Genomic DNA, 72,089 nt, shown 5'->3' with positions numbered 1-72,089 from the left:
TTGATATTGTATAGATAAATATTTGTATTTAAATAACAAACGATTTCTATATTAATAAAAGATTTTCACAACATCAAGGTCTGAATATACAATATATTTTGGTATCATTCTTGATATTGTGAAAAATTGGTACTGTAATACACTGTGATGTTATGTTTCTTAGTAGCTTACACATAAAATTATATCAGTACCAAAATCATATAAAATAAAATATACAAAATAAAATATTATCATGTTATATCCGTGATCCGCCATAGAACGGTACAAACTGACATTGTTTTGAAAGTATCCAGGTCGAAATAGAGATTAACAGGGCGTATGTACAGTACCACAGATGACCGATGAACTGGTTTGCTATTTTAATAGAGACTGGGAAAAACGTTGGAAGACACGTTGGAAGATGTACTTGTAGTCCAGCAAATAAAGGATATGATTTACAACAATCTCGTTGGTCTGACGACATCACTAAGCTTGCGGGAGGATCGCCCACCACCGGGAAGAATGGCATTCTCATGAGGAGGTTATGTCCAATAATGGACAAGGCTAATATAGAAGAGAAAAGATATCATGTTGTAATATGACGTACTACCTACACACTTTTCACAAAATATATTTTTTTACTTCAGCAAAATTGATTTCAATATTTGTTATTTTTGAATATTATACATTTTTTAATTCATGTTTATTTTACTCATGTAAAATAATCTTAAAAGTATGTAAGTACGTGAAAACGAATAAAGGAAAATTAATTATGGCTCCGAAGCTGTGTGTCACCGATAAATCATCACGAACCATAATTACCATATCATTGGTATGCGTTAATTTCGATCCAATTACAGCTATCATAAAGCTGTAGCCAGACATGGGCCTCAACATTTCAACAAAGATTGGAGACGTTTTTGATTTTTCCGCACTAATGAAGAAGTAAAACAGTAAGAATCACGTTTGTTAACGAACCGCAAAACTTTGTTTGTAGAGGTTTATTGTTAACTAACAGATTCCCGCGACTTCGTACGCGTGGATTTAGGTTTTTAAAAATCCTGTGGGAACTCTTCAATTTTCCGGGATAAAAAGTAGCCTATGTCCTTCCCCGGGATGCAAGCTATCTCTGTACCAAATTTCGTCAAAATCAGTTGAACGGTTGAGCTGTGAAAAGCTAGCAGACAGACAGACAGACAGACACACTTTCGCATTTATAATATTAGTATGGATATGGATATCAAAAAGCTATGATAGTTGGAGCGTTAGCTTTATTTTTTCTGTAAAATATAGATCAACTTCTATTGACCATATAGTTATTTCCGGTTTTTCCATAGGTAAACTCCGGAAATAAGTGAGGGGACCATTATTTTTTTCGATATTTTACACCATAAATCAAAAACTATTATGCATAAAAACCTGCATACCTGAATAAAAATCTACTTTAGAATGTACAAGTAAAGTTCTTTCATATTATGATATCCCACTTGGTATAGTATTCTTACTTTGACAGTTGAAAATACTAATTATTATTTGTACATGAACACATTTTAATTTCTTGTGATGTAAACAGAAATTCACGGTTTTCGGATATTTCCCTTTATCTGTGCTATAAGATTTACCTACCTGCCAAATTTCATGATTCTAGGGAAACGGGAAGTACTTTAAAGGTTTCTTGACAGACAGACAGATAGGACAACGAAGTTTTCCTTTTGAGGTACAGGACCCTAAAATGCGAACATATTTTTGAAAGAACTCGTTGGTCACGTGCTACAACAATTTTAAAATTCCTTTCATGACTAACAATTCCGGCGAAATATAAAGTTGTCCGTTTCGAGAAAATTCATTTCAAACCTGAACAAATGAGTTGGAGATTTTTTAGTGTCACGTCCGAACTGAACATAACAACTAACAATAATTTTAATTTTTCGGTAAATTAAATTGTGAAAGTTTTAAAGTTTATTTTTTACTATAGTGACCCGCCCTGACTTTTCTTCTACTTTTCGTTTCGGATATGTACCTAATATATGTAACTGTACACAGTTCTTGCAATTTTACGAAAACGACTGCACTTTACTTGTGGTTACGTCGTTTACATGGACGAGCTGATGGTATATTTTTATTTCGGCTGACGCAAAAATGTCGTCATTTCGATGTTAATGTGACATGGTTCCAGCGCAATAGCAATTTGCGGGACTTAAACATTTGAAAATTTTTTGTGAGCTTAATATTTCAAGGCTGATATACGCCAGTACAATACAATGCGACACTGAGGCGTGTTATATCGTACACAATAATTCCAAATGTAGCAAGAATCGTCAACAAACAGTTCTACCGTAATAATCCAATTCTACAGCGCGATGTTGTTTCGGCATAAAATAGACTGCTTTCTGTTTATGGCCGCAAAATTAATGTTTCCATTTGTAGGCTGCCATATCGTCACAATATTGTTGCTCTGGTGTAAAACCTTCAATCCTGAAGGACTAGTATGAGCAACTTCTCACCAACTTTGGCTCTATCCAAAGTTTTTTATATTCGAGAGACAAAATAACGTCAAAGAAAAATGGGCATGAATGTTCTTGATTTAAAGTCATAATCTCAGTACCTACCATAGATTTTAATTTCGCAACGTCTCCGTAGCTTGGAGCGCTGTCTGTAAATTTGTACAAACTTGAGCATTAAAACAAGGATGTCAAGTGCCATTTTACTTTAACGCAAGTGTTTCGACTCATACTATCAACGTTGTTAATAAGTAAAATCTTATACTAAGCGTACTGTGCATACAAAATGATCGTAGCACTCGTAGCAACTTTTCGTAGCAACATTTTACGACTCTTTGTTAGCTTCACGTAAAAGTCACGGGTTGGCAGACATATTCAGGCCCTGTGATAAGGGAAATTCCTCGGGATTGGATAGGGGTTAATTAAGCAATCTCACTTGCGGTCATTGACCGCAGTTCAGACTAATGTGTTCATTTTGTGCTACCCAAATATAGGTAATTTGAAACAACTCCATTTTACTTAGGGATTTCTATTAGGGCACAATTTATTGTGGTAAATTAAAATAATTCGATTCAACATTTTTACCAGTTACTAGCTAATCCGTCCGGTTTCGCTCGGGTGATATTTGATATATTAAATATCACAATGTACTTACATAATAATCCTTCTCATTTTGCGAGGAGACCCATGCTCAATAGTGAACCGGTCAGATGAAGATGACCTAATATACTTACGTATTAGTTACTTCTGATTTTTGAAAATTCAACCCCTACTATAAATATTGTGATATTATAAATATAGGGGTTTGAAAATGGTGAAGTCCACGCGAACGAAGTCGCGGGCATAAGCTAGTGTTCATATAAAACAACATCAAACGCGGAAAACACTTAACACAAGAAGCACCGCAATGTCTTTATTCAAAACAATTTCCTTGTTTTTCGTAATACGGAGAAGTCTTTAACGGCCTCGTCAATTCAATAGAAGGCTGGTTCATCTTTTAAGTTCATGGGACTAAAATGGTATCATTATCGGGTAAGTATATTGTTTATTCTTTTTTATTCGCAGGATTTTTTTAGCTTGGGAGGAAAGAAATTCGTAAACAAGATACAAATAATATTTGTATTTTGTTTACATAACAACCTGTCATTATATTATAATGACAGGTTGTTATGTTAGTGATTAATAACTACCCAGTTGTTAATTTACTGATCGATGAAAGAACCGCCAAATTCGGACTTCCAAATAAATACCCATTCAGTAACTAACTTGGGTTATCGTTATTAACTAGCTGAGTTGACTCATCATGAATAATGAGTACAGTACGCGGGAAAAAGTAATGTTCATCGGCCTTTAGAACGACATTTCAGCTTTGTAGAGCGTTGTCTCTGTCACTCATACCTATATGACGTTTTGTCGGTCTCAAAGACAAAGACAATGCTCTACAATTCTGCTATCTCCTTCTAAAGGCCGATACATTACTTTCTGCCGCGTAGGTACTGTAAGCAAGTACTTATAAAGTGAGTGAAGTGAGGATGGTGTAACCTAGTTGCAACAGCCAAGCGTAAAATACAGATTTAATATTTACTCACTTTAATGATAGATTTTATACGCATTCAAATAAGTCGTTGAACTTGGTTATTGCTCCATAAACAGTTATCGAAGTCATTGGAAACTGTTTAACGATAGAAGGCGATAAGTCGCGTTCATAAAAGTTTATGTCCACTAGTGGAAGGCATTGCATTAAAAGAAAAAGTTTTAATTCAAACTTTGCGATTAATTATTATTAAATTTTATCTAGCTTTATAGCGATAATACGAGCTGTGATAGCCTGGTCTAGAGGTTAAGTCGTCCACTAAGTATTCAGGAGATCGAAGGTTTGATCCCGGGCACCTCTAACTTTTCGGAGCTATGTGCGTAATATCACTATCTATAAAGGTGAAGGAAAACATTGTGAGGAAAGTTGCATGCCTGTGGATTTAATTATGTTTATTATCAAAGGTGTGTGAAGTGGGCCAATCCACACTAATTGCCCAGCGTGGTACACCCTTCTCATTCTGAAAGGAGACCCGTGCTCAGTAGTAGGCGATGAGGCATGATGCTATGGATAAATTATGAGATAAATTTTTAAGATTGAGTTTTCAGAAGATGCAACTCCGTTGAAACTTGAATCCCCCTCTTTCACGACGGATGCGTGGGTGTAGGTGCGGTAGGCTTGAAACAGGATGTAACCAGAACGCTGGCAAAAACGAAGAAAGCTGATAGTACTGATGATTACTGATAGGACACCACAAAAAAAAACGCAAAAAAATATGAAAAATCCTATAATTTTGTAAAAATTTACGAACTAGCTCTCTACCTCTAGACCTCTGGCGTCGGTCAGATGCTAGAGGTTAATAACGTTGCGTGAGTAGGAGTCGATGCCGCGTCTTGTGATTGTGTTTAAGTAGTATAACAATAACGCTAATTTTATAGGTATAGAACCGCGCTCTATAAAATTGCTAGATGATGCCCGCAACTTCATGTGCATGATTTTCTAAAATCCCGTGGAAATTTTTCATTTCGTGGATCTTTGATTTCCCCAGATAAAAATGGCAATGGCACTGATTCTGAGCACAACCTAATTTTAGAGTATTCGCATGCTCTTCTTACTAATGTAATATGAAAAGGACAGACACAGTTTGACAGTTCTAAATTTAATTTTTCGATGTTAAAACCCGTGATTTTAGCGCGCAGTCGCGAACCTACTGTTTAAATTTCTATTGTGCACTAAAATTTAGAGGCTTTAAATGTGAAAGTCATGTTCCGTTCCTTTTTTAGCATTAGTAAAAAGAAAAGGATGCAGATACTCTAAATTTAGTTTAGAGAGAGACTAGAGAATCGGGATTGTCACTCTCCAGGTCTTAAACTTTCTTTGCAATAAAGCGCCTCTACTGCTTTGAATTATGGACATAAAATAAATAGAGAACATCCGACATTGTCGAGGCGATCTAGAAACTTAAAAGCTTTCAAGTAATGACACGATCTCAAGTTCTACATATTAAGTCAAGAGACATAAGGTGCTGTGAAAAAAGTATTATATATGAACGACGTCGGCACTGAATAATAATGCTGAATGATACGAGATGATGTCCGCAACTTTATACACATACTGGTAGATTTTGGTTTTTGAAATCCTGTGAGATAAAAAGTATCCTGTATCCAACTTCGGGAAACAAGCTATCTCTGTAACATCTTTATTCAAAATCGCTTAAGCGGTTGGGCTGTGAAAAGGTAACATACAAACAGAAGAACAGAAGGGTGAGCGGACGGACGAACGGACGACGACGGATGTTACCGGGATGTAAGCTAACTCTGTACCTCATCCAAATCGATTAAACGAATGGGCCATGAAAATCTGGCAGACAGACAGAAAAAAATGCTTTTTAAATAGAGCCGTGCAAAAGTTATTGTACTTATTAGATTAAAATTTACGTTATTGATAAACGTTGTCCAGAGAGTGAATATTACACAAAAATAAATAGAGCAAAATCAGAACTTTTTTTTATGAAATCGGTTATTAAATAAGGCACGCCCGTGACGTAATGACGCCGTTCGCTCCAAGTGAACTACATCTGACTTGAATATCAATAACTTACTTTGCATGACACACTCTGAGCGACTGAAAACATCTGCTACAGCATTTTCGGGCGTATACATTACAATATTCAGTGTCGTTTTTTCCATTCTGATACAAGATAGCCCTTGACTGCTATCTCATCTAATGGTAAGTGATAATGCAGTCTAAGATGGAAACGGGATAACTTGCCAGTTACATTAAACCCATACCCTTGATCGGTTTCTACACGGCATCGTACCGGAACGCTAGGCAGCACGGCCTATTGCTGATAGGATGGTAACTAGCCACGATCGAAGCCTCCCACCAGACCAGACCAGAGACAATTTAGAAAATATAAAACGGCACCTCCCACTTATAGCGCTTACCACTGCGCCAGGTAGGTTGTTGTATACATATGTTCCGTACTTTTGGTATTTGATTAGCCTAGCACAAAACAGTTCCCCCTTTTCCAAATTTTTACTACATTTCATTATTACAATCGGTCGGGGTTTACCAATGTGGCCGCTTATCAAAAGTGGCAACACTACAGTGCTGTCAACTGTCAGTCGAAGTTGACACACATACCGCGAAGGCTCCGCGCGAACCGTGACGCAAGAAACAAGCCTCTAACGGCTATCGCCGACAAAAGCCGAAATTATAGACGCGAAATTCATCAAACTTGGACCAGAGCATCAACCCTGAATCCTTACCAGCGCATCTTGGGGGCCCCCATCATCGGAGCGCGTTCCCGGATCCGGTAAGTGACTGCATTACAAACACTGACCGTCCATTAGCTTTTCTTCTAAACATAGATTCGAGCCGGATATACCGCATTATATCTGGTTATTTTTGTGTAATTTCGCGTTCTATAACTGTTTTGTGCTAGTTTGATTAAAATAAATCTAATTTTAGTCAATTTTCTTCATTTTCAAGCGCGGGTCCTACCGCCAGCAATCGAACTTTTACATCAAGATTGTAGGCATGTTGCGTGTTATTTTTCGATATAACCGGTGTCTACAGCCTCATGACTACCAATACTTTCGTAACTATACATAGTTTAAAGCGTTTTAGTCTATATTTCGATAATTCATTTCAACAATTTTTATAAAAGCAATGAAGCGGTAGTTACAAAAAAAAATGTTCGCTCGGAGCCACGGCGCGGCGCGGCGTCGCGCGCTGGCGAGGTAAATAAGGCTAGTCGCACACTACACTCATGTTCGTATTACGTACGGACAATATAACTTCGTAATTGATTTTCTGTATTTTCACACATCTACTTAACATATATACTTAGCACATACCCTTTTCACATATCATAGTTTATTTATCTATTATACATTATGCTAAATTGATCTAGCACTTTCCGATTATATGTGATTTTTAAGTGTTTTAGGCGATATTTCGTATTTTCTTTATGTCTTGCGCGGGCGCTTACCCCCCGGCATCAAAGTTAACCTCGAAACTGTAGACATGTTGCGCATTATTTTCGATAATCCCGTGTCTACAGCGCTTCACAGCGCTTTCCAATTGTATATAGTTTGAAAGTGTTTTACACAATAATATCTCAACAAATTCTATATATACACTCGTACATCTATTTATCACATACAATTTATTTATTTACTATACATAATGCCAAATCAATCTAGTACCTTCCGATTATATATGATTTTTAAGTGTTTTAGGCGATATTTCGTATTTTCTTTATGTCTTGCGCGGGCGCTTACCCCCGGCATCAAAGTTAACCTCGAAACTGTAGACATGTTGCGCATTATTTTCGATAATCCCGTGTCTACAGCGCTTCACAGCGCTTTCCAATTGTATATAGTTTTAAGGTATTTTAGACGATATTTGAACATTTTGACACATTTTGACTAATTTCTTGTAGTTCGTATTGCGTACTAACAACTATTTTGCGGTGTAGGTATTACGTACCGAAACCCAACCTCAGCTGTCCATGTATTACGTACTGGACATACTCCACTACTTATTTAACATTACGTGTTAAATATTATGTTATTTCGATTTTAATCTGCGACTAACTTTAACAACTTAATTATTCAAATAATTATTTATAATTATCATCTATTTGACATAATATACTTATACTTATTTTACAGACATATCCTTTTACACATTTACAATTTATTTTATTTTATTTTATCGTGATTTATAAATTCATTCGGGTCCTACCGCTATTTTACAACATCTGACATTTTTGCAAAACTACTCTGATCATTCTTTCATATACAATACCTGACCGATTAATTCATTTACTTCAACGCTCCTCATAAGTGTCATTAGTCACTACACAGAAATATGCGAAGCAGCGTTGAATCGTCAACTCACCGCCGACGCCGCAGCTGACGTGGCGCAGAGCGCGCGTGCTACTGCACCCCTGCGCCCCATACCTTACTTCAGTTATTCTGTTTTTTTTTCTTTTAATAAAATAATCCTGGATTATTTTATGGCCGGCGGTATGTTCCGTACTTTTGGTATTTGATTAGCCTAGCACAAAACAGTTCCCCCTTTTCCAAATTTTTACTACATTTCATTATTACAATCGGTCGGGGTTTACCAATGTGGCCGCTTATCAAAAGTGGCAACACTACAGTGCTGTCAACTGTCAGTCGAAGTTGACACACATACCGCGAAGGCTCCGCGCGAACCGTGACGCAAGAAACAAGCCTCTAACGGCTATCGCCGACAAAAGCCGAAATTATAGACGCGAAATTCATCAAACTTGGACCAGAGCATCAACCCTGAATCCTTACCAGCGCATCTTGGGGGCCCCCATCATCGGAGCGCGTTCCCGGATCCGGTAAGTGACTGCATTACAAACACTGACCGTCCATTAGCTTTTCTTCTAAACAACATATATCAAAACTTTGCAATCTTTGACTTGATCGGTTTCTACACGGCATCGTACCGGAACGCTAGGCAGCACGGCTTATTGCTGATAGGATGGTAACTAGCCACGATCGAAGCCTCCCACCAGACCAGACCAGAGACAATTTAGAAAATATAAAACGGAACGTCCCACTTATAGCGCTTACCACTGCGCCAGGTAGGTTGTTGTATACGTATATCAAAACTTTGCAATCTTTGACTTGATTGTTTCACCTTGGAATATTCATCATGAAGTAAGTATTATATTTCGTCGCTTGAATTCTATCAACGTTGGTGAGATCAAAGTGAATATAATCACTAGATGAGATCTAAAATCTCATACTAAGTGCACTAGGTGCATTGAAATATGACGTGTTTTTCCACCAATAAATTATTTGCCACCACGGCGCGGCGCGGTGGAGGATAAAAAGCGATCCTAGCTCGCATATCTATCTAACATTTCGGAGTTACATAATAATATCACTTGTTTTAACAGAAAAAGATCGTGAGGAAATCTACATAAGTATCTGAGAGTTCTTCATGATGCACTCAAAGGTTTGTTTAGTCTGTCAATCCTTATTTTTCCCTCCGTGGTCTATCCAATCAAGCAATCACCCAGTAATGTAATATTGTCGTCGTTGCGTCGCGATGCAGAATGTCCAATACGCAGAAAGTGCATTTTCAATAGGTGCGCAGAATGTCCAATACGCAGAATATACAATTTCACAAAATGTTCAAAACAATCACCAACCAACCAAGACCTACCTTATTACACTGCTGTGAAAATACAAGCTCATAAATAGGTACGCAGTATGTTCAATACGCAGAATGTACAATTTCACAAAAAGTTCACAACAATCACCAACCTACCAAGACCTTATTACACTGCTGTGAAAATACAAGCTTATAAAAAGTTTAATGTAGAACACTTTAGCTTGAAGTTAATTGAAGTAAGGATTTCATTTGGCTTTTACAAATGTTTTCCACGTTGCATTCCGGTGCAGGCGGCGAACGGCAACGGAGCTCAGATTTCCCTCGAGGAGAAAAAAACGTTTGTTACAGACACCGTACACTGTGTCACTTACACCCAGTTTACTGGGATAAAAAATGTTCTAGTTCTTTGAAACAATATACTGACTTAGGTAGATTTCTTTTGCAAAGTTATTTCGAATCATTGTTTTTAATTGAAGGGTATTTAAATGATTCGTTGCAAATTGAAGTTATAAATCTTAGACAACGTACGAATCCATACTAATATTAAGTATAAATGCGAAAGTGTGTTTATCAGTATATTTTAATGTAGATAAGATAACGAGTACATCCCACGATTAATTTGATGTTTTTATTTGTCGATAATTCAACCCAATTGCTCGGGTTGTGGTCACGACTGGATCACGACCCACCATCGTGGTTTATTATAAGCTTAAAATCATGTGTTTATTAGTCTGTATATACATATGTCTGCTACGTTTTCACAGTCGATTTGTTTAACTGATTTGATGGATAGGTACAGAGATTCCAGGGACATGGCTACTATTCATACCGCAAAATTAAAGAGTTCTTACGAAATAACAAATTATGATTATACTATGATACTGCTTAACTACGTAAAAACAAAAGAATAACTATCCTGCAAAGACTCCAGAGGTATTCAGTACGCTGCAAAATAATCTTAGAATTCCATGAACTGTCACGTGCGACCTTAATAATGCACCTCATGTTCTAAAATAAAATCTAGAAAATAGGTATTCTAGTTTTTATGTTTCATAATATTATTTTGAAAGTAACTATAAAACACAAGGTGATCTGAGAAAAAGCAAATTAGAAATTAGAAATTAGCAATAATATCAGAACCTAGAGTCAAAATTTAAATTATATTATAGCGACAAAGTGTCTCAGTCGATTAAAGATCATGCTTATATTATACGAAAGTGTGTCTGTCTGTCTGCTAATTTTAAGGCCCAATCATTTTACCAATTTTGACGAAATTTGGTAGAGTAGGTGTAGAGATAGTTTGCAGCCCGGGGACAATGACAATGGACATAATATGCTACTTTTGTCTCGGAAAATCAAAAAGTTCTCACGTGCTTTTTGAAAAACTTAAATCCACGTGAATGAAAATGTAGGCATCACCTATTTGGTACAATAGCTTGCATACCGTACAGGAATACTTTTCATCTCGGAAAATCGAAGATTTCCCTTGGGCATTTTGGAAAACCTAAATCCTATCCTAATTACAATATAACCTGAAGCTAGCCGTATCTAATAACTATACAAATCATGGCCGCGCGGCATGGTGCTAAGAATACTGGCTGCATTTCCGCGCTGGACAGCCAGGCTGATCCGTTGCGCAAAACATGAACCAGCCCTTCTGTCACCAGATGAGGCTATTAATTGCGGTGAAATGTCTCGTATTTTTTTTTAGCATTTAGACTCCTTGGGCTCAGAGTCTCCACGGCAAACGGAACAAAAATGTAACTCTCGATGAGAGAAGCATACTTGCGCCGCTTGCCGTTTTCAGCTATTTCTGCTGCGGCTCCCGGTCTTGATGCTGTCTCCCTGATATGACACGGGGCCAATGTATCAACGCACATTTCATCCCGCATTAGCGCCTGTTCCCATTCCCAGGGAACCAGCAGTTTTTTTTACAAAAACTTTGAACTGAAAATTACGTAAAACTTCAAAGAAAGTTCAATATTTCCGCCCAAGGGCTTTTTGCTTGTTTTTGTCCGGACAAGGCGTAAACCGCTTCCGAGATTAATGGTGGTGGCTCAACTTTAAATCCCTTGGGGGCTAAAGGCTGTTATCATAAATGATTATCGTCACCTTCATTTTGTATACTTTTTAGGTATTTTCGCGCGGCAGCATAAAAACTGTTTTATTTTGGTTAGGAAATAATGTAATCTATAACCATATAAATTTAATTTAGAGCTGTTAAACCTCGTGACTTTAGCTGCCAGTCGCGTGCACTAAAATTAAGATTCTTTAAATGTAAAATTCATGTTCCGTCCTTTTAAAGCAATATTAAAAAGAAAAAGATGCACATACTCTAAATTTAGTTTAGAGAAAGACAAGAGAATCGGCGCCATTGTATCATTAAAATACATTGTACCTACTACTTTGTTGTACTCAATATACAAAAGATTTAATTGAAAGGACTGTATTATAAAAAAAAACTTTGTCTATAAATGAATATTCTTATCTTTTCTGAGGTTAAATAAACACACCGCTTATTTATTTTAAACTAAATGACGTTTGATATGTAATATTGTGGATTTGATCAAAATGTGGGTGTCGTAAGAGGCGACTAAGGGAAACGGGGAACTAATTAGCATCATTTAAGTTCCCCTAAATCTGGCACGCTGGCCACAGAAACAGCCTCCTCGGGGACCTGAGTGGACCCCGAGTGATGTAACCACCACTCACCCCCCCCCCCCCCCCCTTTTATGATGATGGACAACAATATACGGAATATGCGAATAGGGCCGCTACCTGGGGGTCGCCAGGGCGCGCCTGGAGCTGGCGCTGGGCGTAGCAGCATACGGGCCGCCAGTATCACCACCAGTCGACCGGCACCACTACCTAGCCGGCCGACAAACCCATCATCCCCACCAGAGGGCTTGGCTCCGACAGGGTCCACTAGGGCCCAATTTTCGGCGCCCGCCGCTGGTGGTGTACGCCGCATGAGATGGACGTCTCTCATGAACGAGAATGTCATGCGTGTATAAGATAAATGGTTAGAGTTGCTATTTATTTCTTGAAATTGCTACTAAACTCTTTAGATTTTGCTTAAGAATTAATTCTAAACCATTGACATTTTATTTGTAAACAGAGGCACGTCAAAATGATAGACAAAATACTACAGACGTAACAGATAATATATAGCAGCTAATCCAAAGGTCTTACATGGTGAAATTGATTTTATTATATTTTAGAAGTAAAGTAATTGTAGATTTAAATAGAGTATAATGTGGAATTTTGAAGTGTATAAATTTAAAACTAAAGTTTAATCTCTATTGTCGACTCTATTGAATTTGAGTTTTATATGGTATCATTATACTTATGGAAAGGGTAGCCAAAGGGCTATAAATGGCTCTGCTTTGACGGTAGACATCATTAATTTTCCTATTTTTAAGAAGAAGCTGTGACATACCTACAGGTACGAATATTGTTGATTTTATATTTCAATTGTTGTACTATGTATGTTGATTTATGTATTGTTCAAATGTGTAATTGGTATTTCAAAATAGACACCGCCGAGTTTTTTCTTGCCAGTTCTTTCTCTCGGTAGATATGCTTTTTCGAACTGGCGGTAGATTTTTCTTAAAGGAAATAATAAATTATTTAATGATAAAGCAATAAGTAATGGTAAAGATAAACTTTGATTTGGAGGGAGTTTTTCCCTGAATAAAACAGTTTATTTCCTTATACAATCTTTTATTTTGTCTCCTACCTACAACCACGCCCTAGCTTATTGATAACGAACTAAGGTTTAGGCTCTCAGTAGGTTATTTCCTGACTCTATTGTCTCTATACTATTGAGGCTAATCTAGCATCAGAAGTGGGATACGATATGGCTGAATTGTGCCTTTTCTAATGCAGTTTGTACAAGTTTCAGAAATACCGGCGAATTTGGATGGCTTTGTGAAAAGCCATCAAAGATGTTCCAACAGGCGTTGTGATGACTGACGTCCACGAGAGGTACCACAATGGACATTGGATACCCTAAATCTGGAAATCTTAATATGAAAATATGGTATGAAAAAAAAAGTGAAAGTGAATTAAAACTTTTTTGCAAGACAATTTTTCAGGCAGGTAGGCCTTAGAAAGTTTTATTGCGTAATCATGGACCTATTAATACTCTGTGTAATGTAGTAACACAGTTTCATAGTTGTTTTAAAACTAATTGTATTATAGAAATAAAGATGTGGGTACTAAATAAATAAAATTTTTGCGGGTAATTTTGTGTTCAGTATAGATGTTCTGTTTCAATGACTCAGATTAATGTTTGAAGGTGTTTAATCGCATGATGTCCCAGCTAGTAACACAAATCGATATTACGTAAATTAATGTTAAAAATTTGCAGGTAGTTAGTTGGTATGAAATTTTTATTAAATGATCATACGATAAAATGTGGTTAAATGTCAGACTGACCGAGCGGTGAAAAACTAAAGCAAGTTTGTCAGTAAATATTTACTGATGATTAATTTGTGTTCTATTTTAATTTACGTCTGACGTCTAGCCGTATATTCGTAATTTATATGATAGTGATGTTGACATTGAGTCATTGAATATTGTTTTACGAGTGATGAGTCATCTTACTTTTTTTTTTTTAGTTATGTTCTTGAGGCATTTCCTATGTAAGTACTTCGAGAACGAAGTACTTTTCAGGTTGGCCGAATAGATGTATATAATTTATTTATGTGTTACATAATGACAGAGAGAAAAGAAGGAAAAAAAGAACCAAAAAAAAAAAAAAAATTTTTTTTGTTGTAATTTTGTTTCAAATTAAGAACAATACAGAAATACATATTGCATCATTCGTTAAATATTGATGATTCATTGATCAGAAACGCGATTAGCGTGGCCATTTTTGTAAATTTGCTATTGACTTTGCATCGGAGTTCTCACTCGCGAAACGTAGAGATGAAAGATTTGTAATACCTACCTACAATAATTAAGAAATTTTGTTGGAGTTTATTTTTGTAGTTTTTATATAAGGATAGGTTAGGCTGCTGATGTCTTATCCTGTTGCTATGCCGCTAAGTCTAGTAGCTACTGATTGTTTGATGTCATTGTTTTTTTATATATACCCACCGTTATGTAATGTGATGTAATGGAGCTGCCAATCCACACTTGGCCAGCGTGGTGGACTATGGTTAAACCTGAAACTTAAATTTAGAATATTGGAATTTAGAGATTATTGACTACCCACTTGTGTTTAATATTTTTTAATGCCGTATTTTGTTGTTTTGTTTGAATAATACTTTTGATTTTTTGACGTTTTTGATGTTTGAAGTGTTTAACTATTTTTGATATTGATTACTTCTTTGACGATCTTTTTAATGTAAATTATTTTTGTGGTATTTTTTGACATTTTAGTTTTTGATACCTACCTTTATGTTTTTATTTACGATCTTTTTGGATTTTTATATTTTATTGTGGAAAAATGTTTTGGTATTTATTTAAAAAGGAAGGTTGTTGGCACATCATTGGATGTGGGAAGCAACAAATGTTTTTGTATAGTCCAAGGACTGATTGCAGATAGACAAAAAGAGATTGAATAGAAAATATTTTTGAAAGTAAATAACGATAATTAGATAAGTTTACTCTTTGATTATTTTTACTTCTTCTAACATAGTAGTTAGTTTTGTTTTGATATATCTTACATATAATTACTTTTTATATACCTACCCTTTGTTTTTGACTTTGGTACTTTAGGAGTAAGAGTCGATGGTATTTTATTATTTTTGCAAAATTATTAACTTGAAATTGAAAAAAAGTTCTTATGATTTAACTTATTTTGAAATATTAATATTTTTGTAACTTTTTCATTTTGATGGTTCTTTTTTATGAAACATATTATTTTAAATTCTGATAATTTACAATTTGTTCAGTTGCAATTTTTCTTTGTTTAATATTCATCTCTATATTTTATTGGAATTTATTTAAAACTTTGATCAAATGTTCGATCAATGGAAAAATTGTATAGTGATATATGGATCAAAACCAATGGTGTTAAGGGACAATTTTATGATGGTTTACGATGTTGCCTTAAAACCAATGGTGTTGAAGGATATTTTGTAGATGATACTTTAAAACGTTGGAACCAACGGTGTTGAAAAGTATTTTTATAATATCGCTTTAATACCAGTGGTGTTAAAAATATTTTTTGATATTGGTTTAAAACCAATGGGGTTAAAGGATATCTTGTTTGGAAACATTTATGTGCTGTGGCGAGAAAAATATTTCTTGTATTTTTGAGAGTAAACTGTGTGGTAATTTTGTATGTCACACACATGTTTAAAATGTTTTTTTAAATTTTGTTGGAAGCCACAGACATGTTGTTTGAAAAAAAAAAATAAAAAAAAATGTTTTGATGTTGTTAAAAATTTACTTTACGAATTGTTTGTTTTTATTTTGTTGCTTCGAGAACGAAGCAATTGTCAGTTTGGCCGTATAAGATAAATGGTTAGAGTTGCTATTTATTTCTTGAAATTGCTACTAAACTCTTTAGATTTTGCTTAAGAATTAATTCTAAACCATTGACATTTTATTTGTAAACAGAGGCACGTCAAAATGATAGACAAAATACTACAGACGTAACAGATAATATAGCAGCTAATCCAAAGGTCTTACATGGTGAAATTGATTTTATTATATTTTAGAAGTAAAGTAATTGTAGATTTAAATAGAGTATAATGTGGAATTTTGAAGTGTATAAATTTAAAACTAAAGTTTAATCTCTATTGTCGACTCTATTGAATTTGAGTTTTATATGGTATCATTATACTTATGGAAAGGGTAGCCAAAGGGCTATAAATGGCTCTGCTTTGACGGTAGACATCATTAATTTTCCTATTTTTAAGAAGAAGCTGTGACATACCTACAGGTACGAATATTGTTGATTTTATATTTCAATTGTTGTACTATGTATGTTGATTTATGTATTGTTCAAATGTGTAATTGGTATTTCAAAATAGACACCGCCGAGTTTTTTCTTGCCAGTTCTTTCTCTCGGTAGATATGCTTTTTCGAACTGGCGGTAGATTTTTCTTAAAGGAAATAATAAATTATTTAATGATAAAGCAATAAGTAATGGTAAAGATAAACTTTGATTTGGAGGGAGTTTTTCCCTGAATAAAACAGTTTATTTCCTTATACAATCTTTTATTTTGTCTCCTACCTACAACCACGCCCTAGCTTATTGATAACGAACTAAGGTTTAGGCTCTCAGTAGGTTATTTCCTGACTCTATTGTCTCTATACTATTGAGGCTAATCTAGCACGTGCGTACTACAGGGCGACAGGAGGGGAAACCGGACGGACTGGCTACAACAACAATTTTTCATGCTATGCAATATTTCACTCCGTAAACGTGGAAAGCACTGATTTCCCTTAGGAGAAAGGCATTTGATATAATGCACTTATACTTTATAGTCGAAATTTATAATTTTTCAAAATTATGATTTATAACTTACTATTGTGCATAATATTACACAGCACAGTGCACAGTGGCGGATTAGTGATCTGCCTAGTTGGGCTTCGGGTCTAGGGGGCCCCTAAAATACAAACCTTTCACATTAGCCAAATCCAAAATCAGATCGAAATTATATCAGTAAGAGTCTATTTATAGTTTGTGGTCCCGATCATTTATGTAAAATAATGAAAAATGTTCACTCGCGCTTATAGTCACGAATCAACTTGTGTGATGCTTGTGTGTTAATTTTTAAATTTAGAAAGGATTTGTCTTACAAAAGTTACAAATTGTGTTCTTCCTCTGCGTTCGTCTAATGTCCTATTTGCTTTCATTATTTACTAATCAGTAATCATACCTGTTTGACGCCCCATAAAAAAAAAACACCATTAAAGAAACCAGAGGCCTCATTTAGTGATGCCTCCCCGGACCTCCGAAGGTCTTAGTCCACCGCTGATGTAACACAGGGTTAACTGTCATCCTAACCTACTCGACTAAAGCGACTACGAACAAAGGAACATCAGTCGCCCGGCAGTCACCTCCCACAATATTTTAATGCCGCCATGTATAGTTAGCGACAGGTTGAGATGGCAATCGGGATATTAGGCGGGGGAACGCCCCGCACACCCGCACATCACCCGTGCTCGCCCGCACCAGGTTAGCGCGGGGACTGTGCGGGCGTGCCCTCCCCGATGGCAATCTACTCGACCAGTACACGCACGTATAGATTTGCGTCGTGGACGATCCCGCATCCTGCGCTCATGACGCGCAGATGTGGCCGTAGCTTTATAATACTTAATAATAATTTATTATATTTTGTATGACTTCAACAGTACGATTTATTTTTTAAGCCCAAGGAAAATTGGAAAATTCTATTATACAGTAGTAGATATAAAATAAAACTTCTGGAATAAACAGTGAAATAATGAAACACAATTTTTATTCCATTTTAGATGCCAAACTGTTTTAAACTTTTATATTTTCCTTGTTTGCGTCTGCATTCATTTCCATAGAGCTTCGTTTCGTATCCTGTTTTTCATTTGAATATAATACTAAGCTTTTATGTTGAAAGGTTCCTTGTGTAGGTCGCAGGCAATGCGTAATCCACTTTTCTAAAGGATGCCTGACATAGTTCTCATATTATACTAATCATAAATATATAAAAGTAAAAGGTGACGGACTGACTGATCTACACACACAGCTCAGACTACTAGACGGATTGGGCTGAAATTTGGCCTGCATATAGCTATTGTGACATAGGCATCCGCTAAGAAAGGATTTTTGAAAATTCAACTCCTAAGGGGTTAAAATTTGTGTAGTCCACGCGGACGAGGTCGCGAGCACAAGCTAGTATTTAATAATATTACTTACTCAATTGTGTATTTCTTATACTAAATCATTCTGAGAATTTCTTACTTTGTAGAGGCGATAATCCACCTCTATTCGCTGCCTGCTGGTCTCAAATGTATGACTAAGAACCATTGTAAACCCAAATAAGCAATAAATAATTTGATTTGATTTGATTTGAAAAAAGATAATACTACGCACTATACGATATTCGGATTTGGAACCAATTCGAAATTCCGCTCTTTGGAAGGCTAGAGCTATTGATTCCCATCTAGACCTCAGTAGACGACAGATCTCCAGTTGCATTATGTGATTAGCATCTCAACAAGATCTGGCTATCTTGTTAGATCTAATGGCTTTGAATTCCCTGGAATTATACTATGATGTCAACTTAATCTTGCAAGTTTGTATTTTCAGCATTTCACAATAAATAACTTATTGTGACAGTAACACTGTAAGAAATACCAAAAGTAACTTGTACGTGTATGTGTGTGTGTGTGTGTTGTGTAATTTGTATTTAATTGAGATATCTACGATAACAATTTTTTAATTCAGCATGTCTTAGGAGCGACTATCTCTGTAAACACCCTAGGCATAGCAAGGTACCTATAGCATGTAGCATGGTAAAAATTGTAAATGTAATTATAGTTTCGGAAAGTTTTTAATAAAAATTGTAGATATTTTTTCCATTGAGTGGATAAGTATCAAAATGCAATTCAGACAATACATCGGTCTGCGATATTTTTAGGCGTTTCATCAAAATGTCTCTTTGTAGATAAATGTTTTATTTTATATTTTGTGGAATGTAAACACAAATAAAACACACTTCGATTATATTATTTATATATTTAGCTTGATTGTAATTTTACTTTAAGAAAATCATTTTGATATTTTAAAACGAACATAATAATATTCATATTTAAGAATTAAATTCTGTGCAACATAATATTATAACATATTTCAATGATGGAAATATTTGATTGGCTATGCCATGTACTTACGTATATAAATAAGTCCTTAAAAATAACAGTTTTACTATACACTTTGTAATAAATACAAGTTTTAACAACTTAATATAACATGATTATTTTTCATTTATTGTTCTAATACAGAATTAGTAAACAATAATAAATCCTATTATGTACAGCATGTATTTATTATATTTAAATCTAAATGATCCTTTAATTCTTAAAATTATGTTACTCTTAACTCTAGCTAGACCTTAAAATATAGCATGCTTAACTGTAAAGACGTGATCTTTTAAAACCTCGATTTAATTTCTCGATAGAAAATGTTAATCTTACATTTTTATACTTTATCAACACAAACAAGGAGAATTTTGACGAAATAAATATAACGCGCAGTTTTTTAATTTTTTAAACAAAACAATTTAACATATTCATCAGGCGTCTTAACTAAATGACTTGAAAATGATTTAAATAGTCTTAATTATGTTGTAAAGATTTCTGTAAATGAAAATTCCATTGTACATTATAAAAGTTACCACGACAGTTGAAATTAGTGACAATTATTGTAGATAATTATTAAAAGTAAGTAGGTACAAGAAGCAATAATCACTTTTCAAGAATATCAGCAATATTTGCCTAGGATATCGTAGAAATCTAGAGCTTTGTGATACATGAGTTAGTAAAACTAACAAAAATATATCAACCATAATATTTTTCAGATAATACAAATGATACGTGTTACAATAATAATTCTTCTTGATTTTGGTCCTTGTGGTGTGGCCTAACCATTAATAGAGTTACATAAAGCAAATATTTCTTTGTTAGTCACCACATGAAGTATTATGTCTATATTCCCAGTAAGCAGTCTGTTTTATTTTTGCCCGAGATAAAACAAATACCTTGCTTGTCATATAAGGGAATTATAGTGTCAGCGATAAAACATTCCAGGTTCTCTTTATAATTAAAGTCGTAAAGGCGTTGTTTTTGGACTTAAACCTTTACTCGATTCAGCTTATCAGAAGCTTAACCGTCGTCAGATATTTTCTATTTATTTTATTTAAGAAGTTTATTTTTATTTTCCGGTACAAATACAATAATATAATAAAAGAAAGTTAACTTTTCCGTTTTGACGGGTCAATTATAATATAAGAGATAAATTAAATTAAAAAAAACGTCATGTGGAGTCGGACTTGCACAAAAAGGGTTCCGTACCATCGTACAAGAAATAACACTTTTTAAATTTATGGGTTACGTAAGTCAGAAGGAAAAAGGAACCCTTATAGGATCACTTTGTTTTTTCTCTGGAGATACGGAAACCTAAAATTTAAGCTATTTTATTGGTAGGTACAGAATAAATAACAGAAAAACAATAACACAACTTAAAACTTTCAAATTAGGTAATTACAAATTAGGCTTGGAATAAATCATTAAATATTGTGAAGTTCAAAATAAATGTGTTTAATTCACAGTAATATTATTACTGTGAATTAAACATCATTTATGTTTAAGTTAAAATTAATGATATCGCTACCATGGTTAATAAACACAAATTATGTGGCTCCCAGAAGAGGGAGCCTTTGTTCCAGGTATCGTGGTGAACGGCTGCTTGATTTTCACCTAGTAAGAAAAATAAAATGGAATTAGAATTGTGTGATTTTTAAGTTAAGTCGTAAAAAATATTGGGCTTATGTAATATTAATAATACAGGGTGTAACCAGAACGCTGGCAAAAAACGCGAGAAAATTAAAAAAAACCTATTATTTTGTAAAAGTGTACGATATATCCATACTAATATTATAAATGCGAAGGTGTGTCTGTCTGTCTGTCTGCTAGCTTTTCACGGCTCAACCGTTCAACCGATTTTGACGAAATTTGGTACAGAGATCCCGGGGAAGGACATAGGCTACTTTTTATCCCGGAAAATTGAAGACTTCCCACAAGATTTTTAAAAACCTAAATCCACGCGTACGAAGTCGCGGGCATCAGCTAATTGCAAATAAAACGGTCGGTAGACATGATGATGACTGCGCAATCACCACGCGACGGCCACAATATGATGTATTGCGCGCGAAATCCTTGCCAAATAACCGCGCCCATCGTTTTCTGCCTAATAAATCTGTGTGCTAGCATATTAATTGTGCGCTGTTGTGTGGTGACTGGTGGTGATCTGCAAAGCTTCCTTGGCTATCATACAAGTACGAGAACGTGGGGTGCATGGTGCATGCTGCACTTTGTACCTTACAGATTTATCTGGTTTACCGGCAAACAAATATTTTTTACATGTAATGTCAGTTTATATAAGTACAACTTTTAAAAGCTACGAGTATAATAAGTAAGTAAATAGTGTGAAAGTATTTTAAATTATACTATCATGTACTTTCCATTTTGAAGACGAATTTCAGGTTTTGTATGGAACTAATTTTTGCTACTAAGTACGTTTTATTTTGCAGGTCTGGACGATAAGGCCGCGATTACACATACGTATAAATTTTACTCGCGTAGGTAAATAAATTACGTAATTAACTTACGACGAATTTACTAATGTAAACATTCTTATAAGTACATTTTCATTAGTTGTTGTAAATTAATTACGTAAGCTACTTAAGAGTCATCATCATCATCAACCGTTAGACGTCCACTGCTGGATATAGGTATCTTGTAGTGAAGGGACTTCCACACGCCACGGTCTTGCGCCGTCTTTACTTACGAGTACGTGAGTAAAACTTACAGGTAAAATCGCGGTCTAATAAATAAATACTTACCAATCAAAACATGCACGTTGACTGTGACTTGCGAATGATTGAGTAAGGTACACGTGTAAGTTCCGGAGTCGTTTTGTGATGCCGATGTTACACTGATGGTGGCGCTGCAAATTACAATTGAATTAACATTAAGGTTGAAATGTAAAATCAAGAGAGACTCACAGCGTAGCTTTTTATACTCAGATAGAAAATAATTCAGTGAGCTGAGCTGTAAAAATGAAATGATCTTACTGGTTGGTTTTACACACATCTCGCTACGCACATCTTTGGTGGGAACACAGCCTACTGCCAGATTTTAGGTCTAGAAATGAGTATTGATACCTATAGTGCACGCAAAACAAGTGCTTTGTCGATTTGAACACGAGGCGCATAATTGCGCATCGTATACACAAATAGATCTCAGCCGGGCTTTGTATTTAGGTAATTGAATGGCAAAACGCCATGTTCGGATTCAATCACCAACTTCAGAATGGACTTCTTATTTTGTGATCACTATCATCAGAATTTTCGAATTACAAATTCATCATCATTATCATCATCGTCAACCGATAGACGCCCAGGACATGAGCATTAGACAAGATTTTCGTCTTACTCATGTTCATAATTACAAATTCAGTGAAAAAAAATTGACGTGAACGGATGGAGTTCTAGTGTTTGAATTGCAGTCTCTATTTGTATCTATATCATAAAGTTATCAAGGCGAGACTTGACAGTATTCAATACTGTGTTGTTCATGAAAAGTAAAACACCCGTAAAAGCCTTCATATCACAATATTCAGACAGAAAAAAAGAAAACTGAAACGCTATGGAATTATTATCCGTTCATAAGACCACCATTGTTACGGCTTATTGATTTGAGAGCCACGTCTCCCGGATTCCATATCGAATGACTTTCACAACCCAGATTCCTTTGATATTATTCATTCTTCTATTATCTATCAAGGGAGTGAATCTTTGATTTTCACCATCCATTAATGATTGCTATCTTGTCATGTTACCAATAGGACATGATGTGTAAAAACGTGAGGAAATAGACATGCAGCTAGGTCAGTCCAGATTAGGTAAGTACATCTAAATATATAAAAGGAAAAGGTGACTGACTGACCGACTGATCTATCAACGCACAGCTCAAACTACTGGCTGGATCAGGCTGAAAGGCATGCAGATAGCTATTATGACGTAGGCATCCGCTAAGAAAAGATTTTTGAAAACTCATCCCCTAAAGGGTCCATCCCTGTATGGGTTGAAAATAGAGGTTTGAAATTTGTGTAGTCCACGCGGACGAAGTTGCGAGCATGAGCTAGTGTTATATAAAAGTCTTGTAGGATAACAGTTATTTAAAAAAATATTTATTTATTTTTATTTTTATTTAACATGAAGTTTCTAAACTTATGAACCTATGAACCATAGTATTTGGTTTGTAACATGAGTTTCATGCCTAAATAACTCTAAAAGGAGTCATATTTTATAACTTTTTATGTTATAATAATACAGTCTGGACGTAATAAGTTTTTGTTCTTAGTAATTATAGGCAGTACAGTACATACATGGTACAACGTTATTCCACGATACTAGGTATATTATTATTTGGATAATAGAAGATGTCAATTTTTTAAATGAATATAGTACGCGACAGGTCGAGATAACAATCGGGTTCGTCACCCGCGCTATCCCGCACCTGGTTAGCGCGGGGCGTCCCCACCCCGATTGCCACATCGACCTGTGGGGTACTATACAAATAAAAAAATATTCCTAGGGCTAGGTTTTTAAGTCGCATTACCTAGTTTAAAAAAAAAATTGGCAAATTATGATGTAATACTTTTAAAAAAAATATGCTTTTCCTTAGAGATTATTTGGCGATTGAAAATCATTAATCAAAGTAATTATTTCTTACCTCATATTACGCCACGTGACCGAATCAACAAAGTCCTTCCCTTGCTTTTTCCAAGTGAGCCCGTAAACATTGTTCACCGCAGCTCTTGTAACCGGCTTAAGAGTAGTTAGTTCTGTTGTAGTCGTCCACTCTGTGCTCTTAGCCGTGGTACTTATACTAACTGTTGACGTAATCGTCGTAGTCTCTACACTCCAACTTTTATTCAACATTAAATCTATTCTATTGAATATTGTGCTCATTTTAGTAGTCAATTCCGTTGTAGTCGTTAAAGGCGTTGTTGTCGTCGGCAACGTTTTAGTAGTCATTGTTGGTTTAGTGGGTAGTGACACAACGTATTCCTCTGATATAACGCAGGAAAGCTTTATGGAACTGCCGGCTTTATAGAACCTATCTTTTACGTCGTGTGTTTTATCGCCATTTATTGTTAATACGGGAGCTGCAAAGAGTAATGGATTTAGAATGAAGATGAATAACTCTTTGAATTGTATTTAAAGGAATGTAGAGCGTAAATATATTTTTTGATAATTACTAGGAAATAGTAGTAATTCATTGATGATTCGATGTCGGTGTATTCGTGGTTTATTTTATATAAATTTATTACTCCTGAGTCCTGTCAAGAGAATTTTTTTGATGCTAATAACAAAACAGGAGGTAGCTATATTTTCCGTTGTATTTAATAAACAGCTGCTAGTGATAACACCCACTATGAGTGTAACATTGAAATATAATTAGTGTTTTCGGTTATTACAAAACGCACCAAATATTTAACACAACCTAGGTATAATGCTTATTTCAAAAACATAATAAATTGAGCATTTAACGTTGTACCCAAAATGAAGTATTTTATGTTTCATTACTTCTGTTCTATAGGCAATTCAATAAAGTATTCATGCAGATACAGACGCAAACAATTATTATACCGTAAAGCGTTTATCCTTTACAATATTGTTGGCTTCAGCATTAATCACTCCACGCTTCCATTTTGTATGACGCAATTTTCCTCGTATGGCCGCTCATTGTACTCATCGCTTCATATATTTTTCATAAAAAGCAAATGCATAATAGCTTTGCGAGATAAATTCAATTCACTTCTGTGATTAATTCACACGCTCTTTAAATATAAAAAAATGGGTTAAGAACTCTTCTTCTACTTTTGCAAACAATGGGAATCGGAACTTTATGTTTTATGAAGGTAATCCAAGAAAGTAATTTAGGAGGCTGAAAGGCTATGCGTGATTCTCGAAAATGTTCGGTTTCCCAGCAAATGAGACCCGAAAACGGTGAGCCTTTTTTGTGAATAGACATTTCAGAATTTTGTATGGACCAACAAACTGAAGTGGTTGGGTAAATCAATTCATCGACTCGTTTTCTAATTTACTGTGTAGAGGATTCCATTTCTTTTAGTATTTTTCTTTACAATTTAAAACTTAACAAATGTAGGTTTTGTATTTAAACGAACAGATACAAAGTACGACGGCAACCTGAACAAAGCGGCTACACGAAAAGAAGAAGCTGAAAAATATGGAACTGCATAAAAACGTTTAGATAGCATTAGCACGGATATGAGTTATGCTATGTATGTCATCGCGATCTAAGTAATGCATCATAAATATTTCTGCATGCTACTACTTTTGCGAGTAATTGCCGTCGAACTTTGTAATCTGTCCAGTGTGCTTAGTATGAGATTTTATATGTCATCATAGAATTAGACTCTAATTATTAGAGTTACAAAATATTTCAGTGTTAAAGTAAAACTAATCTTAATTGCCTTGTTTTAAATCTCAAGTTCATCTATAAATCTACAATAAACGCTCCAAGAGGAAACCATGCGTAATTAAAATTAGTGGTACTGAATTTTTAAAGTTAAAACAAGGAATTTTAAAAGTCAAGATCACTTGATGTATACATAATATGTTACTATTCAGGAATTCTATCAACATTGGTGGATATAAAGTCTCATACTAAGCAAACAGGCCAAAATAGGGTCTTATCTGAAAGTACAGATTACTTACGTAGTACGCTGAAATTAGCATATATAATTCTCGGCGGGTGTGTAGATATTTGGCACATATATAGGCCCGCATCAGACCACTTTACTGGATTAATGCTAAGCCTCCAATTATTTGGGTATTGAAATTTGACAGCTACACGGTTATCGCCGGCGTAGGGTGCCGGGCCAACTGTGAGGAGCTGCGCTGTGTCTGTCGTGTTTCTCAGCCACATGACCTAATTGACAGAATAAATCATTATTAGGTATAATACCTACGCGACAGGTTGAAATGACAATCGGAGAGGGAATGCCCCTCACACCCGCACAACCCTCACGCTACCCGGTGCATGCGAGCGCGGGTGACGTGCGGGTGTGCAGGGCGTCCCCACGCCTCATACTCCGATTGCCATCTCAACCTGTCGCGTAGCTGTAGCGACTTCGTTCGCGTGGGTTTAGGTTTCTTAAAAATCCCGTAGGAACTCTTTAATTTTACGAGTTAAAACTTCCCCGGGATGTAAGCTAAGTAACTCTGTACCAAATTTCATCGAAATCGGTTTAAATGTTGGGCCGTGAAAAGTTAGCAGACAGACAGACAGGCACACTTTCGCATTTATAATATTAGTATGGATATGGAGGATGTTTGTGATTTTGCTCATTATTATCTAATCTGTGATTTGGTGCAGATTAAAATTGTACCTGCTTTAATACCTACATTCACTATTCAATATCATTTTTAACCGACTTCAAAAAAAGGAGGAGGTTCTCAATTCGTCGGAATCTTTTTTTTTTTTTTTTTTTTATTTTTTTTTTTTTTTTTATGTATGTTCCCCGATTACTCAAAGACGCCTGGACCGATTTTGAAAATTCTTTTTTTGTTTGAAAGGGTATAGTTCAAAGTTGGTCCCATTTAAATTTGGTGAAGATCTGATGAAAATCTTCGAAGATAGATACTGGAACTCCTCAACGGATAAGAGTAAATTGGTCGCGATCAGTGTAATAGCTTAGTAAACAGTAGATTTTTAACCAGTCATAGCATAATTCCATGAGGCCAATAAAAATTGTGAAATAAAAAAATTTTACAAAAAAAATAAAAACCGACTTCGATACACAAACACTAAAAATTGAAAAATAATTTAATTTATTACCGAATATATTATGTATATACAAGAGTTAATATAGTTCCATAATAATATTTTTGGGGTCGGTGCCAATGAGGTGCCATTGTGGAGTCTCATAAAAATATGAAGTCTAGACGATTCGCGCAGCTAAAGCTAATTGGCACCGGCACTAAAAATATTATTATGGAACTATATTAACTCTTGTATACATAATATATTCGGTAATAAATTAAATTATTTTTCAATTTTTAGTGTTTGTGTATCGAAGTCGGTTTTTATTTTTTTTCAGTTCAGATTCAAGTTAGCTTAGAATCCTTTTTCCCATGTCTACTTATTGTATTTAGAGATGTGTGGAAGAGAACTCACGGTTTTGTCTTTGAGCATAACAACTCTGCAATTCAATAGAGCCTCCGAGCCGACATGCGCCGTCGCTTGAGTGATGTTCCTCTCCTCAAAGTACGGGCCCCAATGCCGTTCGTAGTGATGGTATTCTTGATATGGAGCATAATGACGGGATTCCTCGACCTTATCTGCGAAACAAAATAGTATTTTAGAATTATAAAAATATAGTAGCTGATGCTTGCGACTTCGTCCGCGTGGACTACGCAAATTTGAAACCTCTATTTTACTCCTTTAATGGTTGAATTTTCAAAAATCCTTACTTAATCGATGCCTAAGTCATAATAGCTATCTGCGTGCCCAATTTCAGCTCGATCCGTCTAGTGCTTTGAACTGTGCGTTGATATATCAGTCAGTCAGTCAGGTTTACCTTTTATATAATAATTATATACTATATAGACTTGCTGATGCTCGCAACTTCGCCCGCGTGGATTTAGGTTTAAAGATCCAATGGGAACTCTTTGATTTTACGAGATCAAAATAGCCTAGGTATATCGTTGTGCAGGTCTTTAACTATATTCATACAAAGTATTAAGTTGATCCAATGCTATGTTGTGGCGTGATTGGAGGACAAACCAATAAACTTATATACTTCGACGTTTATATTTTGTATGATTCATTAAATTTTATATACCTAAGTACAGCCAGAATCGCAATATATCGTTGATTTATGAATATTTCAAAATATTACGAAGGAAATGATTTTTTATAAATAATCTTGATGTACCTACTTCCGTATTAACTACTGTCACAAACAGGTAATTTTGGTTTTTCGACAGTCGTACCTGTAGGAAAGGCAACAATTAATTGAGATTGACGAAGTGCATTGTGCTGATTTGGCACTGGGAAAAGCCATTAAAGGCTAAATGGACCTCTTGTTTCATAGCTCTATGAGAAGACTGCAAGTTAATCTAAGAAAGATGAGCTACCTAGTTCCATAACAGAAATAATTTAGATTGAAGAAGTAGGTACCTGGATCTCGAGGAACCAAGGAGCGTAAACTTTGGTCGGCTCCGTGTTTCCCTGGAGACTGTCTGTTTGTTTAATGTTGTTTTGGCTGAATAAAAGATTTTTTTTAAATAAATGCCTAAAACTTTGCATATTATGTTTCAATACGTTTTATTTATTATTTGAAAGGCGATATATCCCGGTCGTAATTTATTCAAAAAGATACGCTGGCGTACCAAGCTATTTGGCATACAAAAGGTTTGCGAAATCGATACTCACTCTGTAACAAATGATCGCTCCCGTCAGTTGCTTCTAGCTTGATGTTTTCCCGTAGCTTCTTCGTAATGTTCTTAAATATCTCCCTGGACAGAGCCAGCCCGTCCTTTTCATCGCTTCGACGCGTTCGAAGGCCGTTTGTGTGATAATCTTCCGGAATCGGCAGCGGTTCTAGGAAGCACAGTTTTGATGGGTCGTAATTTTATATGAAATCAATATGAAGACGATACTGCAATATGAGAACCAAAATCATTTAGTTACTCATGGTATCTCAATCCAAACCCACTACTCTTTATCTGTCAGTACCCTTATTATAAATGCGAAAGTGTGTAATGTTTGTTGATTTGTTGGTTTATTGGTTTGTTGGTTAGTTGGTTTGTTGGTTTGTCCCTCAATTATGTCGCAACGGAGCAATGGATTGACCTGATTCCCAGAGTAGAACCATTTTTTCAAATAGGTTTGTAAGTACCTACTCAATATTATTTTTCATGAATGTAAAGGATATTGTTTTTTCAGATTATTAAAAGGGTAGCTCGTGGTGTAAAATGAAATAACGATTTAATGGAGTTAATAGCCTAGAGTACTATAAGCCTTCAACGATTATGTTCTGACCGAGCGAGAATATTCTGATATTTTATGCGACTATTATCTCTTAATTACTCTGTTCCTCGCAACTTAAATCGTATTTTTTACTACATTTTAATCTTTTTAGAGTAAAAAGTAAGAAGTAATAAATACTTCAAAGTCTTTTTTTCCAGATGTATTTTTTGTCAAAATATAGTTTCTATGAGTTTGTATCACATGGAGCAAAGCGCACTTGTGCAACGCAATATAGAGTAGGTATAGGCAATATAGTTTATTATGAGTTTGTATGGAGCAAGGCACTGCCGCGTCGCGTCGCGCAGTTTGGACCATTAGTGAGTGACCTCTTAGATGAATTTATACAAAACAAATACAATAAAATACAAATACAAACAAATCTTCACTATGGCTTTTTGTAATTAGGCTAACACAACAGCCGGAGACCACGGCGGACTCGTAACTTTGAAAACTTTTAATGCTTTTTAGACTTTGCCAAAACGTTGTCCACAGCTAATGTGGGGCGGTAACCCCAATTATGTTACCCTGCGGGTTTTGTTCTGTCGAACTTTTGTTACTTTGACAAACAATAATTGAATGAACAGAACTTGTTGAAAGTTGATTTGAAATACGGTTTCTTTTATATACCTACTTATTTATATCACAAAAATGATCTCCTCCACAATATTTTATTCGAGGTACTTAAGATTAATTTTATTTGAGGCGAGATGAAACTTTAAGAAGTATATTTCGCGACAGGTGGAGATGGCAATCGGGGTATGAGGCGGGGGACGCCCCGCACACCCGCACGTCACCCGCGCTCGCTCGCACCGGGTTAACGCGAGGGGCTGAGCGGGTGTGCTGGGCGTCCTTTGAGACCTTTGAGAACATGAAGAACTTTCAGGCATGTTTCCTCGTGATATTTTTCTTCGCCGTTAAAGCAAGTGATATTTAATTATTAGAGCCTCAATAGCTCAACCGGTAAAGGAGTGGACTGAAAACGAAAAGGTCGACGGTTCAAACCCCGCCCGTTGCACTATTGTCGTACCTACTCCTAGCACAAGCCTGACGCTTAGTTGGAGAGGAAAGAGGAATATTAGTCATTCAACATGACTAATATTCTTTTAAAATAAAATAAAATTGTTTTAAAAACGCACATAACTCCAAAGTCAGTGGTGCGTGCCTGGGATCGAACCCTCGACCTCCCGAAAAGAAGGCAGACCGTACTAACCGCTTTTAAACTAAAAATGCGCATATAAGTTTGAATAGAATAAGGTAAAAAATGTAAGGCTTTTAGCTTAGAAATCATGATCACGTACAAAAAAGAACCTGTTTCATGACAATCTAAAAAGAATACCTAAGGTAAAAAAATGCCGTGTTAAGCTATACAAAGTCTTCGATAACCATGTCGGAGGATTGCCAGCGAAACATACATTGAAATAAAAAAACTAAAAATGCGTACGATAAAAACGGGATTCTTCTCACCTGACGCAGTATGGAAGCAGCATAATGCTAGACACACAAAGTAGAGGCCGCCCCACTGCATATTAGACCGGACATCACAGGCGGTGACGCATCACGCCGCTCACCTGCCCAACAAAGATATCACTAGATAAGTTCATTTGTGAAAATATTATGGTTTACATAGGTGGTAATAATAATTACCGCCCTATGGGCGGTAATAGTAGATTATACAACATGGGGGTAATGTAATGTCTTGCATCACGGGCGCCGGGATAAATCCCAAGCGCAACGAGGGATTTTAGAGTAAGGTCGAAATAAACACTGAACGTTCACAGTAGCAGTATTTTCAAATCACCGTTTTCAGTATTTGTATTTGCCCTCAAGTTTTCGCACATTTCAGTATTTCAGTATTCTAAAATCAGTTTTCTTGAAACCCAAAATTTCAATTAATTTTCACTCGTTTAATTACATGCCGAAAAAATCGGGCAAGCGCCAGTCGGCCTCACACACAACCGGTTCCGTACAAGAAATATTACTTTTTGAAGTTGAAATTTTCATGGCATCCATTTTGAAATTTTTATTATTTGTTGTTATAATGGTAATAGAAACACATTATATGCAAAATTTCGAGATGCAGCTGACTGACAGACAGACGAGCGGATGGACAGTGGAGGCTTAGTAATAGAGTCCCGTTTGCACCCTTCGTGTACGGAACCATAAAAACAGTAAGTCAAAAGTCACATTATTTTTAGTCACCCATTTTCCTTTCAATTGCCCTAAATTGGAGTTTAATTTAGTTTCTCGACAAATTAAGTATTATTACAGTTTTGAAGAGGATTAATAGACTGAAATGGTAACAAACAAGGTTACAAAAAGAATAATATAAAATTTTATGTATTGCGTGTACATAAATACTTACTATCCAACACTTCTAGTTTCTGCTTTCTGCAAACGTTACCTGGTGGAGATTGGTCTGAGGAATAAAGCTGCCTTTGCAAACAATTGTTTTTAGTTTTTAGTTTATTTGTTCTGTCTTGGTTATTTCATGTTTTGTGTGCAATAAAATTATTCTTTCTGTCGAATGATACAAAAAGTTTATTATTATTATCTTAATTTTTATGGGGCTTTTGTCTCACACGTACGAAAATTAAGCTAGGTATTAGGAAAAACATGTAAACTTTCTTTCTAGAGTTGGTAAATGGATAAAACTAGGATATTCAGCATTTTGCCCGAGTAGCAAGCAAATTTAAACCTACCTTTCTGCAACTACGAACTTGCTATCTACATTTTGCATTTGATTGAAACATTTCTATTTCATTTATTCTTCTTTGTTCTAGCGTTTATCGCGGCTTACGTCTGGATGTACACACATGTTATTTACTTTATTAATACCAGTTTCGTTTAAAGAACGTTCCAGAGATTCTATATGCTTCTTTAATAAGAAAACTAGCTTATGTCCGCATGGACTACACAAATTTCGAACTCCTATTTTAACCCTTAGGGGTTGAGTTTTCCAAAATCCGTTCTGAGCGGATGTCTACGTCACAGAAAGCTGTCGAATGATACAAAAAATATATTATTATTATCTTAATTTTTATGGGGCTTTTGTCTCACACGTACGAAAATTAAGCTAGGTATTAGGAAAAACATGTAAACTTTCTTTCTAGAGTTGGTAAATGGATAAGACAAGGATATTCAGCATTTTGCCCGAGTAGCAAGCAAATTTAAACCTAGCTATCTGCAACTACGAACTTGCTATCTACGAATTCCATTTGATTGAGACATTTCTATTTCATTTATTCTTCTTTGTTCTAGCGTTTATCCCGGCTTACGTCTGGATCTACACCCATGTTATTTACTTTATTACCAGTTTCGTTTAAAGAACGTTCCCGAGATTTTACAGGCTTCTTTTCTAAGAAAACTACCTTGTTCCCGCGACTTCGTCCGCGTGGACTACACAAATTTCGAACCCCTATTTTACCCCCTTAGGGGTTGAATTTTCAAAAATCCTTTCTAAGCGGATGTCTACGTCATAATAGCTATCTGCATGCCAAATTTCAATCCGATCCGTCTAGTGGTTTGAGCTGTGCTTTGATAAATCAGTCGGTCAGTCACTTTTTCGTTTTATATCGAGCCCCTATTTTACCCCCTCAGGGGTTGAATTTTCAAAAATCCTTTCTTAACGGCTGACTACGTCATAATAGCTATTTACATGCCAAATTTCAGTCCGATCCGTCCTATAGTTTGAGCTATGCGTTGATAGATCAGTCAGTCAGTCAGTCACCTTTTCATTTTATATGTTTAGATTACAATTTTAAATGATATATTGAAAAAAAAACGGCTTTAACTTAAAACAAATGAAGATTGGCTGCACAAAATTGTACCTAGCCACCTGTGAACACCGTAATTAGTAAGAGTTAAATTCATTCCAAAGTAAACACTTTCCCCATGTGTGCAATACACCGAGCGTGTTTGTAGAATCTTGCTAATATGCGTTCGTTAATTTCATTCATCAAATATAATTAAGTACTTCATGTATATGTGTAGACATTATTAAATAATTTGCACAATAGAGAAAATAGAGCAGCTTTTCATTTACCAAATTTTAGTTGAAGGTACGGTATCTCCTTTTTAGGATTCCGTATCCCCAGAGAAAAAAGAAACCCTTATAGGATCACGTCGTTGTTTTTAAGTCTGTCTGTCTGTCGTGTCTGTCAAGACCCGTCAAGGGGATCAAAACCTATGGATACTTCCCGTTGATCTAGAATTATGAAATTTGGCGAGTCTCAATGACCAGACATAGTTTATAGTTTTATAGCACAACTAAAGGAAAAAATCCGAAAACCGTGAATTTGTGGTTACACCGCAATAAAAAAACCGGCCAAGTGCGAGTCACGCTCGCTCAATGAGGGTTCCGTACTACAGTCGTATTTTTTCGACATTTTGCACGATAATTCAAAAACTATGATGCATAAAAATAAATAAAAATCTGTTTTAGAATGCACAGGTAAAGCCCTTTCATATGACACCCCACTTGATCTTACTTCGAAAATTGAATATACTAATTTTTAGTTAATGACCACAATTTAATTTTTTTTGTGTGATGTAACCACAAATTTGCAGTTTTCAGATTTTTCTCCGAATGTCAGCTATAAGACCTACCTACCTGCCAAATTTCATGATTCTAGGTGAACGGGAAGTACCCTGTAGGTTCTTGTTCTTGACAGACAGAAAGACAGACAGACAGACAACAAAGTGATCCTATAAGGGGTCCATTTTTCCTTTTGAGGTATGGAACCCTAAAATTAAAAAGTGCTATTTCTTTTACGATGCATTGGATTCTACGTGTACGAGTCCAACTCGCACTTAACTGGTTTTTTCATACTTCTTTATCTTCTTTTTTTAGTCATAATATTCCTCATTGCTGAGTATCGTAAGCCCTTTCCATTAATCTAGACCTTTATAAAAATATATTCCGAAATTAAGAAAATGTTTTCTAAAACTAATGAAGGCACTAAACAAATGAAACCATTTTCTTCTGGCCTCTAATTCGCCAACAAAAGGTAACATAATATTTACCTATTTTAATATTAACATGCATGTACATAGGTACATACGCACCTTCATTAGCCTACATCTACGAACAAATTGAGTTTGCCAACTTAGATTACTCCCAGCGGGATTTCGTAAATATGTTTATATTTCATGAGTGTAAATTGTAGCGATATGTTTGCTTGGCAGCTTAAATTAACCAGAAAACCCCCTGATATTTGTATTTCAGGCTCCTTAAGTGTCATAAATATTATTATTTAGTTATTTCATACTTACTTTTTATTTAGTATTATAATTCTATTTGTTTGTTTTAGCATCGGCCCACATGATACCAACGCCAAAGTCAGAGAATTTCAGTCCTGAACGTTCACCACATAAGAGAGAATTCCAGTAGGTACAGGTTGTAATTTCAGAGTCAACCTCAAACTCAATCTACAACCTGCGTGCACTGAAGCGTGGGCACTCGTTCAGTACATGTTCAACTGTTCGCTCGGTGTTTGAGGAGCAGAAGCATCCGGGTGTCCTATATAGTTTAAAGCGGTGTAATATTGTATTTATAACTTCTTCTTTAACATGGTATGTTCTAATTACTTAACTTAGGTGTAAGGACTAAGTATACTGCAAGACAATTCATACTTCTGCAGGATTATTGTTCTCATTCGTTATTCGAATACCAACTTATGTTTTGTTTGTATTAATGAATACAATTTTTTATATTTTACTTAAGTAGATACTATGTATTGAAATCTAGGTAGACATTTTATATCTATCTAAGTATCTTTAAAAATACTCGAATACAATTTATTATGCATTCATTAAAAAACTGACTTTCATATTTGTATAAATCTTAGCTAAAAGTAGAATCTAAATATTATGAACTTCAGATTCTTAAGGAGTAAATATATAACATTTTTATAAAAAGTCGCACACCTTCATAACTACATAGTACATTGTACAAGTACCTATCTACAAAAATATAATAAACAAAACGCCTCCTTTGAGTTTTGAATCTTCGTCTTATTTTATTATGAAAGTCCGTTTGAGCAAATGAAACAATTTTCTAAGAACTCATCTTATATTCTGTCTATTCAATCTAAATAGATTTGCCTTTGTACAACTTATCCTTTGTATAGTATATTTTTCTAACCCTTTATATTTCTTTATTCATAAGAAAATTGCTCATAATAATATTATCATGTTAAATACCGAATTAAAAGAAGCAAAATAAAATTAGAAAAAGAAAAGTCAAGCCAGCATATTTTGTTTGTTAGTAGGAGATCGAACTAATGAAATATGAAACTTCCTTGATATTAAAACCCGATAGGAATTGAAGTCGAAGTTTCTTGCTTATTCAAACTTTGCCCGGTTTCCTAATAGTCAGATCTGTTTTCCTTTTCACTAATAAAAAAACCTCCGATATCTTCAAATACCTATAAGTCCTCCCCTCCCAAACAGAACATTTTTGCATTCAACGAAGTTAAAATTGGGTCTTATTTTCTTCAAGGGTATTTGTAGAGTTAAGAAAAAGCTAGTTTCCTATCTACCAGATATTTAAGACAACTTTTTGGCTCATACGCGTTACGATACTAAAATGATTGGGTGCGGTACGTGCCACTTGTTTGGCCTTTATGATCTAATATTTATCTTAACAGTGCGGCTGTAAGCTAAAATAATGTTATTGCTTTGATATCCTGCGCAGAGTGGTTTTCTATAGTAATAAATTCTAATGAAAACTATGTAGTAGGTAGGTAATGTTATGTAGATGTACCTAACTACCTATATGTGCGCGCTGCGACTCGCAACGCGGGCCTTTCACTTTAGACATTAAAGCAGTGTGCTACCACCCGGCTTGTTTCACTGACGTGCGTACACGCCCTCCTTTTAACCTGAGAAACTTAACAGTGGCGACTACGAGGGGATTCGAAATTGGTAGAAATGTCTACGGGATCGCTCCCGACGGGTTTGGGGTCTTTCGGGGTCTCTTACGGGGTCCTATCAACTTTTGACCATCTCTCACAAGAATGGGACAGCTACAAGTCGCGTTTAAATCAATGGTTTATTGCTAACGACATAACCTCAATAACGGACAAAGCAACAACTAGGAGGAGGGCCATTTTGTTAACGTCGTTATGTGAGTCATCATTCAAGTTGGCGAGTGACCTGGCGTTACCCAAGAAGGTGGAAGAATTAGGATACGAAGAGTTAGTGAAACTACTCGACGATCACTTCACACCAAAAAGGCTCGGGTTTGCGGAAAAGTCAACATTTTACGCCGCAACACAGCGACCAGGAGAAAGTCACACTCAATGGGCAGCCAGGATAAGAGGATTAGCAGCTCACTGTGAATTCAAGAACTTGGAGGAAGCCTTGTTAGATAGGTTTATTATGGGCATGGTAGCAGGACGCGAGCGGGACAAGTTGTTTGCGCAAAACCAGCGGGAGCTGACCCTCGCTAAGGCCATCGATCTGGCCGAGAGCGTGCGGTGTGCGCGGCAGGCCTCCTCACAGCCGGCGCCGGGCGCGAGCAGCGTCGGCGCAGCGAGTCCAGACAGCGTGTTTCATGTCACCAACAAGGAAAAGTGCAGTGTGTGCGGGTTCACCAACCATAGGGCTAATCAGTGCCGTTTTAAAACCTATAAATGTAAAAAGTGCAATACTAAAGGTCATTTACGTAAGATGTGCCCTAACGAGGGGAAAGTAAAGTACGTGGATGAAGGTACTGTGGACGGAGATGACGGTGAGTCCTTTTATAATATACGATGCGTAAAAGGGAAACCGATGACGGAGCGCGTCATGATCAGTGGTCTGGCTTTGGAATTTGAAATCGATAGTGGTTCTGCGGTAAGCGTAATTTCAGAAAGTACCTACAAGTCTCATTTTAAACAACTACCATTGACAGTCACCACCAAAAAGTTATTTAGTTATACGGGTGAAAATATTAAAACAATCGGAATTGTACTATTACCTGTATCATATAATGGTCGTACGCAAGTATTGAATGTTTATGTAGTGTGCGCAAGCGGTCCGTCATTGCTAGGCCGGGATTTCATTCGCGAGTTTGACCTCGAACTAGCACCCGCAAGGGGCGCGGCCGTGCATGCGTTATGCACGGAGATGCAGGCCGGGGGCGAGTCTAATATTGTCAAACAACTCGCTAATCAGTTTCCCAATGTCTTCTCTGACAATCTTGGATCGTTTAATAAGTATAAAATAAGCTTACACCTAAAACCGGACGCTAAGCCGATTTTTATTAAAGCGAGATCAGTACCCTACGCGTTAAAGGATAAAATAGACAAGGAACTGGATCGGTTATTATCTTTGGGCATTTTGAAACCTGTCGAACACTCGGAGTATGCATCGCCGGTGGTACCTGTTTTAAAGAAGAACGGCAGCATTCGACTATGTGCCGACTATTCAGTTACAATAAATAAACAGTTGGTTATAGACCAATACCCGTTGCCGACAGTGAATGACTTGTTAGCTAAATTACATGGGGGCGTACAATTTAGTAAAATAGATTTATCTATGGCATACAATCAATTTATTTTAAATGAAGATTCGCAAAGTCTAACATGCATCAACACTCATCGCGGTCTTTTCAATTTTACCCGTTTAGTTTTTGGGTTGTCGAGCGCGCCGGCCGTTTTCCAGCGGGCGATGGAATGCCTGCTCTCGGGTATAGATGGAATCATATTTCTTTTGGACGACATTCTCATCACGGGGGCGAATAAAGAGCAGCACAAACATAGGCTGTATACGGTTTTACAACGTTTAGATGACGCGGGATTAACGGTACAGATGAGTAAATGCGAATTCTTTAAAGATGAAATTTCATACTTAGGCCACGTCATAGACAGATACGGAATTAGGAAGTCGCTCGATAAGGTAAAGGCTATATTACAAGCTCCTAAGCCTACAAACGTGTCACAACTACAGTCGTTTTTGGGTCTCACTAATTATTATAGGAACTTTGTACCCGACGCGTCGTCCGTATTAAGTCCATTATATAATCTATTAAATAAAAATACCAAGTGGGAGTGGACTAGCATTCATGATGACGCATTTATTCGAATAAAAAATATTTTAGCGTCTGATAAGACACTAGCACATTTTAACCCTAGAGCCAAGCTAATATTGACCGTAGATGCGTCGCCGACCGGGTTAGGTGCCGTACTGTCACAAGTCGGCAGTGACGGGTTAGAAAGACCGATATCGTACGCTTCTCGCACGTTGAATTCGGCTGAAAAAAACTACGCTCAAATTCAAAAAGAAGCTACGGCTATCATTTTCGGCATAAGGCGGTTCCATCAGTACTTGTATGGTCGGTCCGAGCCCTTTACATTACGAACGGACCATAAACCTTTGCTAGCAATATTCGGGCCGCACAAAGGCGTCCCTGAAGTGTCCGCAAACCGCCTGCAGAGGTACGCCATATTCCTAACGGCGTACAATTACACTATAGAGTATATAGATAGCAAGCGGAACAGCGCGGATTATTTCTCTAGGACAGGCGGGGCAGGGGGGCTCGCGGAAACTCAAGAAGAACTCGCGGAGGGCGAAGATCGCGCAACCTACGTCAACTTCGTAGTAGACGGCGACCTGCCGGTGACACTAAGTGACTTACGGCGCGAAACGGCTCGCGACCCCCACCTAGCTATGGTTATACGGTACGTAATGAACGGCTGGCCTAGGAAAATAACTGACGAGAATTTAAAGTCCTTCTTTAATTGTCGGTCACAGTTGTCATACGAAAATGGTATTCTAATGCGTGGACACAAAGTCGTTATTCCCTTAAACTTACAAAACACTATTTGTAAAGAACTACATAGTTCACATTTCGGGGTAGTGAAAATGAAGGCGGAGGCTCGCAAGCGGCTGTGGTTCCCGGGCGTGGACGCGGCGCTGGAGGCGCTGGCGGCGGCGTGCGGCGTCTGCGCCGCGCTGCGCCCCGCGCCGCCACACGCCGCGCTCGCGCCTTGGCCGCTGCCACCGCACCCATTTCACCGAATTCATGTGGATTTCTTGGGCCCGTTTCATAATTGCGTGTTTTTAATCATTGTAGATGCTTATAGTAAATGGGTAGAATGTTATGAGATGTCTTCGTCATACAATTCGAAGGCAGTTATAAATAAATTGTATGACATGATGTCACGTTTTGGGGTTCCGCATACGCTGGTGAGTGACAATTTTTCTTCTTTCACTTCGATAGAATTTAATGATTTTTGTAAACGTAACGGTATTGAACATGTGTTATCCCCAGTATATCACCCAGCCAGCAATGGCCAAGCCGAGAGTTTTGTGAAAATTGTAAAAAAGGGGCTAAAGGGTATTATTTTAGACGGATATAATAAAAAGTCTCTTCACGAAAGGATTAATAAGTTTTTATTTGATTACCGTAATTCAAAGCATAGCACCACTGATCAGTCGTGTCCGTGAACTTAGCAGAGCATGTGCTAGCAGATCAAAAATAAAAAGGAGTTCTATTCGCATGCAGAAGAGTTCTAGAGTTCCTGATACTTTTTAAAGATAGTTCTGGCGTTTTAAGCAAAAAAATCGCAGTTAAAATAATGCTCTGCTAACTTCCGGTAGCAGATCATTTTCGAGCAAAGCAAAAAAAAAAGACAGTTCTGTACGCATGCAGGTCAGTTCTATAGTTCCTCATACTTAATAATGATAGTTCTGGCCATTTAAGCTTAAAAAAATCGATTGAAAAATGAAAAAAATTCAAACTTTATAATCACAAGTCATTAAAAAAATTCCAGCAGCTAGAACTCTGATCTGAGAGGCGGGAACTCCTCGATTTATTCTGGCTTATTAAACAAGCTATCGAATAAACCTACAAACTAAACCAGAACTCTCATAAAAATGCCAGCAGAGCATACAAGAAGAGTCAATTACTTTAAATTTTTGAACTTAGTATCAAAAGTTATTAAAAAAACTCCAGCAGCTAGAACTCTGATCTGAGAGGCGGGAACTCCTCGATTTATTCTAGCTTATTAAACAAGCTATCGAAAAAACCTACAAACTAAACCAGAACTCTCATAAAAATGCCAGCAGAGCATACCAGAAGAGTCAATTACTTTAAATTTTCGAAATTAATATCAAAAGTTATTTAAAAGAATCCAGTAGCTAGAACTCTGATCTGAGAGGCGGGAACTCCTCGATTTATTCTAGCTTATTAAACAAGCTATCGAATAAACCTACAAACTAAACCAGAACTCTCATAAAAATGCCAGCAGAGCATACCAGAAGAGTCAATTACTTTAAATTTTCGAAATTAATATCAAAAGTTATTTAAAAGAATCCAGTAGCTAGAACTCTGATCTGAGAGGCGGGAACTCCTCGATTTATTCTAGCTTATTAAACAAGCTATCGAAAAAACCTACAAACTAAACCAGAACTCTCATAAAAATGCCAGCAGAGCATACCAGAAGAGTCAATTACTTTAAATTTTCGAAATTAATATCAAAAGTTATGTAAAAGAATCCAGTAGCTAGAACTCTGATCTGAGAGGCGGGAACTCCTCGATTTATTCTAGCTTATTAAACAAGCTATCGAAAAAACCTACAAACTAAACCAGAACTCTCATAAAAATGCCAGCAGAGCATACCAGAAGAGTCAATTACTTTAAATTTTCGAAATTAATATCAAAAGTTATTTAAAAGAATCCAGTAGCTAGAACTCTGATCTGAGAGGCGGGAACTCCTCGATTTATTCTAGCTTATTAAACAAGCTATCGAATAAACCTACAAACTAAACCAGAACTCTCATAAAAATGCCAGCAGAGCATACCAGAAGAGTCAATTACTTTAAATTTTCGAAATTAATATCAAAAGTTATTTAAAAGAATCCAGTAGCTAGAACTCTGATCTGAGAGGCGGGAACTCCTCGATTTATTCTAGCTTATTAAACAAGCTATCGAAAAAACCTATAATCTAGCCTGGAACTCTCAAAAAGATGCCAGCAGAGCATACAAGAAGAGTCAACTACTTTAAATTTTCGAACTTAATATCAAAAGTTATTTAAAAGAATCCAGCAGCTAGAACTCTGATCTGAGAGGCGGGAACTCCTCGATTTATTCTAGTTTATTAAACAAGCTATCGAATAAACCTAAAAACTTAACCAGAACTCTCATAAAAATGCCAGCAGAGCATAGCAGAAGAGTCAACTACTTTAAATTTTCGAACTTAATATCAAAAGTTATTTAAAAGAATCCAGCAGCTAAAACTCTGATCTGAGAGGCGGGAACTCCTCGATTTATTCTAGCTTATTAAACAAGCTATCGAATAAACCTACAAACTAAACCAGAACTCTCATAAAAATGCCAGCAGAGCATACCAGAAGAGTCATTTACTTTAAATTTTCGAACTTAGTATCAAAAATTATTAAAAAACTCCAGTAGCTAGAACTCTGATCTGAGAGGCGGGAACTCCTCGATTTATTCTAGCTTATTAAACAAGCTATCGAAAAAACCTACAAACTAAACCAGAACTCTCATAAAAATGCCAGCAGAGCATACCAGAAGAGTCAATTACTTTAAATTTTCGAACTTAGTATCAAAAATTATTAAAAAAACTCCAGTAGCTAGAACTCTGATCTGAGAGGCGGGAACTCCTCGATTTATTCTAGCTTATTAAACAAGCTATCGAAAAAACTCTACAAACTAAACCAGAACTCTCATAAAAATGCCAGCAGAGCATACCAGAAGAGTCAATTACTTTAAATTTTTGAACTTAGTATCAAAAGTTATTAAAAAAACTCCAGCAGCTAGAACTCTGATCTGAGAGGCGGGAACTCCTCGATTTATTCTAGCTTATTAAACAAGCTATCGAAAAAATCTATAATCTAGCCTGGAACTCTCAAAAAGATGCCAGCAGAGCATACAAGAAGAGTCAACTACTTTAAATTTTCGAACTTAATATCAAAAGTTATTTTAAAGAATCCAGCAGCTAGAACTCTGATCTGAGAGGCGGGAACTCCTCGATTTATTCTAGCTTATTAAACAAGCTATCGAAAAAACCTATAATCTAGCCTGGAACTCTCAAAAAGATGCCAGGAGAGCATACAAGAAGAGTCAACTACTTTAAATTTTCGAACTTAATATCAAAAGTTATTTTAAAGAATCCAGCAGCTAGAACTCTGATCTGAGAGGCGGGAACTCCTCGATTTATTCTAGCTTATTAAACAAGCTATCGAAAAAACCTATAATCTATCCTGGAACTCTCAAAAAGATACCAGCAGAGCATACAAGAAGAGTCAATCACTTCAAATTTTAAAACTTAATATCAAAAGTTATTTAAAAGAATCCAGCAGCTAGAACTCTGATCTGAGAGGCGGGAACTCCTCGATTTATTCTAGCTTAATAAACAAGCTATCGAAAAAACCTACAAACTAAACCAGAACTCTCATAAAAATGCCAGCAGAGCATACCAGAAGAGTCAATTACTTTAAATTTTCGAAATTAATATCAAAAGTTATTTAAAAGAATCCAGTAGCTAGAACTCTGATCTGAGAGGCGGGAACTCCTCGATTTATTCTAGCTTATTAAACAAGCTATCGAAAAAACCTATAATCTAGCCTGGAACTCTCAAAAAGATGCCAGCAGAGCATACCAGAAGAGTCAATTACTTTAAATTTTCGAACTTAGTATCAAAAATTATTAAAAAAACTCCAGTAGCTAGAACTCTGATCTGAGAGGCGGGAACTCCTCGATTTATTCTAGCTTATTAAACAAGCTATCGAATAAACCTAAAAACTTAACCAGAACTCTCATAAAAATGCCAGCAGAGCATAGCAGAAGAGTCAACTACTTTAAATTTTCGAACTTAATATCAAAAGTTATTTAAAAGAATCCAGCAGCTAGAACTCTGATCTGAGAGGCGGGAACTCCTCGATTTATTCTAGCTTATTAAACAAGCTATCGAATAAACCTACAAACTAAACCAGAACTCTCATAAAAATGCCAGCAGAGCATACCAGAAGAGTCATTTACTTTAAATTTTCGAACTTAGTATCAAAAATTATTAAAAAAACTCCAGTAGCTAGAACTCTGATCTGAGAGGCGGGAACTCCTCGATTTATTCTAGCTTATTAAACAAGCTATCGAAAAAACCTACAAACTAAACCAGAACTCTCATAAAAATGCCAGCAGAGCATACCAGAAGAGTCAATTACTTTAAATTTTCGAACTTAGTATCAAAAATTATTAAAAAAACTCCAGTAGCTAGAACTCTGATCTGAGAGGCGGGAACTCCTCGATTTATTCTAGCTTTTTAAACAAGCTATCGAAAAAACCTACAAACTAAACCAGAACTCTCATAAAAATGCCAGCAGAGCATACAAGAAGAGTCAATTACTTTAAATTTTTGAACTTAGTATCAAAAGTTATTAAAAAAACTCCAGCAGCTAGAACTCTGATCTGAGAGGCGGGAACTCCTCGATTTATTCTAGCTTATTAAACAAGCTATCGAAAAAATCTATAATCTAGCCTGGAACTCTCAAAAAGATGCCAGCAGAGCATACAAGAAGAGTCAACTACTTTAAATTTTCGAACTTAATATCAAAAGTTATTTTAAAGAATCCAGCAGCTAGAACTCTGATCTGAGAGGCGGGAACTCCTCGATTTATTCTAGCTTATTAAACAAGCTATCGAAAAAACCTATGATCTAGCCTGGAACTCTCAAAAATATGCCAGGAGAGCATACAAGAAGAGTCAACTACTTTAAATTTTCGAACTTAATATCAAAAGTTATTTTAAAGAATCCAGGAGCTAGAACTCTGATCTGAGAGGCGGGAACTCCTCGATTTATTCTAGCTTATTAAACAAGCTATCGAAAAAACCTATAATCTATCCTGGAACTCTCAAAAAGATACCAGCAGAGCATACAAGAAGAGTCAATCACTTCAAATTTTAAAACTTAATATCAAAAGTTATTTAAAAGAATCCAGCAGCTAGAACTCTGATCTGAGAGGCGGGAACTCCTCGATTTATTCTAGCTTATTAAACAAGCTATCGAATAAACCTAAAAACTTAACCAGAACTCTCATAAAAATGCCAGCAGAGCATAGCAGAAGAGTCAACTACTTTAAATTTTCGAACTTAATATCAAAAGTTATTTAAAAGAATCCAGCAGCTAGAACTCTGATCTGAGAGGCGGGAACTCCTCGATTTATTCTAGCTTATTAAACAAGCTATCGAATGAACCTACAAACTAAACCAGAACTCTCATAAAAATGCCAGCAGAGCATACCAGAAGAGTCAATTACTTTAAATTTTCGAAATTAATATCAAAAGTTATTGTTATATGTTCCCGCCTCTCAGATCAGAGTTCTAGCTGCTGGATTCTTTTAAATAACTTTTGATATTAAGTTCGAAAATTTAAAGTAGTTGACTCTTCTTGTATGCTCTGCTGGCATTTTTATGAGAGTTCTGGTTCAGTTTGTAGGTTTATTCGATAGCTTGTTTAATAAGCTAGAATAAATCGAGGAGTTCCCGCCTCTCAGATCAGAGTTCTAGCTGCTGGAGTTTTTTAAATAACTTTTGATACAAAGTTCGAAAATTTAAAGTAGTTGACTCTTCGTGTATGCTCTGCTGGCATCTTTTTGAGAGTTCCAGGCTAGATTATAGGTTTTTTCGATAGCTTGTTTAATAAGCTAGAATAAATCGAGGAGTTACCGCCTCTCAGATCAGAGTTCTAGCTGCTGGAGTTTTTTTAATAACTTTTGATACTAAGTTCGAAAATTTAAAGTAATTGACTCTTCTGGTATGCTCTGCTGGCATTTTTATGAGAGTTCTGGTTTAGTTTGTAGGTTAATTCGATAGCTTGTTTAATAAGCCAGAATAAATCGAGGAGTTCCCGCCTCTCAGATCAGAGTTCTAGCTGCTGGATTCTTTTAAATAACTTTCGATATTAAGTTTTAAAATTTAAAGTAATTGACTCTTCTGGTATGCTCTGCTGGCATTTTTATGAGAGTTCTGGTTTAGTTTGTAGGTTCATTCGATAGCTTGTTTAATAAGCTAGAATAAATCGAGGAGTTCCCGCCTCTCAGATCAGAGTTCTAGCTGCTGGATTCTTTAAAATAACTTTTGATATTAATTTCGAAAATTTAAAGTAGTTGACTCTTCTGCTATGCTCTGCTGGCATCTTTTTGAGAGTTCCAGGCTAGATTATAGGTTTATTCGATAGCTTGTTTAATAAGCTAGAATAAATCGAGGAGTTCCCGCCTCTCAGATCAGAGTTCTAGCTACTGGAGTTTTTTTAATAACTTTTGATACTAAGTTCGAAAATTTAAAGTAATTGACTCTTCTGGTATGCTCTGCTGGCATTTTTATGAGAGTTCTGGTTTAGTTTGTAGGTTTATTCGATAGCTTGTTTAATAAGCTAGAATAAATTGAGGAGTTCCCGCCTCTCAGATCAGAGTTCTAGCTGCTGGATTCTTTTAAATAACTTTTGATATTAATTTCGAAAATTTAAAGTAGTTGACTCTTCTGCTATGCTCTGCTGGCATTTTTATGAGAGTTCTGGTTAAGTTTGTAAGTTTTTTCGATAGCTTGTTTAATAAGCTAGAATAAATCGAGGAGTTCCCGCCTCTCAGATCAGAGTTCTAGCTGCTGGATTCTTTAAAATAACTTTTGATATTAAATTCGAAAATTTAAAGTAGTTGACTCTTCTTGTATGCTCTGCTGGCATCTTTTTGAGAGTTCCAGGCTAGATTATAGGTTTTTTCGATAGCTTGTTTAATAAGCTAGAATAAATCGAGGAGTTCCTGCCTCTCAGATCAGAGTTCTAGCTGCTGGAGTTTTTTTAATAACTTTTGATACTAAGTTCAAAAATTTAAAGTAATTGACTCTTCTTGTATGCTCTGCTGGCATTTTTATGAGAGTTCTGGTTTAGTTTGTAGGTTTATTCGATAGCTTGTTTAATAAGCCAGAATAAATCGAGGAGTTCCCGCCTCTCAGATCAGAGTTCTAGCTGCTGGAATTTTTTTAATGACTTGTGATTATAAAGTTTGAATTTTTTTTCATTTTTTCAATCGATTTTTTTTAAGCTTAAATGGCCAGAACTATCATTATTAAGTATGAGGAACTATAGAACTGACCTGCACGCGTACAGAACTGTCTTTTTTTTTTGCTTTGCTCGAAAATGATCTGCTACCGGAAGTTAGCAGAGCATTATTTTAACTGCGATTTTTTTGCTTAAAACGCCAGAACTATCTTTAAAAAGTATCAGGAACTCTAGAACTCTTCTGCATGCGAATAGAACTCCTTTTTATTTTTGATCTGCTAGCACATGCTCTGCTAAGTTCACGGACATTGATCAGTCGCCTGCGGAATTGGTATACGGGCGCGCGTTACGCTCGAGGTTGGACTTATTAAACCCCGTCACGCCTTCACCCTCGTCCACGGACCTCACTCATACTGTCGAACGTAAACAGTCCTCACAGGCTAAACATTACAAAGGAGTACAACGTGCGGAGTTTAAGGGAAATGATAACGTATGGGTAACTAAAAACAGGGATACTAAAAAGTTCTCTTGGATAGAAGGAATTATTAAAAAGAAAATCGGGCATGTTATGTATGTGGTATATGTGCCAAATTTGGACAGCGAAATCACCAGACATATCGATCAGATTAGACCACGAACATCTTCGGCGGCAAGCGACGACCGGACCTGGGACCCGGACGTGATACCAGACGTAACACCACCTGCTGCAGTCCACTCACAACCAGAAAGGGAAGGAGAATCGGCACGGGAGCCCGGGCAAGAAGAGACGCCTGCGCCGCCGGTAGATTGCCAAGCGTCACCGCCGCGCGCTGGCAACGACGACGTCGCGCGCAGGCGACGGGCAATAAGTCCGATTTTCTCCACACCGTTATCGGATCCGCATCACGATAGTGATATATCGATTTAGTTAATAGTTAGATAATAATACGTAGGTCTAATCGTGTTTCTTAGCCTAAGGGGAAGGGATGTTATGTAGATGTACCTAACTACCTATATGTGCGCGCTGCGACTCGCAACGCGGGCCTTTCACTTTAGACATTAAAGCAGTGTGCTACCACCCGGCTTGTTTCACTGACGTGCGTACACGCCCTCCTTTTAACCTGAGAAACTTAACAGGTAAGTATACTACGAGTATCTCGGAAGGAAGGGGCTTAATTTATTAACTGGTTATTAGGAACTAGCTTATGCTCGCGACTTCGTTCGCGTGGACTACACAAATTTCAAAGCCCTATTTCACCCGCTTAGGGGTGGAATTTTCAAAAATCCTTTCTTAGCGGATGCCTACGTTACAATAGCTATCTGCATGCCAAATTTCAGCCCGATACGTCCAGTAGTTTGAGCTGCGCGTTGATAGATCAGTTAGTCAGTCAGTCAGTCACCTTTTCCTTTTATATATTTGGATGACATTTCATAGATGACACTTTATATTTACACAAATAATATTTTATAGATGTCGTAAAAGATAACAATCTATTATAGCGCTTAAACTACTGTGAGTGATAATCATTATAATTATACCTACTTAATAAAATGTCTGTCGGCTGAACTCCTGTGTTAGTCGGAGGAACCCGTCCGGAGAGGGGTCCTTTGTTAATGACCCTCTGCTCGACGCTGCGCCAACAAGGAGACTCGAGGAAAATCAAGAAGAAAGATGGACGGTCTAGATGAAACATTACTCTCGATATTGATAAATGATTAAGATGATTAAGTATGTGTAGACTGTTAAACTGTTTGTTGTTTTGATGTACGTAAACACTTTTCGGAATAGCTATAGATACGATAAAATATAAAGACAAGAAAGTTTCTCTTAATATTATTATCGAAAAAACGTCAAGCAACAACATATTTCACAAAAAATACATTTTGTTTGACTAATGGCAACATTTATTACCCGTGAAAAATATTCCTAACTATAGCTGTTATATAGCAGTGTAACCGCACCATGTACAACAAAATGTAAAAAAGCCAGCGACCCATTATTTCACATAATGGAATGTAATATTTGTTATAACTGCGAAAAGGCCTAAATGTAATTCGCGACTTACGGCCGCGAAAGCCAAAAGAAAAGTTAAAATAACAATGGCAAGTCAAAACTAGGGGAGAAGTTTACTTATAAATTGGGGCTTAACTAGAGTATAATGCTCTCTGCTTTTAAGAAAACATTGTAAAAATTCAAACGACCGGCTCTAGGTAACATTTTGAATAATGAATGTCAAGAGTAATGCCGCTAAAGCTTTCTATAAAATAAAAACAGGATTACAGCTTTCAAGATGAACTTTTCTTGTGGCTTTCCCTTACTTTTGTTTAACAGGATTTTCTTACTTAATGTACCTATAACAGTATTTTCTTACTTTTGTTTAAGGCCTTTAAGGAAATTACTTTCTAACTACCTTCACAGAAATGCGATTTAGTTAATGGATTCCAGTTATACTAATAATAGAATTTGAAGAAATATTTTGGAAGCTGCTTTATCGTTATAGGAGGTTCCATTTGCCAAGAAAATAAGAATGCTTTGGCCCAGGATTAAAAAGACTTGAGGTTTATAATGGCGAAGAGATCCGTCTCCTAATTGGAGGGTCTGTGATTCTAACCTCTGACTTTTCCAAGTTAAGTGCGTTCTAAGCAATTATAGTATCACTGGTTTTAACAGTGAAAGAAAACATCTCGAGGAAACCAACATGTCTGATAGTTCGCCTCGAACGTGTGTGCAGTCTGCCAAGCCGCACATGTCCAGCGTGGTAAACTATGACCAAACCATTCTCAGACTGAGAGGACAGCGATGATGGGTTTATGATAATGTTGATGAATCAATCTGGATAATGAATGTTTATAGACGTGCCATCAAAAATATTTTACCTGTAGGTACAGGCAAAATCACATTCAAAAGTAAGTAATACATATAAAATTAGACAGAAAGAGCGGACATTAAATAATTTAACGATAACAAGTAGGTACCAGTTTTCACCCACCACTAATAATTACAACCTTATTATTACTGCTATTTACATTGGGCTAATGGAAACTCCAACGTTTAGACCCTAATGGTGCCCTTCTATTCAGTTACGATATTACATTTGTGCCATCGCCATTTCTAAAAGCGGGATAATGTTAACCATTAGGTAGGATTGTGATCGTAGTAGGTACCGTTCGCGAAAAAGTTCGGGTCAATGAAAAACAATGTTAATGGTTTTGGCGACAATAACAATGGCGAGAAAGACGATGACGACATTACTCATACGGGATGATTCATGCTAGAACGTGGCACGTCTGAGGCACGTCCGACGCGCATACGATCCACGGATTGCAACTTTTTATGAACCATTAGGCTGTGATAGCCTAGTGGTTAGGACGTCCGCCTTCTAATCGGAGGTCGGGGGTTCGATCCCGGACACGCACCTCTAACTTTTCAAAGTTATGTGCGTTTTACGTAATTAAATATCACTTGATTTAACGGTGAAGGAAAACATCGTGAGGAAAGAGTAAAGTTAAAGATCTGGCGGGTGACATAGGCTACTTTTTATCCCGGAAAATCAAAGAGTTCCCGCGGAATTTTTGAAAAACGTAAATCCACGCGGACGAAGTCGCGGGCATCAGCTGGTCAATAATACGCCGTAATATGCAAGCTATACCTTATTTAAGATTACATGGAAATTATATCAGAAAATGGTAATAAAAGTTTTCTCAGTAGTACTTACCAATCTTGTGCAAGTCACATCGAACTAGTGTTGGAGCCAAATAGGGGCGGTGACTCGTAGTGAAATATATTGAAATCGGAGTCAAGGCAGTGTGAAAGTAGATAAGAAGCAAATCACATGTTTTGCCTGTTCAAGTTAAATGGGTTTACGCGTCGTTGGCTTAGAATTATCTACGAATCTATAGCAAAAACAGTTAGTTGCTGTTTATATGATTTATGCCTCCTAATTGAAACGGGATTCTTGACGAAATATGCGGAATTAATTTTTTTCTCAAATTCCTTATCTCAGAAATTACCGAGACACAGGTTTTGAAAAATTATAGAAAATGGTTTTTTTTGCGGAAGACAGAAAAACTATAGGTTTTTTAAGCTTGAGATATTTATCATGTTATTAAAGACCATAGGTTTAATTAAGCCTATGGTCTTAAATAACTTGGTAAATATCTCAATATTTTACGTGCAAACTTACTCGTACATATTCATCGTACGGAACCGTCTTCGCGCCAGTTAAACTCGCACTTGTCCGGTTGTATTTAAGCTTATTTATGGCAACAAAATGTTTAAAGTATTAAGTCGCGTGCAAAGCACAAGTGCTCAACGTTCGTTTCCATTTAGAGACAAGCTAGTTACTGCCCGTGACTTCGTCGGCGTGAATTTAGTTTTTTAAAAACCCGTGGAAACTCTGATTTTGTAAAGATAAGTAGCCAGTAGCCTATATCACTTTACAGGTCATTAACTATTATATTAATGAAAAAAATTACGTCGATCCATTCTCTGTGGCGACGTCATTGAAGGATAAAGCGACAAACAAACGCACTTGCACTTTTTAGGTATTTTTTATTCGTAGCAATAAAACTGTTAAAATCAAAAGGAAACGAGAAATATTGGACAGGAAAGCAATTATGAGTTATGACTGTCTCTTGTTTTGAATGGCACATCATAGCACGTAACGTGCTCTAAGTCCCCAAACAAGAAACAATAGTATAAAACCCATTTAAATCATCACGTACGCAGCTTTTTGCTTTATTTTTACAAAGCTATTCCCGTGAAATTACTGTTAAGCAAATCCTGAGAGAAGTGCTCTTGAATTCACGACAATGTATGTGTTTTTCAAGATAACAACAGCGTCGACTGAAAATATTTCGAGTGTGTCTAAAGGAGCTCTCGGTTTGCTTATATTAAACAAAATATGAGTACATGCCTTTGTATGAGCACATGAAAATTTATTTCAACGGATGAACATGTTTATTCAGAAGCGTGCGAAGCTGTCTGATTGTCTCTAGGGATTATGATAAAGACTTTTTTATCAGCTTTTTGGGAATAATCATTATCTTTATGATTTTGAGTTTGTTGTTCTCAGACCTGTAGGGCGATTATCTAAAACCTGCATTAATCATTATTACAATCTCAATTGTTCTGATTGGCTGAATTTGTGCGATTCTTGTTGCAACAATGCGTTGTGGCCAATAGTGAGCGAGCATTAACCAATCAGAGATGATTTCGATCGTGACATTGTAGCTGTCAAACAACCGCGGTAGGGCCACTGGGCACGTTCGGAACCCTCGTAGCTTTAGTTTGAAGTTTACGTAATTAATTATCACCTTTTAAAACAATGACTTACAAATTCACATAATTTGACTTTGACTTTGATTTATTCTTGCAATTCCAGAGTTCTACTCTTAAAACATACATATTCCATAAGTGCAAGTCAAACTCGCACACCAAGTGTTCTCCTAGGTACCTTACAAGAAATAACACGTTATTGTTTAATTTTTTTTCATAATTACTTATGAAAGAAATAAATATTCATATTAATGTTCGTTAACAAACACAAACATCACATATGTAGTTCCAAATCCACATGAAATAAAATGGAAAATTTCGTGTTTTATTTGAGCGGTAAAAATTGTTTAACTACACAATTCTTTCCATTTTTTATTTGCTAAAAGCTTTGAACAGTAAAAAATTGCCCAACCATTGTTTGTGTATTGGAGAATTTCACTCACGGTTATAACACTCGCTGAGTTTTTCATATTGTTTTCAAAACGCTCAAGTTCCAACAATAACAGCCAGTCAATTGGCCTAATTGATATGGGTCTTTTTGTTTTGGTGTTTAAGTACACTTGTATGTAGAGTACAACTTTTTGGTATAGCTTTACAAAAAGTTCATAACATTACAACTTAAACTATTGGATCATAATATAACACTACTTCTTATTGGAATGAAAGTAGCTTATGTCCAGCTTATGAGAGTCACAGTTAAAAACAGCGCTGTGCTTTTTCTGCTAGGGGCTTCAGCTTAAATACCCAAATGGTGGAATTGCCGCCGGGATAACCTTCACTTGGGTAAAACTGGTACTGTGTGGTACAATTTTGAAATAAACGTTTTTTCTTTTTTTCTTTATGATAGTTTATGGATGTCATACAACTGCTATTCCTCTTCCAAGTTATAGCTCGCTTCCGCCTTAGCTTAAAGGTATTTCATAAAGGTGCATTGTGCTAGTATCTTTGCAGTCTATGCCACTGCGTGCATGTGTGTCACATACCCTAGGCTTGACCTTAGCTTATGAATTTGTCAAAGCCCAGAAACACCAAGGAGTTATTGTGTGATAGTGCTAAGCCGATAAAAGCTAATAACGCATTGCACACAGTATTGTCAGCGTGAACTGTGTATTGTCAAGAACTGTTGTCTCATGTCTGTAACCAGTGACAGAGATAGCAATTAACCAATATTGATCTTTGCTACGAAAATACTATTTCACAGAAAAATAAAATCGCTAAGTTCCAAGAGCTGTGATTGGGAACACTTTGTCTTTCACGTTATTCATTAGAACTAGCTGACTACTTTTTTAAGAACCCGATCCATTTTTAATGGTGATAGAGATTCGACCTTCTGAAAATTAAAGTAGTTATTTTTTTAGCTGACAGTGGTGGATATATTTTATGGGCCGACCTATTTTTTGCAAACTTCGTCCACGTGGATAATAAAATTTTAAAATATGGTAGGAACTCTTGTTTTTCAGGGTAAAATTTATAAAAATTAAAATGGAAGCCTATATTTTTTTGAAATCGGTTGAGTAGTTGAGGCGTGAAGGATGAAAATATAAGCGAATAAACACGCTTTCGTATATGTACAAAATTAGTATTGGTTTAGCTAATAATAAATAATAATTATCTAATGATTATATAATTATTATTACTAGGTATTTTATTTTGTACAGTTAGATTTCGAGCGAGGTTCAATTCCGCGATCATTTGGAAAGCAAGGCCAAATTAGCCTCCAAAAAGCTTGGGGTGCTCAACCGAGCAAAGCGGTACTTCGCGCCCGAGCATAGGCTCCTACTCTATAAGGCGCAAGTCCGCCCTCACATGGAGTACTGCTCCCACCTTTGGGCTGGAGCACCCCAGTACCAACTTCTTCCATTTGATCGGATCCAAAGGCGGGCTGTTCGACTTGTGGACGATCCCAAACTAACCGGCTCGTTGGAAAGCCTGGAGCACCGCAGAGACGTTAGCTCTCTATGCGTGTTCTATCGCCTGTATAATGGGGAGTGCTCTGAAGAGCTTTTTGACCTCATTCCACCCTCTTTTTTCTACAACCGCACCGCGCGCCACCGTAAGGAATTTCACCCTCACCATCTGGGTGTCTGGTGCACTTCGACCGTCCGCTGCGCCAGATCCTTCTTTCCACGCACGTGCAAACTGTGGAACCAACTCCCATCGGCGGTGTTCCCTCTAGATTATAACATGGGGTTATTCAAGGGGCGGACCAACAAATTCCTAAAAGGCCGGCAACGCATCGGCGGCTCCTCTGGTGCTGCAAATGTTCATGGGCGGCGGTAATCACTTAACATCAGGTGACCCGCCTGCTCGCTTGCTCGCTATATCTATTAAAAAAAAAAAAAAAAAAAGATATAGAAGAAAATTCTTCAACATTGGGACCTACGGGTATAGGTCCCGCAAATTGCTATTGCGCTGGAACCATGTCTCATTAACATCAAAATGACGTCATTTGACGTATATTGAAGTAAAAATATACCATCAGCTCGAAGCTTCAGTCTAGTGCTGACGTCACTAAGATGGCGGCCACGCGCATTAGCAATTTGCGGGACTTATAATAGAAAATTTTTCATTCTTATGTGGTTAACTCACAATGATTAAATAGTTATAGAAAAGTATTTGAAAGGCAATATTGAATCTACTTCACTCGAGCTGGCAAGCGTAGCCAAGTGATATAAATTCTTCAGATTTTAGCCAGTAATTCTGCTATCTCGTCTATTCAAGTGAGTAATGTAAACGGTGACCTAAAATTTTGCTCCTTTGTCCGATACCTTGATCCCTCTTTGTCACGTATATTGTTTGCATTCCACAGCCAAATATCAGCCTTTCTTTTACAATATCAGCCTGCTTTGATCCAGTGCAAAAATATTTTTAATTTTACCTGTTTTCAACGAAAGGCTGCACAATGGAAGTATGCGATATTTTTCATTATACCAATAACCCTTGTATTTTTTTTCGGACATCGGTTTACTTTAAAATTAATGTTTGGCAATATTGGAAAAATATTGATGTGTTACGTTATATTGGTTATGTGCCTTATATTTTTCTTGATGCACATTACTTGGAAGAAGTTTTATGAATATCTTCTAAAAAAATAAGTCTGCATAATGGAAAAATAGGAAAATAGTATTTAACAAGATTTATGATATGAATATAATTCTCTCGATATAATAAAATACAAAAAAAAACACAGAATGTACATTATCTAGTTCAAAAAGAAGGCAATTTATTTAAAACCTTAACTATTGAACATTTAGGTATATAACTATTTATTTCAGAATGATTTACAGAAAAAAATGTAAAGAATGACGAAAATTATATAACTACATAATGAAAAGCCAGAATACCATAGATACTTTAAATCTGTTTTTCTTGGAGCTTAATAGACAATCATCAATCAACAAGATTTACAGGAAATGCGGAGGTAAATTAATTTGCAAACTCAAACGGCGCGCTTTGGGTACGCTTCAACAGCTCCCATTCACATAAGAGCTCTTTTTGAGCAATGAAAACGTTAAACTGTTTTCCTTTCGCGATGTTGGTCTCGTGGAAAACCTGATTCTATTTTTTTTTGTTACATGTTTATCAGTTCATCCCTCATAATTTCCCAACTCCTAATCAAATCAAAAGACTTGTTCTGAGTTCTGACTGACTGACTGGTCTATGAAAGCACAGCCTAAACTGCTGAGAATTAAACTCGAAATTGTAACAGTACCTACGTTTCTTGTATAACGTGGGCACTCGAAAGTTTGTATGAAAATCCGTCATTTTTCTAAGTACCTATTTACACAAAAATTTATGTTTGACCTGCCAGTTAAGAATGAAGAAATACATACTACTTTGAATACTATTTTTGAATATTTACTAATATTTTTTACATGATATCAATACTATTTTTGAAAATTCCATTCCTTATGGTTACCCCCTCTAAAGAAAATGAAAGTTTGTATGAAAGTAAGTTCGTCATTTTTTAGGTCGTATCCATGAAATTTACGCTTGATATTTGAGTTTTCGGTCAAAAATGAAAAGTAGATAGGTACGTATTTCAGGATTTTTGTAAGTTTCATCCATCTCATCGATTTTCAAAATTTCCACTCTGGCAAAGTTTGAGTGTGTCAGGTAGGTAGTATTTTGATATCCTAGGTTTACCAAAATAGTAAAATTTTGAGTAGATAGTAAACTAGAGTTGAGTTGAGTAGAATTTAATACTATAACCTCACAATCTTCATAATACACTTTCTGTGTCCCCCATATCCCCAATGTGTCATTGTTGTACGTGTGTTAAGAGTTAAACAACCTTTTGCAAGCTCATGAATAAAAGGACCTTGGCAAGGGTTCTACGTAACCTTATAAGCTCTTTTTATTACGTGGATATTAATTAGTAGCTAGTAAGGTGGCTAGTCTGTCCGCGAGTTGTACACGTTTTTTTAATTCTGTGGAAATTCTTTGTTTTTCTGATATAATAATATACTAAAGGATGCCCACGACTTTATCCACGTGGATTTAGGTGAATTCGGGATATTCGGGGAATTAGGGATAAAAAATTGCCTATGCCAATTTTCGGGATGCACGCTACCTCTGTACCAAACATACAAATCAGTTAAACGGATGGGCATTCAAGAATCCCGTGGGAACTCTTTGATTTTCCGGTATATAAAGTTTTTTTTCACCGGAATTTTCATCAAAATCGGTTTAACTGTTGGGCCGCGAAAAGCTAGCAGACAGACAGACATTTCGCATTTATAATATTAGTATGGATATGTGGATTAGTTGAGCAGAAGCCGTGAAAAGCAACAAACCGACACGCTTTCCTATTTATAATATTCCTATGGAGCACAGAGTAGGTATACCTATTTTAGCGTTTAAACTACCGTGAGTGATTTCCATTATAAATACTATCTGTCCCGGCTTACTCACGTGTGTAGTCGACGTTAGCCCGACTAGTTTCGAACCCTACCTAGGTATACCTAGGTATAGGTATACCTAGTTAGTTGATGAAATTAGTTTTCTGAAACTATTAACTATTAAAGAAAAATTATCTAACAATAAACATTTGAACACAATATTTCAAGATTCAACATTACATTCTTTAGATAAAATAAAATTGACTTTATGAAATCTGAAAGTAAGTACCTATTCTCTTAATTGAACCAACTGCAAAGATAACCCAGTAGAAGATAGTAAATGGAATAGACTGAAAGATAACGATTGAACTTTAATTTAAAGGAAAGTAATACGGTCCAATCTATATAAAGACTTACCTACTTGAAAAGTCATCGCTTGGAAAAGGATCGTTTTTGCAAGAATAATTTCTTTTCGCGTTTTCGTAATAACTTTGCAGCATATGACTGAATTCGAATTCACCAAGACATGTAATGTACCGCGAGATGAGCCAATTTATAATGAAGACGTTCTTGGAACTTTCTGGAAGTCTGATAATGGCATTTAAATAATTTTACGCTATAGGAGATGTGAAAGAGAGGAGATTTAAAAAACCGATAGACATTGGGGGTACTAGAACGGCGACCTCGCACCGGAAATTGCAGCGTTGGATGGCTCCTCCCACTAGGACAGATAACATCAAACGAATCACAGGGAGCCACTTGATTAAGGCGGCGCGGTGCAAGACCCCGGCGTATGGAAGTCCCTACACGAGACCTATGTACAGTGGACATCTATCGGTTGCTAATGATGATGAAAGGTTTACTTCCTTACTATCTTGAAGACCTGTAGTTGCTAGAGATATATTTTATAGATCAACAGTATCGGGCGCACCATAATGCGTAACCCAGACGTCACGTTAGCGTCAACATCTGGTGCTATTATCAGTTTTTCTACTGTTTGAAACATATCATATTAATCATATATCATATATATCATAAATATGATATGTGATATAATATGATGTATATATATTATATATATAAATATATTTATCATATTCTTATGGGTACCTTATATCAACAGAAATATGATGTACCTACTAACCGATGGGCGCACCTTTTGTAAAGGCATTGATTCTGCGCCTGATGTCTCTCCGGTTGTGTCGGATTAGCGTCCCACCGGACTATGAGAGAGAAGACCATAAAGAGTCTGCTGGATCAACCGGATCTGCGCATACGCTTCTGTACTATACATTTACTGTGTTACCACGAACCCAACTAGGTCAGTAGTATTATATTTATTATCTTGGACCCAAATTACCTAACCGATTATATTGAAATTTGGCAGAGTAGTATCTTGGGACCCAAGAAAGGAGATTGGCTACGTGACGTCATCATAAATTCAACATGGCGGATCCTCTTAGACGGCAGACACAAATTGAGATCGCAATTATGTACAACAGTTAGGATTCTTACAACAATAAATTATGGTTATAAGTACCTATTATTTATATTTGACCTATTGGTTTGATATTCTAATAAATATTTCCTAACAAAGATTTTCTACATGAGCTTGGATGGCATAATATATTGCCACTAATTATTAATTACTTAGATCAAGCTATACGTGACCTGCAACAATATAGGCCAAAAGCTCTTTATGAACCTATTTATTATTCATGTCCATAATTATTGTGCCATATTGTTTTATTTGAAAGTAGCTCAATGTGTATGTAATGCCTGCTACAACGAGTGAACTATGAATACTAAATTGGCGTTTGGTTGGTTTACACAAAAACACTAGATTACGATTGTATTGGCAATAGAGACGAGCGGTCGTATAAAATAGGGCTATTGTTAGGGCGTTAACCGAAATGTAGTCACATTTTTTTTCCCGTACGCCAATCTCGTATTTCGCAGTGCAATCGGAAATAGCAGAATCGCTCGATTTTTTGGCAATTTATTTTCATCTATTTTCAGTTTGAAATACTTTCATTCATGTGGTTAGTTTATCGTTTTATCAGTTATTTAGATATGAAATGAACTACTGTACTCCTGTAGATAGTTACTGGAATTTTTGCTTGGATGTTTGTTATTTAAATAAATAAATTACAAAAACTAAACCTGACTAAAACTTTTCAAATACGACCACTGACAAATAGTTTAAATTATTTAAATTTTATTTTTTTAGAATATTATACAGGTACAACTTTATGACACTAAACTTGATAAATTTATCTCAATAAGCCTCAGTCAGTAGCCATAATATGGATTACAATGAAGAAATGTATCGCTCTTTCAGCGTACCTACATACGAGCTTATAGAGAGAGACAGCGCGTGCCAGACCTTCCTTACTTTATAAAAGCTGAAAGCTGAAACGTTAATAATTTATTAAACTTTAAAGGTATCTGGCAGGGGGTTGCCACGACACTAAGGGTCTGGCAATGTATGACGTGATTTTTAATACTATTCTGAAAACAATATAAAAAAATTAGACCTTACACATTGACGTAAGATTTTTACATCTTTATTACCTGTTATCTCCCAAAGCCCCCATGATCAAAACAAACGTCCAAACAAACATTCCTCCCAGTGTTGATAACAATACGCAGAGAAACTCAGCTTTTATAAAATAAGGTCTGGCACGCGCTGGCTTAAGAGGCCATTATAATATTAAGCGCGTCTAAGCTCTTACGAGTTGCCATATTGTGACAAACGGAGCACGTATACACGCGTATAAAAACGAGCACGACACAACAATAGCTTTGAGTAATTCACCCAATACTCGTCTTGGGTGGTGTGTTAGATGGTACTGGGTTTGGCTAATTATTTATTTATGTACGTCTTCTACTTGATAATACTTAATTTATTTTGCCTAGCTCTTACTTAATTAGAAAACTTCAAAACAACAGAGACCCTGGACAAAACAACATTAATTTCACCAACTTGTTTAATATTAAATCCCGAAGTTTATCGATATTAATTTCGGAGTCATAAAGTTACGTCTTAATTATAAGATGTTCACTTTGAGTTATAATAATATGTTTGACAACTATTAAACAGGAACTAATAGTTCTCAGACCCTTAACAGATTGTTAGCATGTGGATTTTTACAATACAAATATAATAATCCTATTGTGTTTTTAGCACAATAGTATCCTAAAAGCAATCTTAACATTTCTTTCTTTTCAATAACCATGCTTGAACAAAGTGTATGCTCCAGTATCATATTAATACTCGTGTAATAATAACTAAGCAGTCTATCGTGATGGGGAATCGGGGTATGAGCCGAAGGGGACGCCCCCGCACACCCACACATCACCCGCGCTCACCCACACCGGGTTAGCGCGGGGGCTGTGCGGGGCGTTCCCTCCCCGGCTGCCATCTCAACCTGTCGCGTACTATACATGTAAGCATAAAGCTACGGTCACATTTGCGCGTCACGAGCGCGGGATGCGATGCGGGAACGTCAACGACACGAATCTGTAGTGCACACCTACGCAACTACAATGCAAAACATTTCAATATCTTGGAAAGCGACCGCCACGCGGCTGACGTTCTCGCTTCGCAATCACTTTGTTCATGCAGGATTAGAAGATGCTTAACATAAACAGTTGTTCATTTATTTTTAGAAGAAATGGATAAAGCTGGACATTGTGGCACTGGACGTAATAGGACACTGGGCACTTACTAAGCGATTAAAATATAACATACCATTGTTTCTGAAAGCTTTTCAAATAAAACTATGATACAATGCAATGTATATGGCATGGCAAAAATGTTCATAATTTCTGAGCTCAGCATTGTGAACTAGGACTTGAAGTTTAATCACATCTTCTCTAAAGCGGGCTTTATCTCAGAACTGCTCTGTAATAATGTTCATTATTTTTAAAGCGTGAAATTTTAAGCAGCATTTTCCTCACACAATTATGTTTCGTTTTCAGAAGCGACGCAGTAAAAACTCTAGCTTTCTTTGTTTACCTAAGAAAACTTTCCGCTTGGTGACAAATTGTGGTGGATGGTACAAGATGGCAGATTATTTTACTTACAACCCCTCTTAGTAGCAAAATATCGGTCATAGAATAATATTTTTTTTGTTTTTTTGGATCATGGTGGCTTTGGGAAATAACAGGTAATAAAGGCTTAATAAAGGTGTAAAAACCTTAAAAATCTTACGTACTCATACTCCAAGATTTTTTAATTAGAGATTATTAAAAAACCACCATGATCCAAACTTCACAGTCGCTGATCGTTCCTCTCTGTATTAGAGACAATACGCAAATAAACTTTTAGCTTTTATAAAATAACAAAGGTCTGGCACGCGCTGGCCCTTAGTCCATTATGGTTTAATAAATCAAGGATTAATGAAACCGAATATAAATTGAAATATCCACAAAAACGTTTCAGTGACAAATAATAAAAGTACGAAAACATACATGCAAAATATACTTAGTTAAGTAAAATTTTGGACCAAGCTTGCTTGGCCAATGAGATGTTTTGTTATTCGTTCGTTTAACTAGATCGCTTTAAAATCCGTAAACAGAGAAAAATAGACGCCTTTTGTGGGAACTAACACGTAATCCAAAACTTTTGGTTTATTTACACTTCGTTTAGAAGCCTGGGAGTTTTCTAAAATTAGTGATGCCATTTTCATTTTGCCATTAAGCTTTGACGTAAGAATTTTTAGCCGTGATATTTGAGTAATTCGACTTTGCCACAATTTGTGCGAGGTAACTAGATCACGAAGTTTTGAAAATGCAATTTGAGGCTGTATTTGGCTGTATAATGTTTCCACAGCCCTCTGTGGGTCCAAGCCTGCTCCAGTCAATAATTTCATCTTCTATAATTATGTCCTGTGTGTAAGTTTTTCTCCGATTTTTGGTTCTCGATCAATTTTGTGTATACAACGTAGCTTTGGCCTACTGATTGATCTAGTCGAGATTCTAGAGCTGTAAACTGTGACGGCACGACCTTCTTTGGTAGATGATGGTCGTTCATTACATTACAGGCTAAGTTACAAAGCAAAAACTGTGACTACATAATATATTAGTTAAACTATCAATATTCATACTTCCGTAGTACATACTATTAAATGCGTCTGCTAGCTTTTCACGGTCCATCCGTTTAACCGATTGCGACAAACTAATGAATGAGTGGCAATTTTGAAACTTTTAGTATTTGTTGTTATAGCGGCAATAGAAAAACGCATTCTGTGAAAATTTCAGGTTATGGTTCAGACATACAGTCCGCTGACAGACAGACGGACGGATCGACTGACGGACGGACGGGCGGACGGGCAGCGGAGTCTTAGCTATTCCTAGTCCCGTTGGCACCCTTCGGATATGGAACCCTAGAAACTAAATCCACGTGGATGAAGTCGCGGGCATCATCTAGTTATAAATATGGGGTAGCTATAAAGCCTTAAAAGATCTTTGCTCAAGTTGTTTTGTTGTTCATTTAGTGAACTAGGTCGCTCCACGTTCGGTAAAATCGCGGTGATGCACCTAAACGATGTAAATGGATGAGCTTTTAACAAAATCTTGCGAGAGATTTGAAGCTGTAATTTTGACCTGCTAAGCTTTTCTAAGCGACAATATTGTGCCACTAGTGACGTGGTAATTAGGGCAATTAGGCGTTATTGTGAAGCTATGCTTTGGAGTGGGCGCTTTCCGGCAGGACAGTAATTGGGTAACCTACATCACTTTGGCATGGTGTAAAAACTTTAGTAAATATTTCGCAGCTTATGCATTTATTTTCAAAGATTGCACTTTTTACAGCGCGAGTATTAAAATTGTCTGTTGATAAAAACTAATCTAAATCTTCTATATAATATAAAAGGAGAAGGTGACTGACTGACTGACTGACTGACTGACTGACTGACTGACTGACTGACTGACTGATCTATCAACGCACAGCTCAAACTACTGGACGGATCGTATAGGATAGCTATTATGACGTAGGCATCCGCTAAGAAAGGATTTTTGAAAATTCAACTCCTAAGGGGGTGAAATAGGGTTTTGAAATTTTGTAGTCCATGCGGACGAAGTCGCGAGCATAAGCTAGTATATTATAAAAGGAAAAGGTGACTGACTGACGGACCTACTGACTGATCTATCAACGCACATCTCAAACTACTGGACGGATCGGCCTGAAATTTGGCATTCAAATAGCTATTATGACGTAGGCATCCGCTAAGAAAGGATTTTTGAAAAGTCCACCCCTAAGAGGGTGCAATAGGAGTTTGAAATTTGTGTAGTCCACGCGAACAAAGTCGCGAGCACAAGCTAGTAATTACTAAAACTATTATAGTACCTACGCGACAGGTCGAGATGGCAATCGGCGCGACGTAACCCGCGTTATCCCGCACTGGGATAGCGCGGGGGCTGCGCGCTCATACCCCGATTACCATCTCGACTTGTCGTGAACTATACAATACTAATATTGAGTACCAATAACGTACAGTTATTAGTTAATGCACCGCTCGGGGCTGTAGCGTCAAGAATGATATTGATAATGTATAGGATATTCAGATATACACGTGGAAATTTTTAAAACAACCAAAGAAAATCTTTATATTTACCCTTTGCTATAAGTAAGGGTTTTTTAAAAGTTGACAATAATAATAACCATACAAAATCTGTGTAGTGATATAACAATGACTCACGCGAAATGAACGCCGTGTTGAAGGTGTGCCTGATGGTCGTTAGCATAATTATAATATTAGTGTCATTTAAATAGGTTTGTCGGGTTTATGGAAAAAATTGCTAAATAACCTAAAATACATTTCAGCTTTCTAGGTCCAAGGATTTGGAGTGGATGTTGATGAACCAATCAGTGATTGAGTCAGAACCATCAGAACTATTCTTTTTATTGTATAAGGATATGCTTTTTCTCTAGACAAAGCCTTACATTGTTGCGTCACGAACATTATCTGCAATGTCTTTTATGAGTTACCATAAAAAATCAACGCTTAAAATATTAGGAAGCGGATACAAGGATTGAAAAAGTGCCAAGTGCCATGTATTTTTCTCGTTTTTAGTTGCGCTAAAGTGATGTAGGTTACCCAATTAGTTAGCGAGATGGCTAGAGTGGAGTGTTCTCTGACAAAACTATACGTTACAAGAACGCGTAATAGTGCAATTAGCACGTTGCACTTAAGGTAGACTTCCGTGGGGCACGGCAAAAGCAGAGTGAACAGACTATGAAAATATTAGAATGCGCCCGCTTCCAAACCAACTGCGTCAGTCTCGTATGACCGACGCTGTACATTATGATATAGTGTAGTGTCAGAGTCAACTAGAGTGAGGGAACACTCGGTTTGATCCTTTTTTAGGGTTCCGTACCTCAAAAGGAAAAACGGAACCCTTACAGGATCACTTTGTTGTCTCTGTCCGTCTGTCTGTCAAGAAACCTACAAGATACTTCCCGTTGACCTAGAATCATGAAATTTGGCAGGTAGGTAGATCTTATAGCTGACATTTGGGGAAAAATCTGAAAACCGTGAATTTAGGGTTAAATCACACAAAAAAAATTAAATTGTGGTCAGGAACTAATAATTAGTACCTATTTTCAACTTTCGAAGTAAGATAACTATATCAAGTGGAGTATCATATGAAAGGTCTTCACCTGTATATTCTAAAACAGATTTTTATTTATTGTTATGCATCATAGTTTTTGAATTATCGTGCAAAATGTCGAAAAAATACGACAGTAGTACGGAACCCTCATTGCGCGAGCCTGACTCGCACTTGGCCGGTTTTTTTTTCCCGTGGATCCATGAGGATACCACCGCACTCGGTGAGGCACGGAGGTTATGTCGGACTCTTACCGACTAAAACCCCACGATGTTTCACGCAGCGCCTGGTGGCTGTGCTACGGGGCCAAACACGTTCGCGCAACCCAGCCAGCCGCGCCTGCTGAGGATTCACCTCAGAGGACCAAATCAATATAGTCCCTACACACCGTCTGAGGTGCACCAGGAACACGAAGGTGCGCTTCCTTACTCGAGGACTGTTTTAGACTCCCCGTGTCTATTGCCACTCGGTTTGATCCTGAATCAACTCTGTCAAATATTAGGTATTTCAGCACCAGGGTTGACGTGAAACCAAAGATTTAGAGATATTATAATATTTAAAACTTATTTCAACTTTGCTACACTGCCACGACAAAGGCCCCGTTTCATAGCATTAGACATTTGACACCTGCCAGTATAGGTGAAGCTTCGAGGCAAGCTTCGAGGTTTTGTTACAAGTTTCATAAGTCAAAAGTCATGGTCATAACTCATAACTAATGAACGGATAAATCTGCCATTTCCTGAGTTAATACATAGATTATCCAAAAGATTGTGAAAAGAAAAAGGAGCTTGAAAAAATAAAATAAATATTTATTTTACATAAAAAAGTTAAAATATTTTTATTTTTAATTATGGCCTACTTTGACCGAAATCTCAAAGCACGCCCCGCGTAGCAAGTAATGATGCAGCTCTAGACCGAGTTGGAACGCGCAAACCTGAAAGAGGTCGTGAATAATAATGAACCGTGACTAGTTTATGTGATTCACCGCTTGCCGGTAGGAAATCTAATGCAAATAAAATCCTTATCCCCGAAAAGGTAGCGGATTTTGTGTAAATAAAAGTGGAGTGGTTGATCTAATGCAAATAAAACGGTGGGAATACTCAAAAAGGCTTAGTTTGAATAGGGTTGAGGTGTCAGCTAAATACGTATGATGACGGACGTTCTACGTGTGATTAAAATCCTGAGTAGGGCTCAAAGTAGAGAAACATTTTTGGACAGTAAAAGATAAAATTGATGACTTTATAATATAAAAACCGATAAAAAGGAATTGACTTTAATGATGATTGCATAATACAGCAGAATCGGGATAGATACATCGATGACTATAATTATATCACTAGATGATGCAGGCATCGACTTCGCTGTACAGAATATATTATTTAATCTACATACCATAAGTATACCTACTTATATATAAAAGAAAAAATTTACTGAATGACTGACTGACTGATCTATTTACGAACTACTGACGGATCGGGCTGAAATTCGGCATGCAGATAGCTATTATGTCGTAGACGTCTACTAAGAAGGATTTTTGAAAATTCAACCGCTAAGGGGATAAAACACGGACGAAGTCGCGAGGATAAACTAGTAAGTATATTATAATCTTCCAACTACTGTATTTTTAATTACAGATTTAAAATAATCGGTTAGGAAAACCGGATGACGTTATCATTTCGCATTTTCATTAGGTACGGAAAAATGCGTTGCTTGTATTTGATCTTTTATGTATAATCAGCTTTATTCGTTAGTGGTTAGGTCACAAATAAAGGTATACTTATTTCGGCCTGCCCCTGACCCCTCGGTTTAGCTTAGTTAGAGCTCAAAAAGATAACTTTTACTGCGTCTTAAAATATTTTTATAGAGATACGTAGGTTTCCTCTTAGGATTCTTACATTATTTTATTGGTCTCAAAATTATCTTAGGTACTAATGGTTTACTTTAAAAGTAAGTAGGTAACTTTAAGTAAAATACCATGATAATATAAAAAAGTTATACCAATAAAGAAATGCAGTTTCGCTTTTATAAAATTAGTAGGTAGTGATTATTTTTTCATTAGTTAAAATACATTACCCAAATAAAAAAACCGGCCATGTGTGAGTCAGATTCGCGCACGGAGGGTTCCATACTGAAGTCATATTTTTTGACATATTGCACGATAAATCAAAAACTATTATGCATAAAAATTTATAAAATCTGTTTTAGAATGTACAGGTAAAGCCCTTTCATATGATACCCCATTTGGTATAGTTATCTTACTTAGAATATTGAAAATATCTACCTACTAATTATTTGTTCATGAACACATTTAAATTTTTTTTGTGATGTTAACAAACAACAAATTAACGGTATTCGGATTTATTCCTTTAGGGACTTGTGCTATAAGACCTATCTTCCTACCAAATTGCATGATTCTAGGTCAACGGGAAGTAGGTACCCTATAGGTTTTCTTGACAGACAGGAAGGACAGACGGACAGACAAATAGACAGACTGACAACAAAGTGATCCTATAAAGGTTCTTTTCTTCCTTTTCAGGTACGGAACCCTAAAAGTTACCAAAAAGTTCTCCAAAATTAACACATAAAAATTTAATGATTTAAGACAAAAAATACTTACATTTTTACCACAACACAGCACATAAATAAATCGGCTTCACACACGCACTGAACACTGCACTCCACTACATACGTCTAGTCTAGGTACGATGTATAGCACTGTTTATGTTCTAAGGTCGAGTTTCCCCACCGAGAGGCTGCGTGGTACTGAGTCGGGAGCGAGCGGGAACGGCAGTGACGTACGTCAACCGCGACACGTTTACACTGCGTACGAATTATTTTCGCTATTTTGTGGTGGACTACGCAAATATTAGTACCTATATTTGCTTTCGTTATGTTAATTGAATGACCTGAGTATTTGCCAAATTAAAAAACATGACACCAGAGTTGCATGAATCTACAATCACTATGTATGAATTCGCACACTCATAGAATACATTCGAAAGTATATCAAGGTTTCCTGATGGGAACCTTAACTTAAAGTGTGTTTGTTTGTTGGTTTATCGGTTTGTTGCTTTGTCTTTGAAACACGCCGCAACGGAGCGATCGTGATGACTTAACACTTGAAGACTATTAATTAGCGCGTTTCTATCTAAGCGTGGAGGCCATGTTTATTGTTTTTTTAAAAGTTCTGCTCTCTTTTGTCGTCCTTGTTTGAACCAATCGTCCAATGCTGGACACAGGTCACTTGCAATATTTCTATGTTTTTTGACGTACCTACTTAATATTTTAATAGGTTTTTATGAAATGAAAAACGATAATTTGTAAAACTAGTTGAGATTTCAAATAATATTTTATTTACTCTAGTTCTCCTACGGATCTCCTTATTTCTCATTGAAAATCTCCCAGTAGCTCTCTCCATCGCCCGCTGAGTGACTCCGAGCTTTCTTATGAGGCTCATAGTTAGCGACCATGTCTCAACGGTTACGAAGCTGAAGTGGCAATGGGCAGGGCACTAGGTGGACGGACGACATCAGACGAGTCGCAGGGAGCCGCGGCCGCTGGATTCAGGCAGCGCAAGACCGTGGCGTATGGAAGTCCCTACAAGAGACCTATGTCCAGCAGTGGATGTCTATTGGTTGATGATGATGATGATGATGATGATTTTATTTAATGTTAGATGTTAGGTGCAAAACATAAATCAACACCTTACATTAAAAAGCTCTCCACACCAACCTAAGCAGATTACTTAGATAGGGTATTGGCTAAAAAGCTTGTTTCAAAATATCCTTAACGGTTTTATTTATTACCTTTTGCCTTTTGCCAGCGATTTCATTTGCTTGGATTTAGTTTTTGTTTCAGAAATTCCGCAAACACCCTTTATTCTCAGGATGGAAGAAGCTTAGTTCTTTCACTTATTTGATTACACAGCCTAGCTGCCTGTGTAAGTACCTACCTAACTACCAGTGGCGTGCAGCTAATAGAAGCATAAACGCACTGCTTACCCTCGTTGTAATAAATCAATGCTTATTTTTCATTGAAACCTGCCGGAAAATAAGTGCATACCCAAATGCATACCCTGGTTTAAAATCCTGTGCACGCCACTGCTAACTACCCTGATTCCCACTTGGCAATCGATAGACCAAAATGACAAAAATGGATTATGGTAGCTACAGTAAGTAATTTGTATATAAACATAATAACGAGCTATATAAGGCAGTCATTTCGAAATTACAGATAATTAACTTTTCATCATCATCATCATCATCATCAGCCTGTGGACGTCCACTGTTGGACATAGGCCTTCCCTAAAGAGCGCCACCACACCCGGTCCTCAGCCTCAATTAACTTTTACTATTTGAAAATATGTAGGTACTTACAGATTGTATTTATGAACATCTCATTAAAACAACCACAAGAATTTACTAACATAAAAAACCAAAGAATCTCGTGTAAATTCTGACACAAAGTTACAAAATGAATGCATAGGTACATTGCCCACTTAAAAAGCTTTTTCAGATTCTAAATCAGGTCGATTCAATTGACCTACAAGACATTTCAAAGATCAGAAGAGGCTTATTAAAGACCATACAATCTTTGAGCCATAGATGAAACGAAATGAAGTAGGTATACAATTTCATACTAGGTAGAGATTAAGAGGGACGTATGTAACCTAGTTGTGACATTAAACGATCACGCTGATTAACCAATGTTGACTTTGGTCGCTAACTTGATGGGTGTCCACATATTTTGGTTTTCATTTCGTCCGTGCCACGTATAGCTGCCGGTCCTAGTAATTATCACTAATATCTGATAATAAAAAGACTCGAAATCTCATTTTCTTGATCAAGTCATATGTGGAAGGATTGTGGTAGCCAACCGCATTATTATCGTGACTTTATATACGTGATATAATCAATTATTGATATACCCTATCCACTCACTGATAATAGAGAGAAATGCGAAGTCACATTTTACTATCCATACTAATATTATAAATGCGAAAATGTGTCTGTATGCTAGCTTTTCACAGCCCATCTCTTTAACCGATTTTGACGAAATTTGTTGCATAGGCTACTTTTTATCCCGGAAAATGTGAGTTCCCACGGGATTTTTAAAAATCGAAACTCACGCGGACGAAGTCGCGGGCATCACCTAGTATTACAATAAAACCTTAAGCTAGCCTTATCTAATTACTCTACACATCAATAAGTAGTAAGTTTAAAAAGCATGTAATGTAGTATTCGCTCTTTATCTTTTGTATATAAAATAGATACACCTACTTACCTAATACCTATTATTATAAGTTACTTAGTCAAGAAAGCCAAACATGTTGAGATAGATTAAGTTAAATTGTTAACTATCTGATATTGGAGATGAACTTTGAACAGCGGATCTTAAATAATGAGTCATGTACCAACCTAGCTCAGAAGTCTCAAGACTACGTCGGAATATAATGTCATAATCATGCAGAATAGGATGCCTAGTCGTCCGAGCAGGTCTCAAGGGAGAAAACATGCGACAATTATTGCTCTAGATACGTACTTATGTTTTAATTTCTTCTGTTCCACACACTTTTACACTATTTTCCTATCAACTGTACCTACGAGATCTACTTGACTAACTAATTCCCAGGCTTAGTCCCGCTGCGCGATTGCGGGAGAATGACAACTAAGTACAATGTCACGATCGCAATAATCTCTGATTGGTTAACGCTCGCTCACTATTGGCTACAATGCATTGTTGCAACAAGAATCGCACAAATTCAGCCAGTCAGAACAATTGAGTTTGTAATAATGATTGATGCAGGTTTTAGACAATCACCCTACGGGGTCCGTCCAAAAAGTTATTAAGGTCTTCCGTCAAGCAATCCTTAGTAGCAGCCCGGAGTCGGAAGCTACCGTTGTTACACCTCTATGATTTGCAGAACACGTCCTCTCAGATTGCCTACCATCAAACTATGAGATTGTCAAAATTTTGTGTTACTGTGTTTGTGCTTATAAGTCCTGCAAATTGCAAATGCGCGTGGCCGCCATTTTAGTGACGTCAACAGTAGACTGAAGTTTCGAGCTGATGGTATATTTTTATTTCGGCTAACGTCAAAATGACGTCATTTCGATGTTAATGAGACATGGTTCCAGCACAATAGCAATTTGTGGGACTTATACGCACTATCACTATCTCGACCAAAACAAATCACATCAATTACATGGCAAAGCAATGTTTATATCCTTTAAATGCCGCTGTCTCGAAACATAAACAAGTTCCACGCAACCATTACGTCGTATGTACCAATTCTCGAGAGCTCCTAACGATATTGTGAAACAAGGGTACGTGATATATCTCTTTGAAAAAAGGCCTTCTTTCTTTGTAAGATGTTACCCACAACTCACCCGTTCGCCTTGTTGTTTTTTTTATATTAACAGTCTTGGACCTTTGCAGCTGAGCACATTAAACAATTTAGTATATCATTCATCTATCTAAACAGTTACCTAAGAGATATTTCCTTAATCTACCCTAACCTGCTGGAAAAAATACTAGTGCCTCAGACTGTTTGTTAGACGTAATTTCCCGAGCTCGCATACGTCGCTTAGTCTAGCAGATTCTAACCACAACAAACTAGGCCAACTTCTCAGGGTCGCAAAGATGACAAATTGAAAGGCCGCAGCATATTTGGTGGCTTCCCCAAAATTATAAGCAGCCGGAAACACAAACGCCGGATGAGAATTCCACACTTAAGCGGTACGCATTATAAACGAGGACGCAGAGCGCTTCGTGGACTTTAGTGGAATGTTAATCACGTATTTTTCATACCTCGCGGCGTCGCATTTCTCAACGAACTACACTACCTATTGATAGTACGCAACAGATTGAAATGGCAAACGCACAGCTCCCACGCTAACCCGATGCGGGCGAACGTGGGTGACGTGTGAGTGTACGGGGCGTCCTCCCCACCTCATATCCCGATTGCCATCTCGACCTGTCGCGGATTATACGTTGATCATTACGAGCAAAAGCAAAAAATAAATATTTAACAAATTTGAACTGAAAGTGTTGGTGCGAATATTCGTTTGCTGCTACATCACAAATTTTATTTTCTGTGACACAGTTTCAAACTTTATTCCGTTTTATACTCATATTTTAGGTTGCGTTAAGATGACCTTATTTTCATTTGGTTTGCATTTAAGGAAATACACTTCCAACACCTCGAGAGCAGATAAATGAATTCCTAGAATCTCGTAGTTGGAGAGAAATCCGTATTTTTCGAGATGCTCGTATGTTTTTCAAAAGAAATTGTTATGAAAAATTAATTTTCCTGAAATTTTATACAAAAAAATATGAGAGCACATTCGGCAGAATTTCAAACGAACTAAGTACCTACTTGTTCGTAAAAAAAAACGTCATTTTCAATAATTCACTGATATCTACTCAATGAATAATAATATATCTAATAATTTTGCAGTTTATATTTTATTTTTGGTTTAAACTCTTAATACGCAATATCAGCGTCTGACATTAAAGATACGAAGAATCTTTTAAGTTTAAAATTATCGTCGACTCACTTTGATAGCGCTTGAGCTTTTTCGATTTGTAAGAAATGATTGACGTTCCCTCCAGCTGAAATTAGGCGTATCATTAGTTGAGACCTCGATTTAATTTTGGTAAGTAATATTATTATAACAAAGTTAGTAAGTATTCTACACTAACTGACCCACTACGGCTTTGCTCGTTCAGTTTTAGTTTTAGTCGTAAAGCGTAGGGAGTAAAGTTCTTAATCCCTATCCCGTAAGAATTTTTAAAAATCCGGCTTTAGTTAGGCCCGGTTAGCGAGGGGCTGTGCTGTGCGGGTGTGCGGGGCGTTCCCTCCCCGATTGCCATTTCCACCTGTCGCAGACTATTTTTTATTTTTTTGTTTAA

General features: G+C 36.6%; 2 protein-coding genes across 3 annotated transcripts; one reads left to right on the top strand and one right to left on the bottom strand.

Annotated features, from left to right (window-relative positions):
- Nucleotides 1-19,357: 19,357 nt before the first annotated feature.
- On the bottom strand, nucleotides 19,358-66,960 carry dpr18 (defective proboscis extension response 18). Of its 2 annotated transcripts, XM_034977360.2 has the most exons (8): nucleotides 66,793-66,959; nucleotides 30,928-31,031; nucleotides 28,867-29,034; nucleotides 27,607-27,770; nucleotides 26,145-26,358; nucleotides 24,133-24,568; nucleotides 22,239-22,342; nucleotides 19,358-21,093 (listed from the first exon to the last, which is right to left on the bottom strand). In XM_034977360.2, exons 2-8 carry the CDS (start codon nucleotides 30,986-30,988, stop codon nucleotides 20,981-20,983), a joined length of 1,260 nt encoding a protein of 419 aa, XP_034833251.1. In that variant the 5' UTR covers nucleotides 30,989-31,031; nucleotides 66,793-66,959; the 3' UTR covers nucleotides 19,358-20,980. The 2 variants fall into 2 exon arrangements, with proteins under 2 accessions (XP_034833251.1, XP_034833252.1); XM_034977361.2 differs by lacking the exon at nucleotides 28,867-29,034 and having other exon boundaries at nucleotides 66,793-66,960.
- Nucleotides 36,394-47,370, top strand: LOC117990252 (uncharacterized). Its single transcript, XM_069504388.1, has 4 exons — nucleotides 36,394-37,195; nucleotides 37,469-37,934; nucleotides 38,580-39,437; nucleotides 46,746-47,370. Exons 1-4 carry the CDS (start codon nucleotides 36,394-36,396, stop codon nucleotides 47,368-47,370), a joined length of 2,751 nt encoding a protein of 916 aa, XP_069360489.1.
- Nucleotides 66,961-72,089: the final 5,129 nt, after the last annotated feature.

The sequence above is a fragment of the Maniola hyperantus genome, chromosome 17, assembly GCF_902806685.2.
Source record: "Maniola hyperantus chromosome 17, iAphHyp1.2, whole genome shotgun sequence".
In the NCBI taxonomy this organism is placed as follows: Eukaryota; Metazoa; Arthropoda; class Insecta; order Lepidoptera; family Nymphalidae; genus Maniola; species Maniola hyperantus.
Note: the sequence above shows the minus strand (reverse complement) of the source record. Positions and strands in the feature narration are given on the sequence as shown.

Coding starts and splice junctions, on each gene's coding strand:
- dpr18 (XM_034977360.2), bottom strand. CDS start 30,988: ATGCAGTGGGGCGGCCTCTACTTTGTGTGTCTAGCATTATGCTGCTTC. Junction 27,771..28,866: donor GAGCGATCATTTGTTACAGA/GTGAGTATCGAT, acceptor TTTGTTTCGCAG/ATAAGGTCGAGGAATCCCGT. Junction 22,343..24,132: donor GTCACGTGGCGTAATATGAG/GTAAGAAATAAT, acceptor TGTAATTTGCAG/CGCCACCATCAGTGTAACAT.
- LOC117990252 (XM_069504388.1), top strand. CDS start 36,394: ATGTCTACGGGATCGCTCCCGACGGGTTTGGGGTCTTTCGGGGTCTCT. Junction 37,196..37,468: donor TACTGTGGACGGAGATGACG/GTGAGTCCTTTT, acceptor ATGTTTATGTAG/TGTGCGCAAGCGGTCCGTCA. Junction 37,935..38,579: donor TTGCCGACAGTGAATGACTT/GTTAGCTAAATT, acceptor TTTTAACCCTAG/AGCCAAGCTAATATTGACCG.